Genomic DNA, 72,089 nt, shown 5'->3' with positions numbered 1-72,089 from the left:
AATATTTTAATTATTTTCTTCTTTTCATGGATTTGTTTTGTTGTTCATTTGCTAGAATCTTACCGTGGCATCTTACACGGACATTTAGTTAATCACTTTTGAGGCTTTCAACATTTTTCTGTGGTTATTAGTCAGTGCAATAAGACAAGAAAAAGAAATTAGAGGCATAAGGAGGAAATAAAACTGTCATTATTTGTTGATAATTATTTAAATACAAACCAAAAGAACATTTAAATAAATTATTATTAAAGGTAAAAAATATACACCAATTCAATCAGATAGTTTAAAGCAAGGAAATGATGTACATGGGATTCAGTGGGGAGGGGGGCAAGAGGTGGGAGAGAGGACTATGTGGCTAGACGTGGATTGTTATCAAGGTGCTAGCTTATATTTTGAGTGGTGACTTCATGAATACTTATTACATTATTAAAAATGCTAACTAAATAGTCAACCAACTGAATAAAGGTGGGCCAAGCCTGGACCGATGATGAATGTGTGCTATGAATTAAGAATTATGATTAATCTAATTCTCTGTGCCTTAGGCACAAATAAAAAAACAAAAATAGAGCCAGCCCTGATTGCCTAGTGGTTAAAGTTCAGCATGTTCTGTTTCAGCGGCCTGGGTTTGATTCCTGGGTGCAGAAGTGTACCAATCGTCTGTCAGTAGCCATACTGTGGCAGCGGCTCACCTAGAAGAACTAGAAGGACCTACAATTATAATATACAACTATGTCCTGGGGCTTTGGAGAGGGGAAAAAAAGAGAGAGGAAGACTGGCAACAGAGGTTAGCTCAGGGTGAATCTTTCCCAGCAGGAAAAAAAAAAAAGTACTTAAAAAAACAAAAACAAAACACACAAAAATAATAAAATGTATTCATAATTACTATGTGTTTAGCACTTTACCATTTACGAAATGCTTTCATAGCCATACCTTATCTTAACAAATATTTGAAATAGCTCCTTTGATTCTCACAATAATGCTGTGAGTTAGAACGTGATCCTCATTTTCCAGTAAGGACAGGGATGTAGGCATATTAAATAAATGCTACATTGCTCATGAGTAGTATTATTAGAACTTGAATCCAGGTATTATCCTAAATGTCATGCCAAATATTATTTATAGCAATATTTTCCAAATTGCTGAATTGAATGCCTAAGTCTAAAATCATGAACTGTATTTGGATGTTGTTTGATTTGCCTTGCTATCACCTTATTGCTTGTCCTTATTTTTCACATTATGTGTATTCTTTCAACATTCACCTATATGATAACTGTTAACAAGTTTAAGAATTGCAATAAACAGATTGATGCAACTGAAATTTAGCTGTTCAGATTGTGCAAGTGTAGTTTTTAGCTCTGATTGAATGCTCAGCCATTACCATTCCTGCCATCCTAACACCTACTAAAACCAGAGAATTCAAGTAGCCTCAAAAAAGGCAGACACACTCGCCCCACCACACGCTTAATGGGAGACTGACTGGAAACTAATTAACACGCACGGCAATGTAAATAAGACTCCAGTGTCTCTCCCAGCAATGGAGGGTAGAGGGACCTCAAAGTGACTATTTCTTTAGAAAGAGTGTTCTCACAAAGAGTCTTCTCATTTGTTCCATTTGTTCTTTCATAATGTCAAATTAAGGTAGAGACATTGAATTTCTATTTAAAATAGCTTATTGCACTTTTTCTAGCTTCAAAATATTCACCAGCAAGAGGAAAAGAAGAAATTAGAAATAGGTACCCTTCACTATTTTTTGAGTGGGGGCATTATTTTACTAATTTATTTTTGCAGTTCAGTAAGAGACTAATTTTTCAATTGATTTTATTTTTCAGTTTTCAAGAAACATTGTGCACTTCAGACTTGTTTCTTCCACAATGGTTTTATTTGCAACCTGTGGAGAGTCATTGCAGCAGCGTCTCTGTTCGAGATTTAGCTCACTCTCTTGTGAGCACAGCAGTACTGTGTTCTGCTAATATCATGTAGGTTCTAACTTGGTAAATAATGTCCAACGGCATCAAAAGTTCAATATGAGGATACGGCATATGAAGTATGAATTCCTACAAATTATATTCTGTCCTGACGCTTTCACTAAAGCATAGCCTATCGAAATTTAGGAACCTACACTAATTCTTTCATGACGTTCTTTGATAAGCAGCTTTACTGCCTTGAATTACAAGCAAGCGAGAACACCTGTTAAGCCACTTAATATTCAGGTACAGGATAAGACAATGGGTATGTCTGAGACAATGAGTGTTTCTGAAAGTATCTTGAATAACTTATCTCTTAATCATAAAAAAGTATGTTTTATGGAATTGGTTGTGTTAAGACACTCCAGCATCCTTCTTGTATCTTCAATATATTAAAAACCTTTCTTCAAAAAGCATTTTAGTTTTCTAAATGGGTATAATTTACTAATAGTGATACTAACTTTTGATTAAATTACTTTAAGTGAAAATAATTGTGCACATGAGTAGAGATGAGAGTTATTATAATTAACTTCTACTAATTTTTATTTCATAATTCTAGTCTTCAAATCACAAGAATCTCAACATTGCCAGGGATATACAATTTAATATTCATTATGTACTTAAATTGGAAAACTTTTACTTGAAAAAATGCATTGTTAAGAAAATACAATTCCATCATGAACTGGCTTTTTTCTTCTTACCTGTGATATTCTCCTCTGTAACTTCTCCTCCTACCCAAAACTCATAAGTCCTTTAAGATCCATCTCAAATTGTTACTCAGTGAAGCCTGACCTGAGAACTCCAGCCTTCATCAAACTCTACTTCCTGAGCAGTCATGCACTTATTAGCTGTAACATTGATTTAGACACAATTATTGTAGAACTGATTACATGCAGCTTAGCACAGTATTACATATCATTTTTAAATTTTTAGTGCATGTAATTATTTTCTCTCCAGTAAGTTTCTAAGATATTTGAAGACAGGCAGGTCATGCCTTTGTTCTGGGTGCAATATTTTTTGTTGAACGAAATGTTTTATTCATTCCTTCCACCATCTCTTATTCAGTGCTCACTATAAGCCAGGGACTGTGGTAACTACTGACATACAAGGATTCATTTGTTATTTATTAATTCAACACATTTTTGAGTGTCTAACATCTGCCAGGTGCTTGAGATAAAGGTATAAAAATTAAATTCCTAGTTTCATGGACCTTACATCTTAGTAGGGGGGACAGGTAATAAGTAAATAAGTAAATAGATAACCAATACATATATATTACCAAGCTGTGACTACTATTAAGTAGTGATAAGGAGTATGAAGAGAATAAAATAAGATCAAGTGATAGGCAGTGATAGAGTGTGATGTGGGGATATTTGAGCGCAGATGGTGAGGAGAGGTCTCTCTGAGGAGACGGCATTTGAGTAGAGACCTGAGTGAAGTGAGGGCAGGAGCCAAGCAAATATCTGACAGGAGAGAGTTCCTGGCAGACAGAAGAGCATGTCCAAGTGCCTGAGATGGGGGAGCCCTTGGCATGTCCCAGAACAGTGAGAAGGTAAACTGTGGCTTGAAGGCCAAGCGACAGAGTGGGCTCACTGGAGGTGAGGTCAGAGAGGAGGCAGGGCCAGCTCACGGTGGGCTTTGAAGGACTTAATTCCATATGCGATGGGAAGACGTTGGGAAGTTTTCAGTAGGGGACTGATATGGTGTGATTTATGATGAATAAGACAAATGAAAAAGATCCTGGAACTGCTCTGAAGAAACTTAAAATGTATTATTCAAAGTTCTACTATGCAAGCTTTCATAGACATTTTTATTAAACTATGAAATTAAAAAAAGTAATTTACTGAAGATTAAAAAATTCCAGCTGTGTTTATGGTCTATGTAGGGTGCAAATATATGCTAGTAATTGTGGGAAGTGGTAAATAGCACATTTAAGTGGAAAATTATAGCCTCAAAAGTTATAAAGATGAGGAATGTAGCATTTCTAAACTGAAAACTCAAATCCAAGAAATGCAGTTTATTCATCTGAGAAAAATAGCTGTGGCTATTTTTTTTACTTCTGTATTTTTTATCTCAAAATATCAAGATATCATTTAAATACTTTATATAAGAATATAAATTACTGTTATTTGAATTGTATATTCCAAAGAATATTTAATAAATATTTGCAGCACACGTTTGCCTCAAATAATGGCATGGTGATTGGTTATTAAATGGATCTGAAGAGCTGTGAAATAGACGCATAATTGTATAATCTTAAGATATTAAATAGTCAAAGCTCTTTTATTTCTGTCCATGGATGAGATCTTAGAGCTGTAATTAAGGGATCTGGGTTGTAATATTAATTTTGATGCTAGCGTGATAGGTGAGTTTGAGCAAGACGAAATGATGATGGTAACAGCTAATGTGAGCTGAGTGCTCACTGTGTGTCAGGCACTCTGAGCTACGTGCTTTATGTGGTGTTTCCTTGCCAGAGTTCTGAACCAAATGAGAGAGGAAACAAAACTGGTCAGATGGAGAACCAAATATCACCTTTATGACTAATGGAGCTCTTATCAGGCAATGCAGCAACAACAGCTTCCAAATACTGAACCCTGGAATTAGATGGATTTCTGCATTTCACCTTTGGCCATGTTGGTCCACTGTGAGGTTTTCCACTGAAGGGTAACCTAAGATGAATAGAACAGAGCAGATGTTGAGTGTTCTGTTGGCAACTGATTCCAGGATAAAGGGAGAGAAAGGACCTGGTAGACACCAGTCTACCTCATCTTCCAAAGTCATAGTCAAGTGTGTTTAAGGAAATTCCCTCTTCATTGAAATTATGGGAATGGAGAAGAACAGTTCTTTTTTTTTTTTTTTTTTTTGCTGAGGAAGATTTGCCCTGAGCTAACATCCACTGCCAATCTTCTTTTATTTTTTTTGTACATGAGTTGCCACCACAGCATGGCCACTGACAGATGAGTGGTGTAGGTCCATGCCCGGGAACTGAACCAGGTCACCTAAGCAGAGTGCACTGAACTTAACCACTAGGCCAGTGGGGCTGGCCCAAGAAGAACTGTTCTTCACGGTAATGAATGTATTAGCTCATTTAATTCTCGCAGAAATCCTATAGAGTAGGTATTATTATCACAATTTTACAGATACGGAAATAAAAGCACAGAGAAGTGAAGTAAATTGCCAAGGTCCCACATAGAGGCTGTGGTGGAAGCAGCCTCGACCGCAGGCAGTCTGGCCCTAGAGTTCACACTCTCACGTACCACGCCCTCCTGTTTCTCGAATCTTTTTGAGCTGAGGTTTCTTCTCTGAAAAGTGAAGGGGTTAGGCTAGAAAAATCTGTAAAAATTTCTTTCAACTTCAAAATGCTTTAATATGACTTTAGGTTTATTGTAGAAATATCTGGGTGTGTAAAATATTTTAAACTCCTCAGGCCAGGAATAATATGGAACCATATTATATACAACTTTAAACGTTATTTTGAGGAAAAGTCACAGTAGGTAATTGTAACCCAATTCTCTTTTCAATGTGGAAAACTTAACAGTTTAAAAAGGAACAGACTGATGGAATTTTGCTAACCCTTCCAAGAAGGAAATATGATTTCACATGCATATTATATGCAAGTTTATGAATGCAGTCATAGTGTCTGGAACCTAGGTAGGAAACTATGATGAAAATCAGTGAAGTAAAATATCAAAATAAAACATTGTATGACAGCTCCTAATGGGGAGCAATGCTGGCGCCTTTAATAAAACCACTTGGGAATATTAACGTGAGACATAAGTGGCTGAAGGGTCCTGAATTTCCCTGGCGATATTCATATATCACAAAATGAATGTTAGCTGGCAATAATTCAAGAGGCAACATGTTTAGCATGCCACTGTTGAGATGCTGAAGTTGTGATCACCAACCGTAAATTGTGACATTTTACTTTGTGTCAAAATTAAGCCCATCCTTGTTTATAATTTCCTAAGAACTCATTTGGAGTAAAGATTTAGGATTATAATTTCTATTAAGGATGGAACACATGATTTAGTTAATAAGCTCCTCTTTGCACATTTGAAAGGGTAGAGGCATTACCAACATGTTTCCAACGCAACTGCTGTCAGCATCTTCCCGGCAGCAGAGAATTTACTCCACATTTAAATACACTCTGGGCATTTTGCAATAGTATTTTTGATTGAAGATTTTTTAAAAATCACTTTGAATTAATAAGCTTCTAAGAATGGCTTCAAACCAGTCTAAGTTCTAACTATGCAATTGATAGTTCAAATAACCTCAATTTTTATGTCAAATTAATTTGGTAGTTGACAAGCATCAAATACCTTGATTCAATGCAGTACATTTAAATTCTAGCTGATGAGCTTTCTTCGCCTTCTCCACCAAAAAAATTCAAAAGAATGGCATTGCCTTTACTAATTAAATAATATATCTTTGATGAGTGTGACTTTAAAAAAAAAGCATTTCCTTTTCTCAGAGGTTGCTTGGGTATTGTGCATAACTCCAGCTCTCAGCTTGTACATACCATCCTCTTTAGTAGCATTATTTTCCGGAATTCTGCTGGCACCTCAGGGGTTCTTTCTGATAATTTTTTTTTTCTTTTTGGTTAAGAAGAGATTTTATTTGCCTGCTGGAACTTCGTGTATACTCGCTCTTTACAAAGTACGTGTGTATGTGTTTTGAAATTATTTCTTTAAAGATTATGATCTGAATGGGATGGTATGATTATTGATTTCCATAAAGAGTCTAACCCTAAAAATGATTTCTTAATGACACAGTTGAATCTACATATGTTGTACATTGCTTCTAATAATATGGTTGTTTTATTGACTAACATCTCAGGATAGAGGATATGAATTAGTGAGGAGCAAAGCTGGCACATTGAAAAGGTAAATGACAAACGCCAACTGCTCTGGAGCAAAGTGGTTTAATAAAATAAATAGAGAAAGCACCAGAGTTTTTCTTTATTGTAGTATTACGAAGTGTGATAAAGTCTCTAAACACGTAAAGTAAACTACTTTATTTGATTCAATAAACTATGTTGATGACTTGTTATAAACAAAGGAATAGTAAATAGTAAATATAAATGTATAAATAAGTTGACATGTCTTCCAAAAGCTCTAATGATATCCAGGATGTAATGACTATGGTGACGCCAGGAAAGGGGACGGCCGTCTGAATAGTGAGATTTCATTTGCTGCTTATTTTGAGAACTGTGACTTGGACCTCTTGTGAAATATTCTCTTGTGATTTATCCACCTATAAATAGCTTGCTTTAGGTCTGATGGCTTCTAATCAGTGAATAATGATTGCTGACTGGGCCACAGTTATCAACAGCAACAACAGTAGCATTTGTGGAGCTTTTAACCCTCATAACAACCCAGTGAAGTAAGGATTATAATTACCTTCATTTTACCCAGGAGCACACCCATACTCAGAGAGTTTAGGTCACTTGCCAAGGCCATCAAACAATGCAAATACCTGTGTAACTGATATTTATTGTGCTTCTGGGATGTTCTAGGAACTGTGCTGGTCTTGAGGACTAAACAGAATAGAAGGCAGCCTGTGTTCTCAATTCCTGTATAGTCTTCTGGGGGAAACAGATGAATTCCCCAGCAACTGCACTATAGATGGCTAAGAGCTAATCTATGAAGTGCTGCATTGGGGTGCCATGAGATACAGAACACACCCATGGGGTCCATGGGAAGACTTTTGCAGGCGGGAAGTACACAGCAGGGTAATAAGAGTTTTCTTTTTCGTGTGTACCTTACTAGTGAAAATAGACTGTGTTCATCTTTATTCTTTTAGCTCCACAAGACTTTAGTTCTTTGCAACCATGTTATAGCTTATCACGATACCACATGGGAAACTACTCCTCTCTTTTGCCTATGTAATGCCAGGATAGACTTTACATTTATTTTCAAAGCTGTGTTTAGGAGGGTGCTTATCTACTGTGCCAAAGAAAATATATACTTGAGAAAAACACTGAATAATTTTCTAGATACATGGAATCCATAGCCAGTTGTTTATAAGATCTGGTTACTGTTTATAAACTCTCAATTTTAATATAAGATGTTTTAGCTGCTGAAAAGTGTTTTGTCATTTTGAAATGTTTTAACGTGTAGAAGTTCAGCATTACATGTACTTTCTGGCTGTGTGGAATGATTACAAGAATTTATAGCATTGGCAGAGCTATCTATAGATCTGACTAGATTTAAGAATGAAATGCATGGCATACTTGTTTAGTTGTTGAAGCTCTGAGCAATGGGAATAGAGCACCAGGATATTCTCTGCCCAGCATCTCTTTTCTAGGAACTGCTCCTCCCCTATAAATTCACGTGGTTGCCATAGGTGCTGCCATGTTTATAAATGTGACCATTGATTTGTTCAGGGTGGGAAGAAGGTTCAAGCTGGGCTAATCTTATTATCCCACTATTTGCTTCATTTATTAGGCTTGGTTAGTCAGAGTCTATTCGTTTTCCATCCCAAATGAGTTGACTGCAATTCAATTCTGGCATTAACTACCTAGAATCAGCATCAGACCCCACAGTTAAGGGCTCAGTCCTCCACAAGATTGCCCTCACCTTAGACACCAGCTGTGAGTGTGGTCCTCAGGTCACCTAGACTTCTGACTGACATGCTATAAATTTGGGAGTTCCGATAGCCCCCTCAGTTTCCATAATTTGATAGAACAACTCACAGAACTGAAGAGAGTGCTATAATCATGATTATAGTTTTGTATAAAGAATACCACTCAGGAACAGCCAAATGAAAAGCTGCATAGGACAAGGTCTGGGTGGGTCTCAAACACAGAGCTTCCATGCTTTCTCCCTATGGAGTAAGGGTGCCTCACTCTCCTAGCATATCAATGTGTTCACCAACCAGGAAAAGCCTTAGTGTCCAGAGTTTTTGTTGGGGTTGTATTAAGTAGGCAATATTGATTAAATCATTGGCCATGTTATTGTATCCAATCTCCAGCCCCCATCCCCTCCCTGGAGGTCTGGTTTGAAAGTTTGAACTCTATAGTCACATGCCTGGTCTTTCTGGTGACCAGCCTCCATCCTGAAGCTATCTAGATGCCCACTATGAGTCACTTCATTAACATAACAAAGACACTTATAATTCAGGAAATTTCAATGATTTTTGAAGCTGTGTGCCAGGAACCAGGGACAAAGACCAGATATAGTCTTTATCATATCACAGAATCCATCTTTGGAAATTCTGTTACTGGAACTGAGTAAGAGAATTCAATCTCTTTAGATTCCAGTATTGTAATATATAAAGCTTAGGGCTATTGGCTGCCATGTTTCCCACCAGAAACACAGAAGCCAATGTGTAGAGAGAAAAAGAGAAATGAGGCAGATGCACAGAGAGGAGAAGAGAGGAATGAGGGAGAGTGTGAGGCCTTAGAGATTTGAGTCCTTTTTCCAAATTTTTCTTGTCCTTGGTTTCTGTGAGATTTCACATGATTCTTACGAATATCCTTTCCCTCTTCTGACTTCATCCAACTCCAGCTGAGTTTCTCAAACTCCTAACTGAGCATCTACTGGTAGAGTGAGCAAATGAACATTTGTATGGGAATGGAAGCGTTGTGTATACTTACATAACATTAAGCTATGGGATTTATATCTACTTACTACATATTGCATGAAGGAGGTCATTTGCTGCTTCGTACAGATGCTGATCTTGTTACTCTTCAGCATGAGTTGGTGTCAGTGTCTGGAGAGTGTTGTCCATCCGTTGACAGGTGTTTCCTTCCACACTCTGATGCAGGTCTCTGGCCGTAAGAACATCTCTCTCTTCATAAGGCGCTGCTGTAGCAGCTACAGCAGAATTGGGACCAGCGCCCCAGCTCTGGGTTTTGTTCTTGTTGACCCACCATCTGCTGCTGTGTGCAGCTGCATGGTTTGTGTCCGTGGTGGCAGCAGCGCTGCTGCCTCCTGCTGGCCTCCTTCAGTTGCCTTGGATATATACAAGTTCCTTGTGGGACCTCACAGTTGTGACTTGGGAACCTTAACTTCGGAAAAATATTCAAGCTCTTAGGAACACTAGATAACATATTATTTGACTCTGGGCTTTGCACATTCTCCTGAAGGGTCCGTGAGAGTATTATCAGTGTGTGGAACATATTTGCCTCACCTCATGGCGTTTGCATGTGCTAGTCTCTCTGCCTGGAATGCTCGTCCCTGAGATATCTGCATAGCTTGCTTCCTTCGTGCATTCAGCGATGTACTCTGTACTGCTCAAGGGCCATGTCGTTAGTGATGCTTTCCTGACTCCCTGGTCAGGACGGCTCCTGCTCGTCTTTCTCTGTCCCTTCATGCTGCTTATTTTACTCTTTAGCACTCACTCAACATCTGACATATTGAACATTGATTTTTTCCTTTGTTTATTGTCTGTGTGTTCCTTTAGAATGTAAAATTTTATGAAAGACTTTGTCTATTTGTTCATTGCTTTATTCCAGCATCCAGAAGAGTGCCAGGCACATTGTAGGCACAACAAAATTTTCTTGACGAAAAGGAGAAATAAAGAAATGCTTCTGCTGCTGAGCACCTTTTGAACACCCTTACTGGAGGAACTTCCTACCTTTCGAATCTTGCCTCTCCAAGAAGGCAAGTCAGATACTAGATTTCCAGTCCTCGCTTGCAGCTGGGGCATCAATCAGATGCACCCACACAATACTCTGAATCAGGAGACAGCAACTTCTGGAAGTACGTACCAGGAGGAACACGTGTGTGTGTGTGTGTGTGTGTGTGTGTGTGTGTGGTCTGTAAGGGCAACAGTGGTGGATATTCTAGTGGTCAAAACCCAGTGCTAGTGGTGTGAGCTGCAGCTTCTATGCCTAGTGGTGTTGGCAGTGGAGTTGTCTACGGAACGGTCTGTACGTGTTTAGGGGTTGTACCCCGCTGCATAGCCTCCAGGTTTCACTCTCTCCTCCTCCCACAGAGTTTGTCAGCTATGTAAGTTACTTTTAAAAATGAATTCCTTTTTCTATTTAAACTAGAGTTAGTGAGTTCTGTTGTCTGAAACTGAGAATCCTGATTCACAGCTGCTATGAATCTGGATAATATATCCCGAAGTCTACAGTTTTTAAAAGCAATTTAGCAGTTTATAAGCTAGAATACTCTTTTGGTAGACCTTGGTGTTCATCTGGTCAAGTAATTTTCAATCTTTTTTTTTTTTTACATAGAATTATTTCTTCAAGTGAAATTTTACAAGAAGGTGGGCACCGAATATGCAAAACAGGCAAAACTGAAGCTGCTCTAGTTGAAGGGTGGTGGGTGTAAGAATCCTTAACCCCTCTTCCCTCACAGTGTCAGAGGCTCCTCCTTGAGTCTCTAAGGCACTACAGAACATGAGAATCCATTGACAATTTAACTACCTTATTTTCTAGAAGAGGAAATAGGTACATGGGAAAGTGTAAAAGATACACATTTAGTGAGAAAACAGTAACTAGAACCCAGTCCAGAGTTTTTGCACTATGCTATACCACAACCTCAAAATAAAAAAGAAAAGTAATCATTTCTTTTTAAAGTTTTCTTCTGGGCACAGTTTGAGTAGCAAAAGCAATAGCTTTTTAAATTTAGGTTCTAAAATTGGAAATTCAAAACTTATTTCCAATAGTGTATTTGAGAGTACTTTGAAAGTTAAACAATTGTGTGGTTTTTAATTTAAAAATGGATATTCTCCAATAAAACTTTTCCTTAGGAAAAAACCCTGTTTCAAGATTTCTCACCAGTATATGGTAATCTTAATGCTATACGTTATACTCTTAAAATTCAAATGCATTGAAAAAACAATTCAAAATAATATTCACACGTATGTTAAGTCCATCTAGATATATTTATCCTTTTAAAAGTCTAATGAGATCAAATCAATGAAATAAGTGTATGTTTTCCTATCTTGTCTCAGTGTGTGCATGGTGTGTACGTGTGTTTTCTATGGCAATGCAGATGTAGCAAAACAAACTCTTTCAATTAGTGAAATGAGTCCCTTCATTTAAAAGGCAAATTCAATTAGATCAATAATAAGTAGAGGATCCATTTGAGTTTGACCTAAATTTTCTGAGCCTAAAAGAACAAACTATTTTATAGAAAATATGATTAAATTCCCAGTTCTCTCAATCACAGTTCTAGACATTAGTAATCTAGACAGTTGCTGTAATTATCTGTCTCACTATGAGCTCTTATGAGAAACCAAAAGTCACAACAACTCATTATTGGCAACATTTTTGATTCTCTCTTTTATTTCTTTTTCACAAATGATAATAATTTGTTTCTGGTGATTTGGAAGGCTGGTTTTTATGACTCAGCTCCCAGAAAGCTATAATTTTCCACTAAATTGCTGTCCACACTAGTACCACAAAGTAACTCCTCCCCTCCATCATGATTTTTTTCCCCACTATTCCCTTTCTAAGTATTTAAAAAATTTTTAAGCTGTATCTTACTTGAGAGTCTTTATTTTTAAATTTTGGGGGTCTAAGTTGAGTGAATAGAATAATTTATCCTCAAATGAATTTATATTATACTTAGTTCCAAAAAAAGAAATAAGGAGCTCATCAGGGATTTAGGACAATTTCATGATTGATGCATCATCAACTTTCTTGTTAGTGTTAGGAGAATCATGTAAGTGACAAAATAGGCTCAATACATAGCATCCAAAACTGCTTCTGGTGCTCACAGTTCAAGATACCTCCCACGGCACCACTACTGTCCACAACTGTCCCCTCCAAAGGCCCTATGGCTGCCACTGTTGGGCAGTGGTAGACACAGGATACATAGAATTCTCAATAACCAAAGCTTTGCTGTGTTCCGCAACTCTAAAGCTCTATTGAGAATTCTCCCCCTCCTCTGAAGGCCTCTTAAGTTTTTTATTAGATCTGATAGGGAATAACTTTATAGTTGGTTTATTCAACTATAAAGTGGCTACTACTCTGCAATGTTTTCATATTTATAAGTTTTAAGGCTATGTAAGCATTCATTCACCCATTTTTTCAACATATATTCATTGATTCCTTAATCTATGCTAGGTACTGCTACCCAAGTTGCTACTATGCAATGCGTTTCAAACCTCCATCCTTGCCCAAATGTATTTAATATTGATCTATATAAGAAATTGATATCCTGCCATGAATGGTAAATATGGTTTTAAAAATGTATCCTAGCAGCCATAGTTCTGACTCAAACATTTTTCAAGATTAAACAAGTTGCTTGGTCTCTTTCCATTCATGTGTACAATGCTTGTAGAAATGATTGTCTTAGACAAGGCCAGAGGGGCCCTGCCCTGGGCCCACCCTGTAGAGGATCCTGCATATCATAAACACCATTTGATTCCAAGGAAATGCGTCTTCAGTTTTCTTGCCCTGTATCCATGAAACAAAAGGCTTTGGTGTCCTAATGCCATGAAAGCTGGTGGATGGTGTCACTGCCAATGTCAGAGACAGACACTGCTTTGGAAGTGTGGGATAAAAATACTGAGGTAGAGCGAAAATAAATTAACTTTCCAAATCCTTTCTATCAGATAACATTAATACAACATTTTCTTGAATAATAAAATGTTTGTTTCCCAGTAGTGCTGAGTGTCTGTGTTCTTGCTTTTCCTTGTTGCTAAAGACTGAATTATGTCCCTCCAAATTCATATGTTGAAGCCCTAACTCCCAATGTGACAGTATTTGGAGATAGGGCCTTTAAGGAGGTAATTAAAGTTAAATGAGGTCATATGGGTGGGCCCTGCTCAGGTAGGATTAGTGTCCTTATCAGAAGAGATATCAGATTGATCTCTCTCTCTCTCCCTCTGCACAGGCTCAGAGGAAAGGCCATGTGAGGACTGCAGCAAGAAGGCAGGTGCTTGCAAGCCAGGCAGAGAGGCCTCACCAGAAACCAAATCCTGCTGGATGTTGATCTGGAACTTCCAGCTTCCAGAAAGGTGAGAAATAAATTTCTGTTATTTAAGCCACCCAGCCTGTGTTTTTTTGTGTGTGTGGCAGCCAAAGCCTGCCATATGTTTATGTTCTAATTCCTGGATCTGAATGTAGTCACAAATTAGTTGAGGTATGCACAACAATGGTACATGGTATCTGAATAGCATTTTATAATGTTAGATAATTCATCGTACTTAAAAAAATATACAAGTCATGTGAACATGACACTGATTCTTTTTTCTAGTTTTATTGCAGTGTAATTGATAAATAAAATTGTATATATATAAAGTGTAAAATGTGATGATTTGATATATCTATGCATTATGAAATGATTACCACAACCAAGGTAATTAACACATCCATCACCTCACATAGTTTCCTTATTTATTCATTTATTTGGTGAGAATGTTTAAGATTTACTCTCTTAGCAAATTTCAAGTGTATAATACAGTATTAGTAACTATAATCACCATACCGTACATTAGATCCTCAGAACATATACATCTTATAAATGGAAGTTTGTACCCTTTGACCAATATCTCCTCGTTTAACTCAGCTCCCAGCCCCTGGCAAACCACTATTCTACCCTCTGTTTCTCTGAGTTTGACTTTTTCTTTTTTGATTTCACATATAAGTGATACTATATAGTATTTGTCTTTCTCGTGACATTGATTCTTTATATTGGCAGCTAGATAGACATTGAACGTTTCAATTATGAATGGTTTTATTTTTATAAAAATATTTGATAAAATGTGATTACATTCTCAAGAATTAAATTAAATTTTCAGTTTTACTTATATATCCTCATTTAAATTTTGATATTGATTATAATTTTTATTTTGCTTTTTAATTTTAATATATCATTTTGAATACTTTAGAGAAAAAATAAGAAACGTGAAAAATAGTTTTACATTATTTACCTTTGGAGTTTTTTTTACACTTTGAAAACAGTGTTGTATTTTTTGGTTCTTTAGATCAGGGGTCAGCGAACTATGACCTGTGGGTCAAATCTGGTCTGCCATTTGCTTTTACATAAAGCTTTATTGGGATACATCCATGCCCATATTTTTATGTATTGTCTATGGCTATTTTCATGCTACAACATCAGAGCTGAGTAATTTCTAGAGATACTTTATGGCCTGCAAAGCCAAAAATAATTACTATCTGACCCATTACAGATAAAATTTGCTCATTCCTACTTTAGATCGTTGAGAATGTGTACAATCTGAATTATGATAAAAGTATAGAATACAAAAGTAGAACTTAAAATAGGATAAAAACTAAAAAGCAGTAAGAGAGAGAAACTTTTCAAATTGGTGCTTCAAATTTAAATAACTAGAAGCCAGGAAAGTGAGCAGACTTCTGTACAGCATGGCCCACATAAAATTTGTAAGCAAGACATTATAAATTCATTATTTAAAGAAGATTTAATGAAAATGAGCAAGGAAATTATTCTCATCAAATCCACAACTGGAACTGGTCAGATAAAACTTCAATAATGTCAAATTCTCATTAAATGAAGCCATAACCACTGATCAAAACCATTAAAATGAAAGAAAAGTTATTCATATCAAATTCATATTTCAGAGAGTGCAAATATAACTGTGGTGTGCTTGTTAGAAGTTGAAGAAAACTACATTCATAAAATCTGCAAATTGGATAAGAAAGTCAAAACCTCTGGAACTTCACTCTGTTTATTGGATGATGATTCTGGAAAATGGCTGTCATATCTTGACACAAATGAGAATGTTTCTAGCAAAGCACAATCTGATTCAAATTAATGATTACAGTTTTCTAATGGATAAATGTGGCAGAAAATTTATATTTCTTTTTTTATAAACCTTATTTTTTTAAAGCTGCTTTAGGTTCACAACAAAATTGAGCAGAAGGTACAATCTATCCCGTCTCCATATGTCCATAGCCTCCCGCATTATCAATATCCCGCACTAGAGTGCTACATTTGTTACAGTTGTTGAACCTACATTGACACATCATTATTGGTCAAAATCCATAGTTTACATCAGGGCTCACTCTTAGTGTTGTACATTCTATGGGTTTGGACAAATGTATAATGACATATATCTACCATTATTGTATCATATGGAATAGTTTCATTGCCTAAAAATCCTCTGTGCTTCATATATTTCATTTTAAACCTAAATTCTTTCAAACTGAGAAACCAGCTGTTATAGTCTAAGTTCAAAGACAAAGTATCTTGTTACTACTGCTATATATTTCGCAACCAATGTTCATAATTGGTTTTGGCCAATGAAGATATTTGTGATTGGAAACATGTTCTTGATTAAAAGAACATGAAATGTCACATGCACATAAAATTAGCAAATACTAGAACAGAAAAAAAAGACTGAAAAATGACAATTGATATTTTTCAACAGAGAAGTAAATATAGAATGGAATACACATCATTGTTATAATGTTCTTAAAAGAATATTAAAGAATGATATTGTGTCCAATATTTAGCAAAGCACAATGAGGCTTATTCCAGCACTAATTTTTTTTTCAGCTTTGTTGAGGTATAATTGACAAATAAAATTGTAAGATATTTAAAGTGTACATTCTGATGATTTGATACATGTACACATTGTGAAGGGATTCCTCCTATCTAGTTAATTACCATATCCATTAACTCACATAATTATACATATATCTTATACATATATATATATTTTTGCTGAGAGCATTTAAGTTCTACTTTCAGCAAATTTCGACTATACAATATAGTGTTATCAACTATAGTCACCATGTTATATATTAGATCCTCAGGCCTTAATCTTCTTATAACTGAAAGTTAGTACCTTTTATCAACCTCTTCCTAACATTTATACAAAACATGGAACATTTTTAGATTTAGTAGAAATAATTTCCAAATTTGGTAATAGAATGGTTAAATATGTAATATAATGAAAAATATGACTTCTTTCTTGGATAGAGAATTCAAATTAGATCATTGAATTCTTGGATAAGAAAGTAGGAGAAAAAACACATAAAAAAATAAATATTACTCAGTTTAACTGGATTTTAAAAGTTGTGTTGAGAAGCTCCTCAAATAAATATCAAATAGTAATTTTTAGTGGAATATGAATTATGAATTTAATTTTGAATGTGGACTGTCCATGTTGCTTGCTATGAATAATGTTAGCAAAGGATAATGACCAACAACACAAAAAAGATGTGCTTGGCTGCTTCATTTTTAAAAGGATTGAAAAACTCAAAATACAAAACTTCGGAGAAAATTATTTTTTCAAACTGCAAGAAACCACATGTTAAATATGCAACAAATGTGACGTTTCACTAAAACAGAAGGAAAGTACAACAAGAAATGAAAATATTTCCTGACTATGCAGAAAATGATTTATGTACAAATATTTTCAAAGCTAATTTCTATAAAGCATATTTTCTGGGCATTAGAAAGCAAGTTATGGTCTCAATTGAAGAGCAATTTGAATAAATTGAGCAACATACTGCTATTTTCAGTTCTTTTTATAATATCCCAGCACTGAAAATTTTAAAAGAAGAACCTAAGAGATATTGCAGGGCTGTAGATACTGCTTTAAGACACTTTGAATGTCTGATAAAAGTGATAGAGATTTATATCTTGTAATTAAACTATTTTGCAATTTTCTCTGATAATAATTTATCACCAGCATCTCTATTATAATGTTTGAACATGATTTGTTAATTTCATATTCCATTTCTAAATCTAAATATTGCTTTCAAATTTTATTAACAATTTCAGTTGCTATTGCCTCAGCAGAGCAAAGTTTCTCCATATTAATGAATAAAAAACTATTTAAGAACTATAAGGACTCAAGAAAGGTTGTCTGGTTCAGCTGCTGATAGAAACCAACTATGTGGAAACCTTGATTATAGAAATGTAATTACTGAATTTGCAGAAATTTTATGAGATAAATATATAATTTTTAAAATGAATTATGTTATTTCTGTTTTATTAGTCACCCAAACATTGCTGACGCATCAACAGAACAATATGCACAATAAAAGTTAAATTCAGTTTTCTTTGATATTCTGCCAACTTTTAGTCTTACACAAACCATGGTTTTACACATATTTTTCAATTTTGTTGTTAGGAAGATATATTTGTTAAAGTGAGAGAATAGAACATATTAAATATTTTGTCTAACAGCTTGGGAGCATGCTGTAGGATTTAAATATTTAGACACATGGTATGCGAGCCTCCATTTGTGCTCTTCGCTCGCAGGGTGAGGGGCCGTCCTGCTGGCCTCATTTTCTTCATGGGTTGTGATGAGGAATATTAGATGAGATGAAATGTGAAAGCGTGTTGACAACTGGTGAAGTGACGTGCTCGTGTCTTTATTTGCTTTCTCTCCCTATTGCTACATTTCAAACGGGTCTACAGTCGCTGTTCCTAGGAAGTGGAGAGATTGCTCCACACTCCAACTGCTCAGTATTTTCTTCCTAGTTTGATGCCTTTTGCTCTCTTGACTGAAAAAGATGTTTTGGTTTTGAATGAACCCACCTAAGTAGGCTGCCTCTGTTGAAAATCCAAAGAAATTTGCTTTTGATTTTTCCTACATGCTTCCAGGGAGGATAAAGATCTTACCATCCAGGAGAATCAGCAGTCTGTCACAATCCACACCTATTAAATTTAATGATGTATTGTAACGAAGGCTATGCTATTATATTTAAGCAGTTATTGCATACCTTATATACCAAAGTTGTTAAAAATAACAAAGGACTATTATCTTGAATGTGGGAAACCAAATCATTTTTTAAAACGTGATTAATTCTGTGAGCTTGGACCTTTTAAGTACATGTGTTAAGCAGTATTTCGTGGGAACTTTCTCAGCATGTGTCCAACGATGTAAACAAAAAGTTAAAATACAGCTTACACTTTCCCTGGCATTCATTAGCATAGCAAAGAAAGCAGGAACTAACCACATTTTACATAAAAAGACTTTAGAAATCTGTGTCTGCTTATATTAGCATTATTCAATCTGCGGGTGCCAACTATATGCTTAGAAATGATTTATTTATAGGCCTATCACCAAAATATGCTCTTCATTAATTCATATTTTTCTCAGCCTCACATTACTTCTTGAACCCATCCCAGTGGTTTTTAAATGCTGAGAGTAATGTAAAACTGAACAAATTCATGCGCACCCTGTTTTCCGGTGCTTAAGAATAATTGAATGGAAATGTCCTTACGGCTCATTTGATATTTTGTCAATTTGCTTGCCTTTAATTAACCTGCAGAATACCACAAATGTGAGCTTGGCTGGACTTTTTGAGTTAAAATCCACATGGAGAAGGAAATAAACCTTGAATGTCTTGCTAAAGATATTTAGAAATATATTTCTCACAAGGTTAAACCCGAAAATTTAAAGTAACTGCAGTTTATTCCAACAATACAATTCAGTGAAATTGAACATTTCGTTATATATGACATTCATTAAAATAGGAAAGGCCTCATCTAAAGGCTCATAAAGTGACGTTTCTTCCATATAACATTTTCCTGTATGTAATGTTCAAAAAGTGTAGTGCCCTGGAAAACATTACAAAGGACGTTCCTTGTAGATCTGTGCTTGTCGTTAAATTTATTTTGGGTTGTCCTTCTGGTTAGCATTTCACAGCTCTTCACCGATTCGGTTAATATAATAGAAAAAAAGCCCCACGGTTTGCCTTTTAACACTATTAATAGGAAGCAGCAGGAGAAAGTTTACATTTCTGGGTGAAGGTCTTCGAGCACATGCTTTGGTTCTGATAAAGCTTCAGTTAGGCCCTTCCATTTTTTTCCAGGGAAAAGTGTCACTTATGCTCTTCTCTGCAACTAACGGGATGTTTGGAAATGATGTGATCAGGAGAAAATTTTGTTTGTAGATTAAAGCTACCCTCTCCATTCTGGAGAGTAACTTTACCTACATGGTGTATTTCTATATTGCATTGTACAGGCGAAGCCTCCATTTGAAAAAGATAACTCCTTTGTATTGCGATGGTATAATTTATCAATATCCATTTTTCTTCAGCCTAGCAAATGATTCCATTAGACGATGAAAACATTTTTCTACATCACCATAGGGCTTTGAAGTTTCTAGCAACAGACTTTAAGAGTATAGTATATAGGTACATATGTACAATGAAATTCACGTAGAGATAATCTGCCCTCTATTGCTGTACTATGTTGTGGTTTGTTTTAAGCTAATGTTAATCCAAAAGTGCCTTCTCATTCATTCACTCATTCATTTATTCAAAAACATTTTTTGAGTGCCTACTACGTGCTGTGCTAGACAGTAGGCATAAGAGTGACACCGTCCTCATCTGCCTGAGTATTCAGACAATTAACAGGGGCTTGTAATAAAATGTGAAGAGGGTTGAAATCAGTGGAGGTAGAAGATGCAATGGGGACAGCAGGGTGATCTGACCTACATTACGAAGCCCAGGGAAGACCTTATTGGGGGTGGGTGTGGTGGGTGGCATTTAATCTGATGCCTGAAGGGTGGTAGGGACAAGCTAAGTAAGGGGGTGAGTTGAAGGTTGAGAAGACTCTTGACAGAGGGAACAGCACTTGCAAAGGCTCAGAGGCCAGAGAGAACGTGGTGTGTTCAAGGAACCAAATGTTTGAGGCCAAGTGTGAGAGAGAAGGGTGAACACGAGGCCAGGGTGCATGTCTCTTCTTAGCACGTTTCAGGCAGAGCAAATTATTTTTAATGTTCGCTAGGGTAAACCATCATAAAAAAGTACATTTGCTAAGCAAATTGCCGAATGATTTCAAATTTAACTGCACCTCTGCACATTCAGATTGACTGTATAGGCAACCTTGCCAGGCCTGAAATCTAGACCTGCTAGGGCAAGGAGAGATTTTTAATTGGTTTTTGATTGATAATGTGGGTGCCAAGAGGATTTTGCTGCTGCTGAAAGGTTGTACTATTGAGTCTAAGTGGGGGTATACGGGCACCGACACACATTTGGAAACTGAAAAGGGGCCTGCAGGATAGTTAGCTCCACGCCTGTTGCAGTCAGTCTGCTGTGTCCCCTCCAAGCGGGAGGGTGAGCACCACCCAGGGCTTCTGGGTGACCTTGGCCCCTCCTGCCTGGTGGGAGAGATCCTGCTGGGCTCCACAGTGAGGAGGGCAAGGTGGTCACTCAGAGACTCTGGGCTTCCTTGGCTCCCGGGACTGGGAAGCAGAGAGAGAGAGAACGGAATCCAAGTGTGCGCCCCACATGCAGGTTTTATTCATTTTTCCCTCCTTTCTTTTATTTATTATTTTTTTCAAAGTTAGTTATTTTTATTAGGAAGCTTTTTTTTTCTTTCAAAAATGACCTATGATCCACTTGCCCAGATGATCCCGGTTGACATTAAAAAACAAAAAAAATTAACAATGATAAAAGCAAATGTTTTCCCAGTTTAAACAGCACAGAAAGCTATAAACAGAAAACAAAAAGCCACGCTCTACACCTACATGTTCCTAGTCTGTCTTCCCATATTCACAGCTTTTTTGTATATACTTCTAGAACTTGTTCCTTCTATGCCCAGGTAGCTCTGTGGTGGACGCTGAGATGCGCCCAGATCCCTCCTCTAGGACTGAAGGACTTACCGCCTCAGCTGCAGGGAGGGCTGCCTGCCAACCGGGAACAGATTGGTGGTTGCAGAGCTGGGGGTGGGAGGCGGAGGAATTGGGTGAGGGGGGCCAGAAGGTACAAACTTGCACTTACAAGATAAATAAGTCTTGGGGATGTAACGTACAGCATGGTGACTATAGCTAACAATACTGTATTGTATATTTGAAAGTTGCTAAGAGAATATATCTTAAAAGTTCTCATTTGCTAAGAGAATATATCTTAAAAGTTCTGATCACAAGAAAAAAATTTGTAGCTATGTGAGGTGATGGATGTTAACTAAACTTATTGTAGTGATCATTTTGCAACATATACACACATCAAATCATTATGTTGTACACCTTAAACTAATACAATGTTATATATCAATTATATCTCAATGAAACTGGGGAAAAAAAAGAAAACTAACAGTATGACGGAAGGAATCAGAGAGGAAATTTTGTAGCTTATATTTCTCCTTAAATTAAATGCCTCAAAATGGATATGTTATCAGTAGTTTGATAAACTGCAATCTGGAGATCCTTGCAGGTTGGGTTACGAGGGAGGCTGACTTTAAAGCAGAGAATGGCATGCGGTATACTTATTAAAGTGCGCTCTTTGGAGCAAGGGGGCAGGACACAGGACTGGTCAGAGGAAGAAGCTAGGCTGCGATGCAGTTCAAACCAAAGGCCTCAGCAGATCCCACAGGAACTCTGGCGCTGCAGTGCGCCCATCCGGGTTGTCCCGTGAGGCTGGGCCTTCCCATCCCAGCACAGGATGCAGACCCCCCCTGGGAAGGGAGCGAGACCTAGGATGAGTTGTCTCCTTTCTTTCAAAAGCAGAAAAGGACAGAGGTCCTTGCCACTCTGGGAGAGAGCCCCAGAGGTGGCAGCCACCATGGCAGTGCTGGTGGGGTCCACAGTGGGGGTGTCACTTAGGGTAGTGGGATTGGAGACAGCGGCAGAAAAAGCTGGTAAGGCTCCCTGGGGGTGGCTGCTGTGGACTGTGACCCAGAAAGGAGAAGCCAGCATGATCTCACCCATCGTGACCTCAAGGCCTTTCTCTCAGGGAGCTTGCCAGGAAGTTCTGTTGGCAGGACAGCAGCAGCAGACGTAGGAGGTGATTAATAGTAACAACAACAGCACAGATAACACCTGCTGAGGGATTTCACAAGCTGACCTTTAACAGACATTAACTCACTTAATCCTTGCACCAAGTCTCAAAGGTAGATACTATTATCACTGTATCACGGATTTGGAAACTGAGGCACAGAGATGTTAAGAAACTCGTCCAAAGCCACAAAGCAAATATATACCAGAGCTGGGATTTGAACACCTAAGCACCCAGTAGGTTTATGCAGAAAAATCACTTTGGGCACAGCAACCTCTGTATGGTTGCTTAGAGAGATGAGGATAAGAGAAACAGCCAAAAATCGCATTTTGATTGGACTGTCATGTCTGGCCCTTGGGAATACATTTATGGCATGAGGTTAAGAATTTGATAGCTTAAAGGAAGGAAAGAAATGAGAGGGGGCTTCCTTTGTGAAAGCCCATTCTTTTCCTTTTATCATGTAATTTGTGCTGCATGGGTCTCAGAATGTATTCGAAGTAGTTGTGGACCTAGGGTTGACTTTGTCAGTAGAAATCATGTACATGGTCTGATATGAGAGTTCCCTTGCCTCCATAGGTCTCTACCATTGTCTGGCAATGACTGAAATTCCAGCAATAGATACTCATTCCTTTGAATATTGAAGAATTTTTATTGTACAGGATCTCTCTTAAAATATGAACGCCTCTTTTGAAGGATAAACTAAAGTCCCTTGAAGGGATGGCAAAAACACGTCACTGTATTCCGAAAATGTTTCCAGAGTATAGAAGCTTAAAGAGACCAGGAAAGGGAAGAGAAGTATGGAAAAGGGTTTCCCTGAGAAGGTGTCAGTGAAAAATTGCTTCTTCAAGTCTCCAAATTTATATGTGGCAGCCTGATGACACGTTCTCATAAAATTGTGATAGGTAATGTATGTAAGTTTTACTGGATGGGTTCTGTCATTGCACATGGTTTATTTTTTAGAATGTTGACTATTTTAAGAAAAGTTGATTATTTAAAAACATTATTAATCATTGCCAGTATATTCATACTTTTCTGAAACCATTCTGTGTCCCAGACAATGGTGAAAAGAGAGCTTATTTTAACATTTATCCGAATATCACTATTAGATCACTGTGGAGGAAATAGTAAAACATTATAAAATACATTATCTGTCTTTAAAACAATCAAATGTCCCTTTTGATGTGGTTGTTGTTGTGACTGTGTGCCCATAGTGAAGGCTGTTGATGTCTGAGTGTAATGTTTCAACAACGTTCAGTGGATCACTAAATTTATTATTTTCTTCTCCTGCTGCATCTATTACTCCTTCAAGTGAAAATTAAGAAGAAAATTACAATTCAGATCCTACAGCATAGATAAATATAAACAAATCATACCCAACATGTTAGGAGCTTATATTCTAGGGTAATTGATGAAGATGTGCAAATAAAATAATTGATAAAGGAATCATGGCTTAGTTAAAAATAATGTATAATAAAAATGTAAGGCCCAGAGTATTCGTGAGTCATGCAAACAAGTCTGTATTTTTGTACTGGCCTTTTGGATTTTACAAAAGGTAGTGAGAAATCCGGGAACTGATAATTGTGACCTTGAGTATCCTCTTCTGTGAAAAATGTAGGCTAATGATACCTTTTGTACACCTCTCAGGGTCGTGAGAATCAAAAGACTGTGTGTGAAGGGTCTTCTAAGCTATCATGAGTGAGATATTATCATTGCAGTTTTTTCAGAAACATTGGGTGGGGGACACAAAAGTTTGGCATTATTATCTCTGTTCACCTGTCAGGAAGTAGACAGAGCATGGGCTCTCTGGGAAGTTGATGAATCCCCTGGAATGTAATTTCATTACGGTGTAGATGTGCAGTTTTCTGCATAGTGGGTCCATATCTTTATTCAGATTCTCAATCTTTCCCATCATGAAAGAGTTAAGAACCGCTGTCTGGGAGGAGGTATTTTCTGTATACTTTTCCAAATGATCTGAAAGTAGAAGAAACAGTTTCACGGACTGTTTTGCTTTACGGAAAGTTCATCAATTCTTAGAGTTTATGGAGTGCATTAAGGACCAAAAGGATGCAGCTCTCTTTGGAATACCGGTCTCTTGCCAGTCTTGCCCATCGGGGCTGTATGCCTTTAGTTAATTGATTCACTTTAGATTTGACTTGAAATTTCAAATAATGTGTTAATTTCATGTCATGGCATGAAATGTCACAAAAATAATATTTGCATGGCATTTGGGGGTATGCTATATGGTATTTGGGTGTGTCTATTATGGATCTTAGTGAAAAATTCATTTCACTTTCTTTGTGTAATTATGATAGGGAAAATAAAACACAAAGAATTAAAAGTACAGATATTAAATACTGAATTTGTAAAACCCTTCCAAATAAACTATTTTCAAAAAATTTTAATGAGAAACTTGAGCTTGCTTTCATTTATCAGATTTAATGCTTGAAATGACTACATGAAATTTTTGATCAAGACTTGTAGGTGATGATCTCTTCAATTTTAAAAATATTTCTCATTGATGAGACACTTAATTCAAAATATTTTTTTTTTTTGCTGAGGAAGATTTGCCCTGAGCTAACATCCGTTGTCAATCTTCCTCTTTTTGTATGTGAGCCACTGCCTCAGCATGGCCCCTAATAGACTAGGGGTGTAGGTCTGTGCCCAGGAACCGAACCCAGGCCACTGAAGTGGAGCACGCTGAACTTAACCACTAGGACAATGGGGTTGGTCCAAAAATAATTTCTGAAATGACCTAGAAACTAATAAAAAATTTGCAAGAGTAGGGGCTGTCCTTGTGGCTTAGCGGTTAAGTGCACGCGCTCCGCTACTGGTAGCCCGGGTTCGGATCCCGGGCTCGCACAGACGCACCACTTCTCTGGCCATGCTGAGGCCGCGTCCCACATACAGCAACTAGAAGGATGTGCAACTATGACATACAACTATCTACTGGGGCTTTGGGGATAAAAAGGAGGAGGATTGGCAATAGATGTTAGCTCAGAGCCGGTCTTCCTCAGCAAAAAGAGGAGGATTAGCATGGATGTTAGCTCAAGGCTGATCTTCCTCACATACACACACAACAAAATTTGCAAGAGTAGAAATTATATTTTAAAGTATTTAATAGATTTTCCTTTTCTTTCACTGAAAATTCCTTAGGCTAATGTACATGGATTCCAAATCCAATGGGACATTTCCATATCAAGTATTTCAAACTAATGAAGCTCTAACTTTGGGAATGTGCATGCATTATTGGAGTAGTCATCATGCAGCCAGCTTAGACAACACTAAATGGACCATCAGCAACCAATGGGCACAGGAATTCAACATATGTGAAGACTCAGAGTCAAGACCGCCACCTGATGTTGAGACTGCTAGGAGCCCCTGCCCTGCCGTCTTCACCTGACCTCTCCAGTCCCCACCTCTGACTGGCTCTTGAGCTCTGAGGCTTGTGCTCTGTGACCTTCTATTTGGCCACAGGGGATATGAACTTCTTCAGCAGCTGCATGGCCCTTGTTCAGATGGCTGCTGGCAGTGAAGTCGATGTGCAGATGGTAGAACACCTCATTGGCCAAGTTCAGTGGACTGAGCTGAGATAGGAAGTGTTGGATGATGCCCGTTCTGTTTGCTGCCTCTGGGGACAAGTTGGGAACACCTAAGGCACAAACCTTGGATGAGCTACTTGATGCTAGAGACTATAGCTTGGGGACTTGGAACATTCCATGCTGTCCTGCCCCTGAGGGCTGAGGAGATCAATATTTCCTTTCAGGACATGCTAGTAGGAAAACTCTGGACCAGGATTTTTCAAACTTTGGTGTACATCAGAATCATCTGAAAGCCTTGTTGAAACACAAACTTCTGGGCCCCATCCCTGGTTTCTGATTCAGTAGGTCTGGGGTGAGGCTTGAGAATTTGCATTTCCAAGAAGTGTCCAGGTGATGTTGCTGTTGCTGTTGGGGAAAGGTACTTTGAGAACTACTGCTTTGGAGCATAAGGTTTCTAATAGGATTTAATGTTTTCCACTTTTCTTAGCCAAATCCATCTTTTAAAACATGTATCCCTCTGTCTTTAAGGATATATGTAGTATACAAAGTTCCTTGACATTCACAGATTTAAGACGTGCGGTTTTGAGAAGATGAGAGCAACTCAAGTAAAATAATTTTTCATTTTGCTGAAACACAAATTTGACTTCATGTTATACAGCCACCGTGTGTATGAACTGGCGGTCAGTAGCTGGTGAGTGAATCTACCCAAAGGCCACTGTCAACAACTCAAACCGTCTTTGTCACTCATGGCTATTGTACATTTTAAGTGAAGAATTACATATTCTCCTAATAGGGTCACAAACTCAGATGCCTAACTGGTCCAGGAAAGCAATTGCAAATGAGTGGAGAGAGCTGGGCGGAGAGTGTGATGAACTGGTGGGCTGGTGTCCATCTAAGAACAGAAGCCTTTCAGAGCTCTAGCTGACTGATGCCAGGTAGGAATGTGGGGCTGCTTTGCCATGTCTTCCAATTTTCAAGAGAATCCAGAAATCCGGATTTTTATGTGAAATCTTTTTTTTTTTTAATGTTAGCTCTCCAAAGGCCCAACAAAACACGTTTGCAAGCCAATTCTAAATTTACTTTTACCATCAAATAATACCCCATGATTTGAGCATTAGTGAAGATTTTGGAAATATGCTTTTGTGAATGCCAAGTGCTCACTAGTCAATATTTTAGAAGAGTGCAGTCTAAATATTTGACTGCCCTTTAACAGCAGTTTTATTTTAATGAAGGAAAAGGAGTGTACTACAGAGTTTCCTTCTTGGGGCAGGAGATGGAGCAGGAGGTTCTTCATAGAATAACTAAAACAAAGTTTAGAAAGTATAAATTCAATGCCACGAGTACACAGTCCCATGCCAAACAGAGATTGTATTCTCTGTGCTGCCCCTTATCATTATTCACATTCTTTTACTAGCCTGAAAGTCATTTTGGGAGACAAACCTCCATTTGTTGAAAGCAGATATAACTTTCCTAAAGTGAAACAATTTGCCGTTAAAATATTTTTACCCAAAGGCCAAAGTGGCTCTATGACAGCTGAGGTGTTTATAGTCAACTCCCAATTATCTAGAACCAAGGTGTTGGATTTTCATACTAATTCTCCTTTCCTTTGCTTACCCTTTGACTATTTTATTCCTCATACGACTGCCATCATAAGCCTGGCAGATAGAGCGATAGGATGTGGTTTTACTAGCAATTCTTTTAAGAGTCAGGTTGAGAGGTTTTGGCATTTTTCATTTATGCATTTTCCTCCCAATCCTGCTTTCATTTAAGTAGCTGAGGATGACTAAGATTTGCATTTCTTATTTTTCCAAAACACCCAGGATTTTTGGTGTTTTGCCTTAAGAGGGAAAAATTCCAATCTTTTTATAGGAGAAGCAACAGGATAAATGCTGGGTATCAGTGAGAGCTAAGCAAAGGGTCAGCAGATGCAGGAGCCAGTGACGTCCTTGATAAATCATTTTACATCTCTAGGCCTTAGTTTCTTCACGTAGAGATGAATGGGATGGACAAAATCAATGATTTCCCCCACTGTGCTACACAATGAACATTTGTCCATGTCGTGAAACAGTCTTCAAAAACCTGTAGAGAAATCACATCCTGTAAATACACAATAATTTATTTAGCCAATCTTCTACCACTGTATTCTTAAGCTGTTTCTAATTTTTTACCTTTACAAATATTGCTGCAATAAATATTTTAGTACCTAGTTCAGAATATTTTCTTAAGATGAATTCCTAGAAGCAGAATTATTCTCAAAAAGACTATGAATATTTTAAGGGTTTTGGTAGATTGTTACTATCTTTTTGAAATAGTATGATATTACACACTAGTTAAAAGCAACAACAAATGGGTTTTCCCAATGTTTCTCTTCATCCTGAGTAATTGTAACCTGTGAGTTCAAACACAGTTGAAAGTTAGCCACAATCTTTTGGGATTCTAGTGATTTCTTTGTAAAAGGAGTTTAATAACATCTTATCCAACTGAAGCCAGGGGACCAGACTGGATGATCACTCATGACCCCTTTTCATACTAATAGTCAGGACATATTTTGTCAAATGCTGTGATTAAATCTTTTGGAAGAAACTTAAGAGAAATGTGGAACGTAATAGAAAATAATACAACCCTCTTAATAGAGATCAGTAAGATTCTAGTATAGGTTGCAGGGTTAATGGGAATGGAGAGGAGAACAAATTTTTATTGAGTGTGTACTATTGTTCTAAGAGCTGGAGATATGAGTGAGCAAAATAAAGAAATAGAGAAATCTCACCTTTAGGGAGTCCACATTGCACACACCACACACACACAAAATAAATGCTCTGAAGATAAACAAATCAGAATAAAGGAATAGAGAATGATGGCAGCAGCAATATTTCATTTACAGCTGTCGGGGAGGCCTCTTTCAGGAGGTGGCATTAGAGCAGAGATTTAAAGAAGTGGAGAAGGAAACCATGCCAAGTTCTAAGGGAAAGGCGTTCCAGGTCAGAGATCAGAAATATGCAAAAACCCTGAGAGAGAGAATGAGCTCGGTGTTCTCAAGGAGTATCAGAAGACCTGTGTAACTGGAGTGAGCAAGAGGGGAGTGGAAGGGGATGAAGCTGGAGAGGAACTAAGTTATTTGGGGCCTCAGAGTAAGCAGTTTGCACTTCCTTCTGAGTGTATAGGGAAACCTTCGGAATGTTGAGTAAAGGGCAGTGTTATGTTTTAATTTATGTCTAAAGAGGTCACTCTGCTGCTATGTGAAGAGTAAAATTTTAGGAGGGCAAGACTAGAAGGAAATCAGTTAGGAGCCTCCAGGTGACAGCTGACGATGGCTTTGAATAGGACAGCTGAGGAGGTGGTAAGAAGTGGTCAGATTTGTGGCATATTTTGAGGTTAGAGCCAAAGGCCTTGTTGATGAGCGGAGAATGATGTGAGGGAAAGACATATATTAAGATGACTCCTCATGTGTGGCCTGATCAACTGGGTGAATGGAACCATTTACTGAGGTGGGAAAGACTTGAAGAGGAGCAGGTCAGGGCAAGATTGAGGAATCAGAAGTTCTATTTTGTACATTTTAAGTTGGAGATGCCTCTTGGGCATCTAAGCGAAGATGTTAAATAGGTAGTTGGTTATGTGAATCTGCTATATAGGGGAAAGGCTGAAGCTGGAGATAAAAATTAGGGAATCATTAGTGTATAGATCCTACTTAAAGCCACCGGGATCAGATGATTTATTGGGAGTGAGTGTACAAAGAAAACAGGAGAGTCTGTGACTGAGGCCTGTGGAGCACCAACATTTGGAGGTAGACAGATTAGTGTGTGGAGAGAAGATGCAGGTGAATGGCCTGTTGCCTGCTACTTTATCCTGTTTTCAAGTAGTATATCTTTATAATCCAGAGGAAATAGCTGGGATTTAATAGTGAGGGTTAAATTCACTGTAGCAAATTCAAAATCTCAGAAGTCCTTTACAGAGATTGCTTTTCAAATATATCAATCAATTGATAACCTCATTAAAAACAAAATATAAGTGATCCACTGACCTGGAATGATATGACATAGAGCTATCTTAGCATTAGAAAGAGTGTAGCAGTAGTCTACAGAGTTGCAGGATATCATCAAGATAACTAGCTTGAGGATCACTTAAAAACACTATTTAAGTGAATATTTCAAGACTAAGGAATAAATGCAAGTAATAAAGCCGGGATCCACTATTTTCCTCTTTAGACAGACAAGATCTCTTGAATTGTGCTTTGGTCCCATATTTTGGGAGACATTAAAAAGCAATTTGCTTAGGAAATACATATTCTTTACCCCAGTGGAAACATGGCAAAGGATATACACAGGCCAGTCACAAGGGAAGTACATTAGGAATGTATACTGAACTTCAGTAGTAATCAAGTAAGCACCAATTAAAATGAGATACCAATTTTAATATTCTGGAGTTACAATGATTTAAAAAGATGGGTATATGAGCACTCACATACTTTATTTGTGGGTATGTAAATTAGAAAAACTTTTCTAGACTGAAATCTGGTAATCTTTCAAAAGCTTAAAATATTCATATTCTTTTTGAGAGTAATTCTGATTCTATGAATTTGTCTTAAGAAAATATTGTGAGCTAGGTAATAAAATATTTATTGCAGCAATATTTATAAAGGTGAAAAATTAGAAACAGTTTAAGAATACAGTGGTAGGTGATTGGTTAAATAAATTATGGTATATTTTTATGTTTTGATTTCCTTGCATGTTTTTGAAGACTATTTCATAACATGGATAAACGTTCATTGTATACTATGAGAAAAAAACAGGTTATAGAACACTGCACACATTTTGATAATTATATATGCATGCACATGCATATACATACATATATACATAGAAAAAAAAAAAAGGAAAGACTTCTACCAAGGCACTTACAATGATTTTCTGTGGGTGGTGAAATAGAGGTGATTTTTAAATTCTCTAAATTATCTTTCGCATTTTCTAAAATTTCTACCATATTTGTGTATTACTCTTATATTTAAAATTTACAAATTTATGAATATTTAGGTGGGAAATAAAGTTCTTGGACACTTTTTTTTCCTTATAATACCATATTATTATAAAATTTGTCCTCCTATTTACTATTATTGGACATTTGTGGTTTAGAACCAAATAACTTTTATAAGGGAAAGAATTTTGTGACTCATATACAGAGGGTTCTCTTTTCTTCTTTTAACTTGATATTGTGACAGTGGTCCTGCCTGCTACTTAATGACAGCTATCTATCATTATACTATATTATATCACAGTCATACAATATACCATAAGAAGAAAGAGAAATATGGAAATAACTGGTAGTTAGCAAAGCTGAATTAGGAGATTCTGAATCTTGGCATTGTATAAATGCTAAACAGTAAAGGACTGAGCAAATATATTGAATCAATTAAGTATTTTACTTTTGCTATATAGGTTCTAATCTGACAGTGTATTATAATGCCAGAAGATTTCTTAGGCCAGAAATTTCAATTCTGTAAACTCTCAACTTTAATTTGGAAATTGTAATGATAGGGAGAGCCCCAATTCATAGCTAAGAATTTAGGTAGAGTGAAGGTCCTTTCATTTAATTAATGAATAGAAACCATTTGATGGAAGTAATGTGAAAAATGTTATAAAATTCATTATGGATAATGATGAGGGTGATGATCTATGCAGAAAAGCTCAAACTTCTTTGGTAAATATATATATCTGTGTATGAGTGTTTGTTTAAAGTATTTAGCTGGCTAAGATGACTTTTTAAAGTTTATAAATGGCATGTACCTAAAAGGACCTTAAGTATGCTTTTCAAGACAGGATATTTCTGGCCTTAGAATAACTGCACAGTAACTCAGAAGAAAATAATATGCCAAAGTGTTAGAATAATTGAGGCAACTGTGTATGTAATTCAAGCAAAAAGAGAACTTTTCCCAAGTCACTGCTAACACGTTAGTTTCCCCTGAATGGCCCAGATAATTGCCATAATACTTCATTGTGTTTAGACTGTGGAGACCTGACTTTTACATTTTGTTTTCTGTGTAGGACACAAAGGGGAAAAAAAAGCGTAGGCCCCATCCTTTATGGAATTTCCCAACGAAATTGAAAAGGGAGTAATTCACCCAAAAGTTGTAGGGTAAACCAAAGACCTTCACTTCTGTCAAAAGCCTCTGGAAGAGGAATTTAAACACATTGGAGGTAGGTTTTACTTTTTCCCTACTTAGTGCCAAGCTAACTATTTCCATCAATTTTGGTTAAAGTAATCTTATGAAAGCATTATTTTTTAATTAAACAAAAAGCAAAATATCTTTACAAGATTATAAATGAGTTTTAATACCTTTCTAATTTTAGAAGTTGCATTGCCAGGTCACCCTAATATTTCAGAAGTTACTTCTCAAATGTAAAAAAAGAATTTGAACCAGACTATTGGTATGATTTCAGAACGTTTTAGTGACTGAGGGGAAGGAAGAGTTATAAACTCTCTAAACAGAGCACGCACATTGGTAGCCTGAGCCCTTTGAGGTGGGCTTGGTGGCGTGTACTTAATAAAGTTTATTACTAATGTTGAGTCTTTCAAGACACACATGAGTATTTTTTGGCTGTTGTCAGAGTGAAATACTTGAATTACCCCTATCTGGTCTCTAATTGTTTACACTCTCCTCTTGAGGTTGCCGTACGCTTGAATTGTACTTGAAACACATAAATCTCCCTTCAAAGGTAGCTTGGGAATCTGAAATGCAGCTAGGGAACTCTAAATGGAAAGGATAAATGAGGCCTACTGAGTCCTCTCAAATGCAGGTATTGTAGATTGTTTAAATTATAGCATAATTCAGATGAAAGAATGAAATCTCTAAGACAATTTAGCTAAAAGCAAAAGGACCGGCCCTTGTGAAAATAAACACTTGTGTAACCACCAAAGACGCTTATTATTTGAAATTACTTTGAAGATGTAGCTTGGGAGCCAGTGATTTGCAATTCCACGCCAGTCTTCAGCAACCAACCAACAAACCAAATCACAGATAGACACTGTTACTTAATCACATTGGCTAATTGGAATTTCTTAGGTGGCTCCAACTTGGAGAAAAGCAAAATTTGTGAGGTTAATGAAAGATTTACTGCCTTGATTCATCCTTTAGATGCTTGAATTCCAACAGTTTTAAGTATTCATTCATGTTCTCCTTATTTCCCTAATGTATCATTTATATCACAAAACTTCACATTTGGCATCTTTTATCACAAATTATAATTCTGCACTAAAACTTGCAATAAGTCAAACTGAGTTGAGTTCCATATATCTTCTGTTTGGCAGGAACTATTCCAGTGCTTAACGAAGGCTGCTTTGGCGGATCCCTTAGTGCCTTAATTTGTCTGGCCACAATGGTTGGTTTCTGTCTTCACCAGAAAATGGCTCTGTAGCCAGTGTTTTTTATTTATGTTGCTTCATAGCCGTTATATGCTTCATTCTACATGTAAGCTTATTTTCTTTTGGCTTTCCCTGCCAGCAGATCATTTCCCACTTTGTGACTTTATCATCTTTATTGTAACAATTGGTGGGGGGAAGAATGTATCTGCACACTATGATTAAAACCCTTCTTTTGAATTTGCATTAATGTCAAGACTTACAATAGATATCTTAAAATGAAGCTAATACTTGAAAGAGCCTTTCACACCGTTGATACCAACATTACCTTCCCTGTGAATTAAGTGTACTATACTGGGTAATGTAGTGTAATTAACATCTGCACATTCATGTCAAAAAACTCTCTCACTCACTGTTTTCTAAACCTTTCCTGAGAATCAGTGGCACCCTTGCACTGAAGGGATAATTATAGTAATAATTAATTCTGGCTTACTTTTAGCTATCATTGGCAAAATAGTGATGGTGTTGATGCTTCTATTCTCAGCTTGTTGGCTTATGTATTTGACCAAAGGTAGTTGTCCCTTGAAGAGATGTGTGAGAAGGTATGAACTGGCTGTTGAATTTAAGTGAAGACTATAATACAAAAACAGATAAGTAGTATACTGATTATCTTCTTTTCACCCCCTAACTTTAAAAACACCTTATCTGATGTATTTGGAATATAATTTGGGGGTGAAAAGGTACAAGAATTAATAGAGAAATGCATGCTTACATAAGGGGAAACTTTAAGAGGATATATATAAGAAGAATGTATGTGGGGACAGGACAGGACAATTAGAGAAAATTTGTCAAGGAAATGAACTGCTTGTAGGCGATATACGTTTTTCTTATCCTGAGGTGCCTTCCATTTGAGGGGCACTCTATTAGCATAACCATCCTGGCTTCTCTTTGCCCCAACACTCACTCTGCAACAAGGGGAGATGGAGTGACCTCTCACGGTGAGGTGGGAAGGAGAAGCCCAGTGCTATCCCATTGCCCTTCCTCTTGGCAGTGAGCTTCCCACAGAGAGCTTTCTCCTTTGCATCTCAGTGTCGTAAATTTAATAGAGGCAGGTCCCAGGCAGTGCGTGTGTCTAGAATGGAGACGTCTTTCTAATTTGGAGGTTCTCTATTATTATGAAGTTCACTTGTCCACTTTCTCTAATAACAGCTTTATAAAGAACAAAGGTAATATTTCAGCAGCCATGTGACAATGTTTTTGGTTTATTTCTCAGTTGATTAAGTATCTAGGAAGACGCCCTCTAAAACCTCAACAAAGATAACTCAAACAAATGCCCTAAGTCTGCCATTCTGGTAGCAATAGAGTGATTTGAGCCAGACTTGCTCTTCTCTATAAATAACCAGAAAACTGGACAAAATATATGGAAGAACCGTTCCAGACACTGGAGAACAGGGAGCACAGGGCTGTGATTCTTGAGAGAAGGAACCAAATATGGTGAGTTATGTGATTGGCCTGGCCATCTGTGTGGAGGCACTTTCTGAACCTCAGTGCAGGGAGGGGAACTTGTGATGGAGCACAGAGATTTTGCTGAGGTGAGGAGAGAGATACCAATATTTGGGGAGACTGAGGTGCCTGAAATTTATGGGGCAGAGATGGGGAGCTATGCAAAGAAAAAACACCTCCAGGGATCTCCCAAGGGATCTTCTTGAGTTTTTGGCTAAATACTAAACTGTGCTTTCATAGTGTGAAACTCCACAAGGCCAGGCAGAGAATAAATCCTGGGAAATTTAAGTGAAACAATTCTTAGAGCTCACAGACACCTGGGAGAAATTTGACTTTCAACCAGCTAGAATGAACAGACTTTGTTGAACTCTCAGGGCATTCTCTTGAGACCCAGGAGAGGTCAGACATATCTAATCTAAAGTAAAATCTACTCTAGATGCACCATAACAAATCTTAAAAATAACCTTAATAAGATCAAACTGATTCTCAAGGAATTTAACTACCTGCCAAAACAAAATACAATACTTTTTAAAGGAAAACAACAAAATCCAGACACTCAATGCATTAGCCAGTGTTCTCCAGAGAAACAGAACCAATAGGATGTATATATATAGACAGAAAGAGATTTATTATAAGGAATTGGTTCATGCAATTATGGAGACTGGAAAGTACAAAATCTCAAAACCAACGTCTCAGTTTGAGTCCAAAGATCAAAAGTTGCTTTAGAACCAGGAAGAGCTGATGTCCCAGTTTGAAGACTGTTAGGGAGGAGAATTATTTCTTACATGGGAGAGGGTCAGGCCTTTTTTTCAGGCCTTAAAATGATTGGATGGGGCCCACCCACACTATGGAGGGCAATCTGCTTTGCTCAGTTGGTAACTTAAATATTAATCTCATCCAAAACCATCACCACAGAAACACTCAGAAAAGTGTTTGACCAAACATCTGAGCTCCTTGTGGCCCAGCCAAGTACACTCAGCAATGTAACATTTATAATGGTCACCTCCAATAGAAAAATTACTATATGTAAGAATAGGAAAATAGGACCCATAACCAGAGAAACGAGTCAACAGAAACAGAATCAGAAATGACAAAAAATAATAGAAATAAAAGACAAAGACTTTAATGTAGTTATTATAAATATGCCCAAGGCTTTAAAAGAAAACATGAACATAATGAGGAAATAAATGGAAACTATAAAAAAAAACCAACTGGAACTTCTAGGGCTAAAAATAACAAGATCTGGAATTAAAAATACTATAGCTAAGTTTAACAGCAGATTAGACATGCAGAAAAAAAGATCAGTGGACCTGAAGACAGAGTAATAGAAACTATGAAAATAAAGTAAACAGAGAAAAAAGGCTGGAAAGCAATGACTAGAACTTTCATGATGCATGGGAAAATATTAAGTGTTCTAATATAGAGTCCCAGAAAAGGAGGCAAAGAACAAATATTTGAAGAATAATGCCTAAAAGTCATCCAAATTTGATGAAAATTATAAATCCACAGATTCAAGAAGGATAAACAGAGTAAACCATGCAAAATCACATCATAATCAATGACTGAAAATGTGATAATGAGAACATCTTAAAAGCAGGCAGGCATGGGGAAGACACATTAAATACAAAGGAATAAAGATAAGAATTACTACTGACTTCTCATCAGAAACAATGCAAGCCATCCTTAAAATGCCAAAAACAAACAAACAAACAACCCCATCAAGTTAGAATCTATATTCAATGAAAATATCCTTCAAAAATTAAGCAAAATAGAAATATTTTCTGACAAAATCCAAGAGAATTTGTCACAAGGAGACCTGCCTGCACTATCAAAAATTTTAAAGGGAGTTCCTTATGTTGAAGGAAATTGATATCACATGGAAACTCAGACCTACTCAAAGAAACGAAGAGCACTGAGAGTGGCAGATATATGAGTAAATACAAATGATGTATTTTCCCATTTAAAAATTTTTAAAATTATGATGAAAAATTAAGAATGATGTATTATTGACTTTATAGCAAATGTAGCAGTAAACTGAATGACAACAATAGCATAATGGGTGGAAGGAAGAAGTGGAATTATATTACAGTTCTCATACTGTACTTGAAGTGGTATAATATTATTTGAGGATAATCTGTGATTAGTTAAGATGCATATTGTAAACCCTGAACAGTCACTAAAAAAGGGAGATATGTTAGTTAATAGAGGACATAAAATAGAACCCTGGAAAATATTCAACAAAAAAGAAGAGAAGAAAAAAATAACAAAGAACAGATGGGAAAAATAGAAAACAAATAGCAAGAGGATAGACTCAAAACCATCCACATCAATAATAAAATTAAATATAAATTGCGTAGACATTCCAATCAAAAGGCTGAGATTGTCAAAATGGATAAAAAAAAAATCAAGACCCAGATGTATATTACCTAGAAGAAAAGAACTGTTAAGTATGAGAATAGATACATTGAAAGTAAAAGATGTACCCTGAAAACACTAATCAAGAGAGAACTGGAGTGACTATATCAATATTACACTAAGTGGCCTTAAAGACAAGGAGTATAACCAGAGACAATTATTAAAGAGTCACTTCATCTAGAAGGCAAAACAAACTGAAAATGTATGTACCTAATAACAGAGCTTTAAGATACAGTCATTAAAAACTAGCAGAACTGAAACAGAAATAGACAAATTCAACAATTACAGCTGGAGATTTAAACACTTCTCAGTAAATGATAGAACAAGTAGAGAGGAAATTAGTAAGGATATAGAAGACTTGAACATTACCATCAACATACCTGATCTACTTCTCATTTATAGAAGACTACACCCAACAATGACAAAATACACACTCCTTTCAAGTGCATATAGAATATTCATGAAGTTAGGCATATACTGGGTCATAAAACAACTCTAATAAACTTCGAAAGACTGTAATCATACAGAGTATATGATCATAACAGAACTAAATTAGAAATCAATTACAGAAAGATATCTTGAAAGTATAAAAATATATGAAAATTAAACAACATATTTCTAAATAATCCATAGGTCAAAGAAGAAATCTCAAAGGAAACAAAAAAATTTTTGCATTGAATGACAATGAAAACATAATATATCAAAACTTTTGGGTTGCAGCTAAGACAGTGCATAGAGGGAAATTTATCGCACTAAATGCTTGTATTAGAAAAGAATACATCTATAAAGCAATAATATGTTTCACTTTAAGAAACCAGACAAAGAAGAGAAAATTCAACCCACAACATTTTGCATACAATTTCAGGTGATCCTAGAACCCTTTGAAACCTATTATGAACTTCATGTTAAAAATCTCTGATCCTTAATGATTAAACTTTTTTTGTGTGTGTGAGGAAGATCAGCCCTGAGCTAACATCCATTGCCAATCCTCCTCTTTTTTGCATGGATGTTAACCCAGGGCCAGGGAGATTGGCCCTGGGTTAACATCCATGCCCATCTTTCTCTACTTTATATGGGACGCCGCCACAGCACGGCCTTACAAGCAGTTCGTAGGTCTGTTCATACCCAGGATCCGAACGTGCCAACCCCGGGACACTGAAGCGGGTCACGCAAACAAAGTGGAGTTATGCCACCAGGCTGGCCTCTTTAATGCTTAATCTTAAATTTGTATTCCATCTTAGACTTCTTTCTTGAACCCTAGAATTTCATGTTAAGTGCTTTCGGGGCATCTACAGTTACGTATTTCACAGGCCCCTAAAAATCAAAACTTAAAAAGGTATTGCATTAACTCCTCCCTCCTCCTTCCTTCCTTCCCTCTTTCTTTCCTTTACCTATCTCTCCTCTTCCTTTTTCCTTTTCTAAACCTAAACCTAAACCAATGAACAGTGCCACCATCCACTCAGCTGCCCATATATCAAAATCTTGGGTATCTTCCCTCTCCCCCACTCACACATCTAATCAATCACTAAATCCTGCTTTTTCCAACACCTAAAACTTTCTTAAATCCACCCATTTTTCTCCATTCCTGTTGACACTGTCCTAGAGTAGGTCACCAACATTTCCTAGGTAGGTTATATAGTAACTTCCTACCTTATCTCCACTGCCTCCTCCAAAGTCTGTCCTCCTACATGTTCACTTTCACTGGATAGTCAGGGTGATAGTTCAAACAGGCTAATATGATCTTGTCACACTCCTGCTTATAAACTTTCTCTAGCTTTGCTGTGTCTTTGGGGTTAATTACAGTGTCTTGAACATGGTTTATAAGACCCTTCATGACTGGAACCCTATTTATCTCATGGACCTTTCTCTCTCCTCGTGTTCTGTTATTAATTTTATGTTCCACCTATAATGAACTTCTCCCTGTTTTTCTGTTTCATGCTTTCTCTTTCTTCCAGGCCTTCACAGATGCTATTCCTTTTGTCTGGAATAGTTTTCTAATCCTTTTCCCTTTGCGCTGTCATGGCTTCTGCCCCCCGCATTTTATTGAATCATTCCTAATCCTCATTTAAACTTTGTTTCGCTGTTACTCCTCTGTCAGGACTTCCCAGATCTTTGTTCTGCTGCTAGCCTGTCTTCACCTTAATGGGTTAGTGTTCCTGCTAAGAATCTCTTTGCATCGTATCATTCTGAATTGTAATTTCTTACTGTTGTATCTCCCCTACTCGACTGTAATATAATGTTTATCCTTGTGGATAAAATTGTGGAGGCTTCTTTTTGACAACTTATGGCAATATAAGACGGATTCTAGAAGTGTTAGTTACTTGGGAAAATATGTGACAAAAATAATGTAAATATACAGTAAGACCTGGTAAGTAGTCAATAAATATTTGTATAATTAATATACTTTACCTGTGATTACATAATGTCATATGTCACTATCATAACTTATGCTCTTAGAGATTTTTTCTCTATTCTACTGACAAGGAATATATAACTGTTTTGTTAATAAGTACTGGTGCTATGTTGAATAGATTATGAACAAAAATTAAATGTTATAATTTTCTTTCAATTTTCTGTATATTTTATTATGTTATATTTTTGCTGAGAGGAATTCTGAGCACAGAATTATGGCTATTTGCTTAAGAATCTCTGATGTAAAGATCTCAGCATCCCAACTGAATGCAAAATTGATGGGCTTTTGACTGTGCTAAGTCATCTTGCCTGCTTTTCATTTTTGTATTATTAAGTTGTAATTGCCCATTCTCTCCTGCCCCTTTACTATGAACATTCAAATAGTTAGTACTAAAATTACACCATGCCATCACCAATGTCCAGCACCAGAGCCTTATTAGGCTAATAACAGATCCATTAGAGATTAGAAGGGGTCAGTATGCCCTTTTGGCGTGGCTCTCGCACACTGTACTCGACTTTGGTGGAAAAACAAAATCATTAAAATAACATTATGCATGAATAGTCATTAAACCCTGTTATAAACATTTGGCTCATTTAACTACGCCTGCAGTTGGGTGTCTTTGTTTGTCGAGTTATGCTGATAAAAGTGGCAAATATTTTTGGGACGTTTAAAAATAATCTATAGTTGTGTGCTCATAATTTTAGTTTTCTTTCTAATACGGTAGGAAGGAAATCAAAAGTAAAGTAAATGTGGTCAAGCATAGCTGAGCTATATTTGTGTCAGGCCTAAACACAAATATAACACATTCAGAAGTGTTCTACTCTTCCATAACCCTTGAGCTATAAAGAGGAAAAGAAGTACCAGTCATATGGAAAACAAGTTGAATCCAGGCATATTGATGTTTTACAAGTATTTAATTTCCTATAAATATATTATTCTAATAAGAGACTATTATCAAAGCTTTTATTTTAACAGATCTGAGCATTTTAATCTGTTGTTGACTTTTTGTTGCTGTTTTTTGCTCATTCCAGTCAATGATCAGTTTATTCATGTTATTCACTCATTCATTCATTCATCAAACTTTTATTGATTTGCTATATTTCAGGGTCTGTGCCATTGAGTCTCCAGAGATGAATAACACACCGTCTATGACATTAAGGGGGTAGAGCTATAAGTAGAGGCTGCGGGTACTCTCTGCATCTATGTGTATCTGTGGGACTTCCTTCTCTCTGAGGAACCTTGGATCATGCTCCCTGGCCTCCATTTGAGGAAGACCTTTGTCCTGGCGTCTCTCTCTGGGGCCCTGTGGATGTGGTGGGGGAACGTCCAAGGCAACTCTGGCTGCTCTGATTTGGACGCTTTCTTTCTAAAATATTCCAAGGACTCCATGTCTGGCTCTGGGTTATTACTTTTCCCCAAATAAATATTCTAGTTACATTTAGGTTTCTATTGATCTTTTACTTAATTTAGAAAGAAGCTTCACTGATGAATTGCATTCCTTGCTGTGCGGTGTCAAGGAATACTATCCTTATGATTGGTACCATCTGCAATAAATGAAGAGGAAGCAGCATACAACAGAGCTGAAGATTCAGAGCCTGTCTCCCAACTGTCATGGGCTTGTATTCGGACACTGCCTCTAGATTGTTACAACCACATGCATACAATCCACAGGATAGATAGATTGCTCTAGGTTTTTAAAATTCTGTTTTATTTTGTTTTGTGACTTAAAGGTTTTCTTCTTTTTTCCTTCTGGGAATAGAAATATGTTTACTTCCATTTTACAGGCAAACCACTTCAATAGAACATGACTGGCGGCCATATGGTCATATATGAATCTAACAGTTAATTTAGCAAAGAAAACTGCTTGTAACAAGTTTTGAATGTGCCATCCCAGGTAGTACTTTGATGATAAATGAGGAGATGATTGCCCAGAAAATGATAGTAACACTTATAAAAAGGTATGTCCCCTTTAGTCATTTAATGATAGTCAAATTATTAGTTACCATCTATTTGAAGTGCAGTCCATGGCACTTGTAGGAGGTACTTAACACTTTTTATATATAATTTTATAGCAAAAATACGGTGTTAATTTTCAAGCAGCTTACAATCTAGTAAACTTTTGAATGAGTGCTTGTATTACCCTTATCTGGAACTTCTAGGTCTAGACTTTTGGCTGGCATGGCTTCCAGAACTGGCTTTATGACTGTATTTCAGAACCAGTGGTTCTAGCCAAAACTAACAAGTGTGGAGTGGCTCAAAGATGGAAAAACAAAGCAAAACAAAACTCAAGTTAACTAAACGCATTAGAATTTCGTAAAGGGTTATTAGGAATTTAGGGGAAACAGCTCATACCAGTTTTTGCTTCATCTCACAGATTGTCACCTCCCAGGATGGTTCCCTCAGCTCTGATGTTTGTAGGATCAAAGCTTTAGCCATCCAATCATCACTCTTTACATGCAGGGAACGCACATGGTGTGTGGTTAGGATTCTGTCCCTTTATAATTCCTTGGCATCAGGAGTGGATAAAAGGGAAAGCAAAAGTATCTGGGTGTTGTGTAAATTTGGTTTACATTTTACTGAAGATAATTGTTTAACCTCTGTCTGGGGAAATTAAATACTCCATAGCCATTCACAGACATGAGAAGTGAACAATTTTAGTTAAATGAATACTGTGATGACTATTTCCTCTGAAGAAATCTATAACAATTAGTTTTTGTCTAATTTTATCAGCTATTTTTTCAATAATGTTACAACTTCAACACAGATATTTATTGCATGTACCATAAAAATAGGTTGAATTTCTGAACTGAACTTGTGGTCAGGTGCCAAAATTATAATATAATTCAAATTAATAAGATATTAAAAATATGAAGACAGTTGAAGAACTATCCACAATATACCAACAGGTCTGACTTCTGGAAGGAGATATAAACACTTCCTCAAAATATTTTACAAGCAGAGATAAAGGGAACCACCACCCTCCCCTTCACTGAATGAAAATGGATTAGAAATAAGATTTTTAAAAATCACTAAAATGCATATATAATGCCACTACATATTTCCATATATGAAGCATGACAGCTAAGTGCAAGCAGTAAAGTCGTACAATCAAGAGGTCAGAGAGCAAAGAACTGAAACCTGTCCCAATGCTGTTTCTTTTTGAGACAGCTGTTACATGCACACTAGAACGCACAGGGTACAAGTGCTGGGAAAGGGTTAATAAGGAGACTCCCATTCCTCCAAAGCTGTTCTCCATGAATCTCTTGACTTTCAAACAGTTTGGCACGATGTGACTCTTTCAATATGTGGAAGTCATGACATGATCCAGGAAGTTTACCAAAACGTTTGTACTGTTTTATTTAGCCTGGCATCCAGTATTTGAGGGCATTTACAAAACAGTGTGAATGAGAGAATACCAAAAATGAACTATTTATATCAAAGGAGAGAAGCTTAGAGAAATTTTAGAAAAGGATTAGAATATGAAGTAAATATTAATTTCTCTGCAAAAACCTGTTTTACACTAGTTATTTCATCTAACTTTGAATTTGAATTCAGATTTAGGGGCAAATAGTAAGATTTTATATTTCAAAACATAATTACTGTTTATGGCTACAGGAGAATGAGTCTTGTAATGGGAAGAATTTCTGATATGGAAGAAAATCATCTACCTTTGTATAGTCTTATTTGGATTTAAGAGATACCCATATTTAGACTCTGTTTTTGACTTGTATTTAGTTTAAACTCTAATTCTTTTATGGATATTTTTCTTCATGTACAAAATGGGAAAAATAATAATTACAACCTGCCTTTTGGGGATCTTGTAAAAATCAATAAAATGAAAAGTGTAAAAATCATTCTTGATTAATATTTTTTTTGAGAAGCTGGCAGAACAAAGTGTGATACCGACGTTGTATCTAATTACAGCCCGAATTCTTCAGAAGGCAGTAGCTACTTTTCTATGATCCTTCTGGACTTACCACATCTAGTAGGAATTTATACTGAAATGGTTAGAAGTCTAAACTTTAAAAGAATGGAGAAATATTGTCCTTCACATGCCATCAGAGTGATCTGTCTAAAAAGCAAAATTTACTTCAGTGTTAAAAATTCCTCAATGATTTCGTCATATTCAAGACAAACATATTATACACAGTTTTTTTTTTTTTTAGCTGAGGAAGATTAGCCCTGAGCTAACATCTGTGCCAGTCTTCCTCTACTTTATACGTGGATTGCAGCCACATCGTGGCTGATGAGTGTTATAGGTCTGCGGGGTCTGAACCCGCGAACCTGGGCCGTTGAAGTGGAATGTGCCGAACTTAACCACTATGCCACTGGGCCAGCCCCTATACACAGTTTTGCATGATGCAGTTTTGATTATCCTTTTTCAGCTTCAGCTACCATCATCCCAATATGTATCCTGTACTTCACTTATAAACTTCATAGAGCTCCCTGAATGCACCAAGCTCTCCCAAGCTTTCCTACCTCATGTATGTTGTTTCCTCTGCTTGACATGCCATATTCTCGCCGCCTTCCATCACCAACCTGGTGAACTTCTTTTCACTCCTCAAAACTCAGCTTATATCACCTCCTTTATGTATCTCTTCCTGACCTTCCAATTGCCTGAAAGAATGCTATATTTGTTTTATGTCTGTCTCCTAAAGACACTGTGGGTTTCTGAATTGTAGGTTCCCTATTCTATATACTTTTGTATCTCCAGACTCGAGCTCAATGTTGCTGACTAAACAAATAAATAAATGGATTAAACTCTGGTATGAATTATGCAGTGTCTCTCTGGAAGCATCTGGAGTTAAGTACTACTAATAAATTAAACCACTCCACCCTTCTAAGGTTTGGAACTAATTGAGAGATGGAACCAAGAATCAGCCACTTGAAGATCAAAGTGATGGCTTTGTTACTGACAAAGGCTGGGTTGGAGAACATGGCTTAGGTATGTGGCAATAGTGGGTTTCCTAACAGAACCCGAGAATTAGACGCAGTACTTTCTCAGTCAAGGCAGTTCTGGAAAATCACAGCCACCTTCATGTTTAGGTACAGAGCTTTGACCACTGTTTATGGCTTGGCCAAGAATAGATCAGACCACATGCATACGATCAGATCCCAAAGAGGAAGAGGGGAAGAGCTGATCCAGGCCTGCCTACTTTTTGTCCCAAATCCATCAATGGGTTAAGTCAACATTTCTCCCTGGGAAAGAGTTTTTGTAGGAGCAGAGAGGCCAGAAGTGTTACTTGAATGGATGTCCTTCTGCATGAGAACGTGAAATCAGGGGAAAGTAAGCTCCCCTTATTTACCTTCTTATAGAACTACTAACAGTTTTCTTTCCACATGCCCTTTCTCTGTCAATGGCATTATTATTCCCCCAGCTATCCAAGTGTAATTGGAGAGACTCTATTCCAGTTTATAGCCCATCTCCCTCAAAGAGCAATTGGCAATGGTCCTCCAGCCTATGGTCTCAGTTCTATAACTAATTGTCACTATCTTTTATTTTTTTGGGTATAAAAGTAATATCTGATTACTTTGAAAATTACAAATGATTCAGGGATATAAAAATAAGCCTCCCTAAAAGTATCCTAGTCTTCCAGCCTTTTTCCCTGTCTGGAGATAACTGTTGTTCATGTATGTATCTCAGACTTATTTTTTAGGCATTTATACATGTTTAGACATAAAGATTTTTAAAAAACACAAATACTTTATAATAACTAATAGCCATTTTCCTATGTTATATTTTATATGTTCAATTCTTTTTAACATTCCATAGAACGAATGCTTTGTAATTTCTTTGAGCATTCCCCTGTTGCTGAATATTTAGGTTGTTTCCAATGTTTACTGCTACAAAGAATAAAGATTCTATACATCCATCTCTCTTACTATTTCTGCAAGAGAGGTTCCTATAAGTAAAACTGTTGAGTCAAGTAACTTGTACATTATAATTTTGATAGATATTTCCACATTGTACTTTAAAAGTCTATACTGACAATATGTCAAGTTTCCATTTCCCAAACCTTATGGACCCAGGATATTATAAATCTTTTAACTTTTTACCAGTTGAGTGGGTAAAACATGTATTATTGTTTTAATTTCATTTTTTTACTACCTATGACATTGAACATGCTTTTGCATGGTTGTTAGTCTTTGGTACTTCTTTTTCTGCCAGTTTGTAATTTATGCCCATTTTTCTTTGGTAATTTAACTTTTTCATATAGTATGAATTTTAATTCTGTATCTGCTAAATATACTGCAAATATTTTCTCACATAAGTGGCTTTCTTTTCACTTTATTGAATAGTTAAACTTTTACTCGCAGATTTTAATGCCAACATTTTCATAGACTGAATTCTCATATAAGCATCGTTCTCTTTTAGGGTTTCTATTGTTCTCCATTGATCTACTTATCCATTCTTCATACTGTTTTAGTCCTATAACAGCAGTCTTTAATAACGATAATCTCTAATATTTAATGAACCTCTAATATGTGCCTGGCACCATTCTATTAATCTTCACAACTATTTTATGTGGTAATCAACATTACTATTACCACTTTATATATTAGGAAACTGAAGTCCAAACAGTTTAGGTAACTTCCCTAGGGTTACTGAACTAGTAAACAGCTGAGCTGGGATGGAATCCCAGCATTCTGATCCAAGGTCGATGTTGTTAAGAACTATACCATGAGCATTTTCCACAGGTTTACAGAATACTTTGACATTTGGTATAGCAAGTTCTCCCTCAAAGCTTTCTATTTCACAATTTTCTTATGCATTTACTCTTATGAGTAAATTTTATAACCATCTTGTCATGTTTCATAAAAAGTTCTGTTCAATGATAATTGTTTTGAAATTTTAGATTATTTTGAGAAAGAAATGTCATTGTTATGGGCTAAGTTGTGCTCCTCTCTTCCCCAAATTCATATGTTAAAATCCTAACTCCTAGTACCTCATATTGTGACTGTCTTTGGAGATAACGTCTATAAAGAGGTAATTAAGTTAAAATGAGATCATTAAGAGGAGCACTAATCCAATATGATTGGTCGTGTCCTAAGAAGAGGAAATTTGGAACAGATTCAGAGAGAAGACCATATGAAGACATGGCGGGAAGTCACCCATCTTCAAACCAAGAAGAGAGGCTCAGAAGAAACTAACTCTGCTGACACCTCGATGTTGGACTTCTAGCCTCCATAACTGGGAGAAAATAAATTTCTGTTTAAGCTGCCCAATCTACAGTACTTTGTTATGGCAGCCCTAGCAAAACTAACACAGTCATTGTAATAATTTGCTGTCTTCTCATCTAAGAAAATGTTATGACTTTTAGTTTATTTCTTTAAGTTCTTCAGTTTTCTTCAAGTATACATTAATATTTCTTCTTAGTCTTGTCCCTATTCATTTTATTGCTTTCTGTTACTTCTGTGAATTGGATATTTTTTCCATTATATTTATAATTGGTTATTAATTTTTATATATTTATATTTTATCAGGCTACCTTACCAGACTCTCTTATTAGTTTTAATAATTTTGCAGTTGTCTTGGAGTTTTTAGGCAGGCAAAGATATAATATGCAAATAAGTGCAATTTTGTTTTGTTTCTTTATTTCCAATATATCCATTTCGTTTTTCTTGTTTTATTGCATTGGCTGGGATATTTCAGAATAAGCTTGAATAATAGTGGTGATAGTGAGCATCCCTGCCTAGCTCCTGACTTTATTTAGCAATCTTTAATTATGATACTTATCATAGGTTTTGATATAAGTTTCAAGCTATTACAAGTTTTCTGGGAGTCTTTATTTTCTCAAAAGGAATTATACAAATTGCTTTACCAGAAACTTTCAAAATAATCCTGTAGGTTTTCTCTTTTCATATGTTAATATAGTGAATTGCATGGATAGATTTCTAAATTTAAACCATTTTTAGATTCTAAGAATAAGCCTGTGTGTTTATTGTGCATACTTCTTTTAATTCACTGCTAGCCTTGAATTACTAATATTTTATTCATGAATTTTTCAGAAAGTGTGTGTGTAGGGTAAACTTCCCAAGTCGTTGTATGACTGAAGATCAATTTTGCCTATATATTTGAATAATTTAGTTTGGATTAGAATTCTAGGTTCAAAATAACTTTGAGGACATTGGTTCATTATATTCTGGTATCCAGCATTGTAGTTGAGGAATTAGAGGCCAGTCTAATCCTCTTGAGTTAGAAATATTAAGAAAAAAGTCATGATTTGATGTGAATCTTAGTAAAAACGGATTAGAGTGGAAGCTTTTAGATTCTATACGAACTATTTTGTTATGCCTCACTTTTACGTGTTTATACTATGTAGTTTTCACTATAAGAATCCCTGCTACGTGGGATGAAGTAAGAAAATAACGTGTTTCATCTTTTCATTCCATCAGCGTAATCTAATGAAGGAGCACTAACCTCAGAAGTTAAGAATAAGTAATGCCTACTACTGAACAGGAAGCAGATTAAAGATTATACCACTTTGTCAATGCAGAAGTGAGCCCAGAATCCAGGTCTCTTAATTATGAGATGTATGAGATTCTTGTTAGGAAAGGTTTTGCTGAAGCAAGGAAAAATTGGAACTTTTGCTCAAATGATAAAGGAGCTTTGACAACTGCTAACTCTCTGGGGGCAGAGCCACACTGAAATGCACAGGTCCTATGGCATTTGCTTATTCTGACTATTGCTCTATTAGACTTGGAACTTTCAAGTATTAAAAATATTAAGCCCCCTTTTACTCATTATCTACATATGTTTAAACAGTACTTATGTATACACAACTTTAGAACTTTTATTAGTTTCTAAGGATATTTAAAGAACTAATTTACACTCAAACTTCAATTTTTCTGTATTTATTTTATCAATCTGGGAGTTATCTGTTGGCTATGAACTTACTAAATTTGAGATTGAAAGTATGCAAAGAGAACTTTTGTTTATGAATTAATTAGCTCCTGGATTTGTCAAATAAAGCATGAATCTGATGGTCATATTACAACTTGCCCTGTAGGTCTTCATGAAAAAGAAATGTGAAATTAAAAGAAGAAATTAAAGAAATTAAAAGAAATCATTTTAATAAATAATGCCTGTTTAATTAAATTGGTCATTTCAAAACCATATCCCTCATCTGTGGTCTTATTTTAGTTATTATTAAAAAATCTTGCAAGTCCACTTGAGAGCCGGGCACAGAAAACACAACTCCAAATAAGATGGAGAACGTTCATCATTAGTTTGTTAAGACAGTTAAACTGACCTCCCTAAATGATAGAAATACATAATTATAGAAGAAAAGATCTCTCTTTAAAACTTTAGTATAATTAATAACAGAATGCATAGCATCAGATACAAATATTAAAGACATAAAAATGGCATATAAGTTTTATTATGTATTAAACGTATTTATTGAATAATCTAGACCTATACTCCAGTGACTCACACACATACTGAATGGGGTGATTTAAGAATAAGGTGAGGGGCGGCGCAGTAGCTTAGTGGTTAAGTGCTTGCACTCTGCTACTGGCGGCCCGGGTTCAGATCCCGGGCTCGCACCAACGCACCGCTTCTCCAGCCACGCTGAGGCGGCGTCCCACATACAGCAACCAGAAGGATGTGCAACTATGACATACAACTATCTACTGGGGCTTTGGGGTAAAAAAAAAAGAAGGAGGAGGATTGGCAATAGATGTTAGCTCAGAGCCGGTCTCCCTCAGCAAAAAGAGGAGGATTAGCATGGAAGTTAGCTCAGGGCTGATCTTCCTCACCAAAAAAAAAAGAATAAGATGAACTGTCATTTTTGATTTTTTAAAACCAGTTTCCACTTGAATAAGATATTTTTAGAATTCATTTAAGTATATTATGGTTCTGCTATTACCAGGCCATCAAATGCAATTTGGCACAGCTTGATGTTTCAACAGTTGTTTGAAGTTAACAGTGACTATAGAACCCTGTGTGATCAACTAAGGCTATTTTTAAACCTGATTCTAGATAACTCAGAGAAGTACTGTTCTGTATTTCACATGGTAATTGCAGCAACATTTGTCACTGAAGATGTTACATGCCATTACTCGGGATTCATTGTAAACCCCTTGCACCATTAAACCACTGAAAACAGAACCTCAAAGCAAAGGGAGAACCATGTTATTTTAATTAGAAAGATCACACCTTATTCATTTAGGAATTCTCTGTTGCTTGGTGTAATTTGTTTGCTTACTTGTTTGTGGAGGGAAACATCTTTGCATCCATGAAGCTTTGATGTAATTAACCACCTCCATCGCAAACGTTGGGTTCTGTCCTTGATGAAACCACCCCATGTGTGAGTTTCTGGGACATTCCTGGGAGAACTCTGTATTCGTTTAACGTGACGACAAAACAGCAACATGCTAAATAATGTGATTAAAGTTGTTAAAAGCCAAAATAAACACTTATAATTATCTCAAGAAAAACTGTGTCAGGCAAGTGCGGTCTCTATAAAGTGGGACTCCGCGTGCTTCTTTCAGGTCCTGCTGCACAATAGATCATAGTTAAAGGTCTGTTAACAGACTTCTGACGGCTGAGCTGGGTAGCTTGTGGTTTCCTTCGAAATCTATTGGCATAATGTGAATTTATGTGTGAGGTGCAAATTGGAAGTTGCCTTCTATTGGTGCCCTTGGCAGAACAGAAATCATACTGTAGGGCTAGCAGCAGGAAGTACATTGCTTTGAAATTACCCAGCAGGGTTTCTACTTGCTGCTCCTGTTGCTTCTGAGACAGGGGCCTTATATTGTCTGGCCATGATTAAAATCAAAGTGTAGGTTTCTTTGCTGGGTGCCAGTAAACTTAGGTGAAAAACAGAAACAATCTGGAGTTTTAATTATTTTAAAATGCAATGTAGGCAAGAAACTAAGTTGAAAGCATTTTTGACTAATCTATCCCAATTATTTCACATAAATGGATTTGCTAAAAAAGAGACCCTTAGAGAGAGAGAGAGAGAGAGAGAGAGATTGCCTCTACAAGGGACTTCATAACATCTCTCACAGCCATGAAATATATCTAAGCCTCATATGCCATTCTGATGGAATTCATAGAGAAAAGCTTCCAAACATTATACTTTTGGGTAAATAGAGAAAACCAGATGTGCCTTTACCTAATTCCAAATACAAGATGCTGTGTATATATAAAATAAGCCTACAGAGCATGGAATAGAATTTATTGGTTAATTACTTACTAACTTAGTCCCTCTGTAATGGAGTATCTCTGTGCTGTAATTAAGACTGGTCTAACTCCATAGTAGGCTGGACAGATAATTCCCATTATGTCTGTAGTTCCTAGAGCTGAAAGGCTCTGGATTTCTTCTTTTCAGGTTCTTTTTCCATGAAGAGTATAAAAGTACAGGTCACAGGTTCAGACTTTGTTGTCTCTAATAATCCACTGGGAGAAAATTTAACTCAATTTTGAATAAAATATAGGGAATGCAAACTTGCTATCACATTGCACCAACCAGCTCTCACATAAACAGTAGTTGAAATCAAGAGTTAATGTGTTGGTTCTTTGGAGAATGTGCTACCATATCCATGCATAAGTACTAGGAGTTCATGCATTAAGTTAAAAAATGTTTATCGAGTACCTGCTATGTGGCAGGCACTGTGATAATAACTGGAGATATAAAGGAGAACTAGATTTCAAGGGAAGCTAGAGAATTAAATAATTATTTACATCTGTTACTCTGGAAACTGAGTGCCAAGCTAAGAAAGGACAGTGTGCCAAGGTACTACAAAGCAGGGGCCCGTAACCCACAACTGGTACTTTACCACAAAGAGAGATGTGGATATTATGTTTCTACCACAATTGTCACATATTTTTAAAAGACATATAAGAAGAGGAAAAATATATCATTTTGATTGCAAGGTTAGAAATGGCTTTAGGAAAATTGGATGTGAAGGTCCATTCTTTTCCTTCAAAAATTTCCTTCATCCAACTCCAATCTATCCTGATACTTCACGTCATTTAGCCATAGAAAAGAGTAGGTGCGTAGAACCTCTACAAATCCTACAGCCCAAATGCCAAAGGCCTGTTTCTTATCTGATGACTTATCTGATCAAGGTCAAGGCTCTCGAGCTATCAAACCTGCTCAGACAAGGGTGAAATCCAGATTATATTTCTTCCACTTGAATGTCAGTATAAGAAAGAGAGAAATCATAATAACATAGAGTTATGTTCAAGAGCATTTGTGAGGGGTCGGCCTGGTGACGTAGTGGTTAATTTCACGCGCTCCACGTCAGTGGCAGGGTTCACCGGTTCACATCCTGGGCACGATCATCAAGCCATGCTCAGGCGGGTCCCACATAGAACAACTAGGACACACAGCTATGTACTGGGACATGCAACTATGCACTGGGGCTTTGGGGAGAATAAAGGAAAAAAGGAGGAAGATTGGCAATAGACGTTAGCTCAGGGCCAATCTCCCTCAAAAAAAAGCATTTATGAGTATGTTTTGTACCTATCTAAATTTTGAAACTGGCAGTTATAATTTTGTTTTGTTTGACAGATACAAGCACAGAAGATTCAAGCTGCGTCTGGTCTTAAGAAGTTAACATGTTATTTGGTTGTTTTGAAATTAAAATCTGCTTACAAAAATTAGTTTCCACTGGTGGAAATATCTTTCTTTTCAGTACGAGAAGTCATTTGAAGCTTTTGTCTCTCTCAAATGCTCATCCTGATCAGATTTTAATAGTGTTCTCAAACCAACCTTTAATTTAATAAGCATAGTAATTTCGTTCACGGAAAGTTTCCATTACATGCGTTGGATCAAATGTACGTGTTCAGTATTCCATCCCAGCAGCACCACCTATTGTTGCTCTGGTACTAAACTTCCCGAGTGTCTAATTTGTTTATTTCTCTGGGTGTCTTTGTGAGTTATCCCATATACTATGCGTCTCACGGGTTATAGGGTTAAGCATTAGGACTGTGGTGATATTTCTAGAGTTATAAATCTGTTCTGTAAATAAAATGTATTTTTTTAGTACTTCAGACTTTGATTTCAATTGGTGAAAAGAAACTGAATGGAGAGACTATATGCTTATAAAAATATTTATGGATATTAAAATAAGGTTTGGTAAATAAGATCCAAGTTGTATCTGTATGTTTTGAAATTTACTACTATCATGTATTATTTATCAAATATAATTGGCATTTTTTCCAATGGGGTTTAAAAACACCAGTAAAAAACAAATATTATTTGCATTTACAGGTAGGAACTCAAACTCAGGAAGTGTCAAATGGGGACCATTATGGAATTTTTCAGCATTATTCCCAGAAGAGAGAGGTAGGATCAAACATTTTAGATAGTCTTTATTTGATATTTACATGTACATATATGAATGTGAGTAATAAACTATGTTTTCTGAAAGGCATGTTTATGTAAAACATAAAAAGGATTTTAGAAGGAAAACACATATGAAGTATTTTCATATGTATTATACCATTTAATCTTCCCGACAACAGGGGTAGGTAAGACTGCTTTGAGTCCTTGGCCCCCGTCTTTGCCCACTATGTTCACTCTTTTTGAGATTTCATCCACTCTTATAGGTTCAATTACCATCTCTACACTGATAATTTAAAAATTTGTATTTATGTCCTTTACATCTCTCTCAACTTCTAAAAAAAGTATATATTGGAAGTTCCACAAGTATCTAAAACTCAACACGACTTATCATCTTTCTTGCCAAAGCTCCTCATCTTCCTGTATTCCTTATCATAGTTAATGCCCTACCATCTGTCTCATTGCCCAAGCCAGAAACCTAGAAGTTATCTTCGACTCCTCCTTTTTGTTCATCTTCTTCACTCCATCAGTCATGAAAATTACACTTCCTCAGTATCTCTGAATTCCACCTGATTTAGTTTAGGCCATTATTATTTCTCATCTGGCTCATTACAATAACTGTACTGCATCTAATTTGACTTTCTCTGTTACCAGACAGATTGTTCTAGAATTCAGGACTCTTAATAAAAAGCTTGATGAGTGGTTTCTCATTGCTTTTAGGGTGAAGTCCAAGTTCTTTATACAAATAATACAATGCCATTTAAAAAATATGACCCATGACCAAGTTTCCAGTGTTTTATCCTACGATTGTCTGATCAAATGTTTCTACCACAGGAGATATTCAACACTCACAATGGGCCAGCCCTAACGGTGGCTTCCTATCTGGAAATTTATTATTAGAATTTATCACATTATTAGAACTAAAGATCAAAATCATATAATCATCTACATGGATGCTTGAATGACATTTGAAAAATTCAACACTCATTCATATTAAAAATTAGAAATAGACAGATATTCTAATATGATAGTATATATAGTCCTCAGACCAAAGTGACCATCTTAACTAACAAAGAACATACTTAGAAGCATTCTTACTAAAGTCAAGACTAAGAAAAGACACTGAGTATCTCTACTACTGTTTGACTTTAAATTGGAAGTGTTAGCCAATGTCATCAAATGAGAGAAATTGGAGGTGTGAGAATTGGAAACGAGGAGGTGAAACTGTGTCGGTTACAGATCTCAGTTGCTAATTTAGAGTGATATCCAGAATTTATTTTTAATTGAAACACATGAGGTACAGAATAGCATGTAGAGTGACCTATCCTTTGTCTAAGAAAGTGTGAAGGAATGATAAGGCTATAAACCATTCTCTTACGCTTTCAAAACAAGTAATGAAAAAATAAACCAAAAGCCAATAAAAGTGGTTACCTGTGGAGGGAGGGAAGGGTATAGGGTGGATGTGACTTTGGAGCTATGTAAATGTTTCACAAAATTGAAAAATCAAAATGAAATCCTAAAGGAAAAAGAACCTGAAGTCTTGGAGGAGGGGTGCTGTGGTGTGGAGACTGTTCCGAGGAGTGGGCACTGCCTGGCCAGGCTGTACCTCTGAGGCTGCAAGCAGGCTGGTTCTGGGAATGCTGGAAAAAGGGCTGGAGACTGGATCAGATGCTATGGTGAAGGATCATTACTGAGGTGACAAAGGAGAGATGAGATATAAACAAGAACAAATCTCTTCTCTGTTCTGCCTTTCTCTCCTCACTCTCTCTTCTTTGTTCTCTCTTTTCTCTTCTTTCTCTCTTGCCCCCTGTCAGCAGAACCTTAAGAAAGACTGGCAAAGCAGAAATTTAATCTGCAGGGTCCCAGTCCCAGCATCACAAAGCAGAAGGGAAGTTTTAGGGCTGAGGATGATACCTTGGTAATTGGTATAATTGGAAAAATTGGGACTAAGAGTTTACTTGTGACTGGGAGAATTTACAAGGAAACTTTAGGACCCAAATGACACTGTAGTACCAAGTTGTTTGCATACGAATAAGGGCTGACACATTAAGCAAAAACTGATTTCAAATGAGATAATGCACGTGCAATGGTTGAGAATTATAAAGTGCCATGCAAATATCAAGATGAGTGTTGTTATTGTTGGTGCTATAATTTCACTCTTAACCATAATGGCGGCATTTGATAAAACAAAGTTTATAAAGTTCCAGATAATCACAAGATAAATTATGAAAAGATGTTTAGCAGTTTTAGAAACAGAAATAATCATTTGTCATTCCTTTCCCCAATTGAGTCAATTTTACTTTAATTCGGGAGTTAGGTGAGTAGCAAGTTTTCAAAAGGGTGCATATTTTTATTAACTTTTCTGTAATAACCTACACAGAGTTTTGTGGGTCTTTACAAAAATCTGAATTAAATTTTCTATAATGACATGTCTGTATGTTATACATTGACTACATAAGGGCAATGAATTACTGTACTACATAATTACATGACTGATCATATTAATGTGTATCTCTGTAGTGCAATAATTTTGCATTTATTCATTCATCAAGGATAACCATGACTAATGCAATTATAGTTACATTTTAAACTCATTATTCATGGTCATCAATTTAGAGATAAGAATGGAATTATGTTGATAAGTTTATAAACTGATGGCTAGAGGCCAATCAGATTGCTTCATGCTCTTAAATTATTTTATGATGATGTTACTTATGGTGAACATGTTGATATGAAGCAAAGGTTTTGAGATTTGAGTCATGTTTAAAGAGCTGTAAGTCACTTTTCATTTTAGGTCTCTCATACAGATACAGACAAGGTACATGAAAACCGTTTCATGAGTTTAGTTAATACAATTATAGATATTGTAAATACTTGTAAACAGAGGAGAGTACTTTGCAATGAGAGGAAAATAATTCTGATGCTTTATGCAAAAAATATAGCATAAGTAAATTTAGCAAAGAAGTTAAGTGATAATTGATAAACCAGAATATTAGAAAAAAAATTGGGGGGAACATTTATTTGTTGGGAGAACCAAACAAATGGAAACATTTATTTATTTGGGGAAGCAAAATAGTTGTAACTGGGCTAGATGGCATACTTATAGATTTCCAAGAGAAACAAACTTATCCTGAATAAAAAGTTGCAAATGGTCAATAGGATTAAAAAAAAAAAAAAGTAGTGAAATCATCCAAGAACAAGGTAAAGCAAGGTAGAGAGCAAAGTAGAGATTGGTATAGGAAAACAGTCTCTAAATCAGACATGAGTAGTCTGCAAAGGAATGGATCTTTTTTAATTGAAAACTAAAATCAATTGAAAGTTGAAAGAATTTTAATTGAAAACTCACCATGGGTCTGTATCATTGTTTTTCCACCTGTAGATTTCAGTCACAATCCACAATTTGTTCAACCTAGTGCATATTTATTGAGCACCTATTTAACGTATAAGACTATGCTAGGCACCAAGGAGAGGTGAAGGTTAGCAAGATGCTGTCAAGGAGTTTGCAATCTGGCAATGTGGATATGAGAAATGTGCATGTATTTTGAAAGCAAAGCGTAAAGTGTCAAGTGTTGTAAGAACAATACAGACACCATATTTTAGAAGATCGATGGAGGGAAAGAGTATACCCAGTTGGAAAGATCAGGAAAAGCTTCATGAAGGAGAGAACACGTGAGATGAATCATGAAGAATAAAAAGAACTTTCACAGGCTGGGTAATAGAGAAATATAACACAAGTGATATTTATTTTATGATCGGCACTGTCTTAAGCATTTTATATGTCCTTTAATCCTTGAAACAACCACAGGATAGTTCTCATCACCATTCCACAAATGAGAAAAATGAAGAGGTTAATTTGCTCCAAGTCTCACAGTAAGTGGTGAATTCAGAATTTAGACTCAGGTCTGTCTAACTCCAGAACCTAAACCTTAGTCACTATATTATACTGCCTCGTAAGAAGGAGTTGGCTGTGAAAGTGAAAACTGAAAAACCTACGTCCCCGTAATATTTGTATTTTAGTAAAACGATATTTGAAAAGTTAGCATTGACTCGTAGGAATATGATAAAAATGTATGTTATCATGTTCTGTTTAAAAAACAAATACAAAACTGCGCATGTCCTTTGTTTAAAACAATGCCAGCTTATAGAAGACCCAGTAAATTCTTGTTGAATGGGTGAATAGATAACGTAGAAAATACATATGCATATGGGCAGAGACCAGGAGATCAATATGTAAAAATGATTAGTGGTAATATGATTGTGGCCTTTTCCTCTTTCAACGTCATCTTTAATTTGTATACTGTCAGATCTTCCAGGTTTGAGTAGATGCCAGCTGTTTATTTCCTTTTCATTAATAAATGATCAATGACTTCAATCCTAGAGGATAAATGCATCAATCTGTGATATCAGTAATCAATAGAGAATTCTTTTTCAGAATATTTGTTAACATACATAATCTTTCTGAATAGTTTTGATTTTTTTCCATCCTTTCTTTTTTTTCTCAGTAATGAGGAATATAAATCCAGATAAAATGATGCATATATCATAACTTAGGCATGCACGATTGAGACCAGATGAGGCAACAATAGTTTGCATGCTGGCTTCTTTAATTTCCCCAAATTGAAGTATTATTAATCATTTGCTAATTCCATGAAATAGTACATTTTTCAGACAATGCCTAATGATAGAAGCAAGAGAAATGATAAATGAAAATGGTCGAAGTATCCAATAACATGTTGCTGATGTAGTAAGATTTTAAAATAGAATTTAGCATATTGTGGGATTTTACCTTTAACTAGAATAAAATATATTATGTTGAGTCAGTTAGAAGGAACTATTAAATACCATATACAAATTGCTCTGTACTTATTTGATTAGAAAACAACATTTATATACATATATGCATATGTGCACATATATTTACCAATGAAGTTGGTTAACTCTTAAGTCTAAAGCACCAGTTATTTTTGCTAAAGAAAGAGGCTTCTGGTGGCAACATAAACTGCATTTGAATGTGCTCAGTTGACCTATTTACCATGAAGCTGCAAAAAAGGCTCTGCAGCTGGTCCAAGCTGAAGTACAAGATACTCTGCTACTTGGGCTTTATGACCGGGAAGATCCAGCAACACCCAAACATCTGTGGCAAATAGAGACGTGGTATGCAGCCCCTGGCCACCCCCAACAGAAGACTTCTAGGGTTTTAGAAACAAATTCTTTCCATCTTTGAAAAACAGTTCTTTCTCCTGACTTGCTTCTAGTCCCTGGTAGACACTGAATACCTGGCTAAGATGCACCAAGTGAACAGTTGACTCGACCTGTCCTTTTGATCCAAAACATCATAAAGTTGAGTTTGCTCAGAAGCACTCCATCATCAAGTGACCGTGATATGTAAGAAATAGGACTCAAAAAGTTACTGAATGTATGCATACATTGTGCCTCCCATTATCTTGGCATCTACTTCTGCTGCTCTAATCTCTTACCCTCAATCCACACCTGGTCTCATGGGGAGTTCTCTTTGATCAGCTGACTGAGAAAGCAAAAATTCAAACGTGGTTTATAGGTGGTTTTGCACAACATGCTGGCACTAGCTAGAATTGAACCGCTGAAGCACTACAGTCCTCATCAGAGGTGGCCTGGAAGGACTTTGGGAAAGGAAAGTCCTCCCAATAGGAAAAATTGCAAGCAATGCATCTGATTACTTACTTTGCCTAGAAGGAGAAAGAGCCAGAGATATGGATTTACAGGAATTAATGAGTAGTGGCTAACAACTTGGCCAGAAGTTCAGAAGGGATATGGGAGGATTGATGAAATGTAGATCTGGGAAAGGATTTGTGGATAGTCTCCTTAGAATAGTGAAGAATAAGAGGATCCTCCACTACAGAAGAGGATTTCAATGATCAATGGACAGGGTGACCCAATATCAGTCAACCTCTTCTCACTGACCCCAGAGCTGGCTCACTTGGCTCATGAACAAAATGGCAGCAATGAAAGTTCCATGATTTCAATACCATGGGCTTCCCCTCACCAAGGGTGATTCCATTACTGCCAATTTAGGTATTCAACCTGGTCATCCCATTAAGATCCAGTTAAGATAATCCTAAGAGAGAGACAACTACTGATGGAACTCTGGGGAGACAGTGAGGCCTATACTGACCAGATACCCAGGGGGAAGTTGATAACTTTGGATGCCTTCCATCATGGAAGGGGCAGTGATTTATTATCACTAGAATCAACTCTTACTCCAAATGTGGATTTGCCTTCCTTGCCCACAGTTCTTCTGCAAGCACTACCATCCACAGACTTTCTATCTTAATCGCTGTCAAGTATCCTATACAACATTCTTTATAATTAATAAACTCATTGGTGAATGAAGTGAAGTGTAGCAATGGGCTTGTGCCTAACTATTCACTGGTTTTACCCTGAATTCCCTCACCCTTGGGCTATTGAATGTCCCCCAACATAAGTGGAGTGGAGGTTTTTAGTGTCCTTACCCTGTTAGACTTACAGCTTTGTTATCCAAGGGACTAATGGTGGAGGTATAAAATCATTAATTTGATCTTTATTATTTAGTGGTATGACTCGTTAGTAAGTAGTTATTTACATTTCCATTTGCCTTATTATTTTTCTCTTATAGTCATGCTCTTAAAATGAGATATAAAAATCGAGCATTAACTGAGTCAGTGTTTATTATTGTTTTAAGGATTGTTTTAATGTGGTGTTCAACATGAGGATATTATATAAACTAACATCAAGTGATTTTCACTGACATTTATGAATGAGGTTAGTACTTTAATCAAATAAGGATATTAAGAGCTGGACTTAAAATCCCATTTAGATTCTCATTTTGTTTAGTATAATTTTTCAGGCCAAAAATCTTTATGTATTTTTAAGGATTCTAAATCAACAACCAGATATTAAAGTTGGAAACTTTTTCAAATGTCTTGTCAAAAGTCTTTAAGATTATATATGGAAATATTTAGTGATATAATTTTAGGACTGTGGTAAATTTTGTATCGCTTTGATTACATTTAAAAAAGACTTAGTGTCAAAACATAACTAGCTAAAAATTTAAGCTAAAGCGTATTTTGAGTAAGAGAGGGAACTCACATTATAATGGCTGAAAATTTTTATGAGATGTCTAATGTAAAAACACATAGATCATTTGAGGAAAATGTCAGCAAGATAAAGACATACTATTAATGTAAACAGTTAAATGTTCTGATCTAAATATGGTACACTCAGGATAAAATTAGAACCAAAAGTTAAACAAAATATAGCAAGTAACTTAAAAAATATGTAACCTAGAGGTTAACATAAGCTATTCTGAAATGAGCATATGAAATGTACAGAATGCATAGAGCGAAAGGTGAGTGTTATGGGCATTTAAAAAATTTACTTTGCTTCTCTCAAAGGAAAAAAAATGTAGCTCAGTATAATCTTTTCCATAATAGGAAATAAGGCTTTAAGGGCAAAAGTGTAAGTGGCTCTGATGCAGAAAACTTACACCTGTATCTTTTCATCATCTGCGTTAACAATCTATAGCCCAGCAAAAATGTGGCTTCAGCTTTGTCAGTGACCAAATCAGGGCAATTTTCTTGCCATGAAAAGCCTTATAATGAATGCTAAATAACCTCAGGCACTCCTGGAACTGGGAGCCAGGAGAATCTGATTCAAATCCCAGTTCTGTCAGTGATTATGTGACTCTGAGTAAATAGTTCACGTTCCTGAGCCTTAATGTCGTTGTATGTGGAGCGAGGATGATAACTGGTGCCCTGTCTGACACCCTGAGTTATAAGAATCAAACGACAAATCTGGCTCACATTGGTGAAATGAATAAATGAATGAAGACATAGAAAGTCATTTTGTACATTATAAAGCCCTAAATGCCAGTGATTATTAACTGTTCTATCCCAAGCTTACAATCTGATCTGAGAAACATTTTTTTTTTTTTCTGATTTAAAGAAGAATGCCTAGTTAAAATATTTTGCTGTGTTTGGATGCAGGTTGTTTTATATATAAATGAATACAATAGCAGTGAGTTAGGCTGATTGTCACCTAAGTGATGCCATTTGACGAGTGTACTACAGTTTTTCTTTCCTAAACAAGTATTGCCTCATGACCAAAGTTTCAAGATTGAGTAGGCATTGCCATGGATTAAAAAATACCTTTTTAAAATAGTACTTTAAAAAAAGATGAATCTAGCTCTTTGAGAATCAATAAAGAAATACTTTAGTACAGGGATTGTCAGGGTGGTATTATGTACATACATACATCCATATGCTATGGACCCCACCATCAGGGGAGAAGTGTGGCGTAGCTGGACCTGGAGGCACCCTGCTGGGCCAAGCATTTACTCTTTAATTGCTGGATTATGGGAGAGTCTTGGAGGGTTCTGGGTAGAAGGTGAGGCAATCAGGATGGCACTCAGAGGGCTTGGAGTGGTGGCTGTTACTTTTAACAATTACTTTAACCATACTGGTATGTAATGGCTAAATATCAGCCATGGGGATAGCATACTCAAAAGCCTACAGGAGTTAAGACCTGAAGTACCTGAGAAGTAAATATGGTGAATCTGTGGCAAACTGGAGACATATGCCCTGTGGAAAGAGAGCTGCTAATCTTCTCCAGCCAATTGTCAGGAGGAAATGCAAGCCTGTATTTCCAACATCAAGAGATGTTCAAAGCCTGGATTTTAATATGAAATCTCCTGCATCTGGAATGTTAGCCATACATTCAATTTTTTTTAACAGATCTTGTATGGGCCAAACAAAATACGAATATGGGCTGGATTTGATCAAAAGGAGCAAATGATTCTAAAAGGGAGGAAAAGGAGTGGTGGGGGCCCAGAGACAAAATTCCCTAATTCATAATTTTGCCTCAGTCTGGTCCCTGTACAATCAGTGCTAAGGGAGAAAAATACCTGTTCTAAAGATCAGGAAGGTGATTTGGAATGGTGACTATCATCTCCATCGGCAAAGAGTGAGTATAGAGACCACTGAGTAGAGACCAAACCTGGAGAGAGCACGTGTTGAGTGGTGTCAAGCAGGGTGTTCTCTGTGCTGCTGTGATTACTGTCGAGTGATTAATTACTACCTTCTTGTCTTTCAGAGAAAAGGTTTCTCTACAAATTCTCTCCACAAACACATAGAAATATCCATTCACAGATCCATTTTTTGCCATCTGTAATAAATATTTTCAAGGACTATGTCACAAAATCATTACAAAATCCCTAAAGGGAAGAAAATTTACTAAATCTTGAAAAAACAACGTGAAATGTTCTGATACTCCTTCAGATTTAAGAATTTGCATTTGGCTCTTATCATAGGAAATTCATATTACTTTATACCAATAGGATGAGATACTGTTTAGAATTTGGTGGGTGCATTTGTAATGGAATTAAAATTAACTATCTGTTATAGAATATGAATAAATTGCTCTAAGATCTGGCTTAAAATACACGCTGAGCTGTGGGCTAGTTTGTTAATCCAATTCAAAGAAAGGAACAAACGTCCTTCTTCAACATGAACATGCCCTGCACAGATTCACGTGTCTTTGGGGGTAAAAAAAGGAAAAGGAGAAAGAAAAAAAATATCTTCCACACCAAGCAACTGTGCACCCAAGCATGATTGCATGCGTCCAAATGGAGGAGAAGCTCGGGGTTGACCCAGGAAAAGCCTAAGAGAACATGCCAGGAGCCTGTGATGAGTCAGCTGTCTTAGTTTTGGCCAGCTCTCTGAAGTCTTCACTCTTTCACTTCCCCGTTGTCCAATTTTAATGTGTGCTTAGCAAATTAACAGTGTTAACAATATTGCAAGATAAAATTAGTTGAATTTTAGAATATAAATAATGTGGAATTGGATTGCTTCTGTATAAATTTTTATCCTTTTTACAAGCAGATAATTGAGAAAAATAACTTATTTTATCATATGTATTTGAAAGTAATAAAACTAAATTTCTTTTAAAAAGATTCTTTTGGGGCGGGCCCGGTGGCTCTGCAGCTAAGTTCGCGTGCTCCGCTTCTGTGGCCTGGGGTTCACTGGTTCAGATCCTGGGCGCGGACCTACTCAGCACTCATCAAGCCATGCTGAGGCAGTGTCCCACATAGAAGAACAGGAAGGACCTACAACTAGGATATATAACTATGTACTGGGGGCTTTGGGGAGAAAAAAAGAAAAAAAAAAGAGGAAGACTGGCAACAGATGTTAGCTCAGGGCCAATCTTCCTAAAAAAAACAACAACATTCTTTGGGTGTTGCATGATACAAACCTCACTCAGACTAAAGTAGAGAAGTGATAAAGTGGGAGTTAAAGATCCTAGTTTCTTGGACTGGTTTTTCTGCTGTCTAGATATGTGGCCTTGAATGAGCCACTTCAACACATTGGATTTTAGTTCCCTTCTTGGTAAAATAAAGACATAATATAATACCTGTCCTTCTTATAGCTGTCTAATATGTATAGGGGCTTATGAGGAAAGAAAGGACCACACATAGTTTTGGTGAGCATGGAGGTAGATTCTGCACAGGCTCTGGGGTTTGGCAACTTTGGGAGTTTAAGACAATTCAAGAGCAGAGACATGAGGATGGGAGATGATTTGAGGGTCACCAGTGTGTGAGCATGGTGGTTAATGGAAACACTCGAAGGTGGCAGATTGGAGCAGAGCCAAAGAGGAGGACTCTAGGATAATATAAGCGCCAGTATTTGGCTCCAATATGCAGATACACAAATACTTTTGGTTAACTCGATGATTTATTCTGATGAAGCAAATCAGCCTCTTCCCTTGGGGAACAAGTATTTTAGGAGTTCAGTAAAATTTGGTGTAGGCAGGGAAGAGTGAGGAGGACCCATGATCTTTTCTGAGCTCCAGTCCAAGGGAATAATCTCACGGTATTGCCATTTCAGTTGAAGCAAAAATGGGCCCTAAGGTAAGAGAAATCTCTAAAATTCCAGGGGTGGGGAAAGGAAGTCAGAGTTCCCCAGAATGGGATACCCAATAAGACAGGACTGGAGGCTGGGGGAGAGGGAGGGATTTAATAAGGATTTCAATTATATCCTAAGAGTGTGAGGGTTTGGTAAGCAATATCAGAAATGATTCTAGTTGTGCAACGATGGGTATGTATCTCTAGTGCTTCCCCCATTAAAATTGAAAGGCAAGGGGATTTAAGCCAATTATCAGACAGTATTCCTGTCACCCTGCAAGCATATACTTGGGGTCTAGAATTAAAATAAAGCAAAACCTTTGAATTCTAGCTGAGCCTTCCATTCAACACAGACCCAATGGGTCATGGGCATTTGGGCTTAGTTCTTTTTTTACTGGATTCTGACTCCAACTCCTCAAAGGACTTGAGGCCTCTCAAGACCCCATGTAGTAACCTCTGATGTGCTCTGTAGGGAAACTTATTCAGTTTGGACCCCCCCCCTCTTCATTTTCTTTTTCACTAAAGAGCTTTGTTATTGTTAGTGCCCTCGGGTGGGTGGATTCTGATTCCTAGCTACCCTGTGTGCAGCAGAGTGGAACCCTGCCCACGATTTTTGCGCCATCCTCTCACCATCTAGCACTATATCAGACAATGCTCCCGTGCTACTCATAGGGTTTTCATGGCCAATTTTTTTAAAGTGGATGACCAGGTCCTTTTTCCTAGTCTGCTTTAATCTGGAAGCTCCGCTGAAACCCGTCCACCATAGGTGACCCTGCTGGCATTTGAAATGCCGGTGGCATAGCTTTCAGCATCACAGCAATATGGTATGGTTCCCTGACCAGGAAATGAACCTTAGCCATGGGAATGAGAACACCAAATTTTAACCACTAGACCACCAGGGCTGGTTTAAAGAGGTTTAGGCTCTTTAAATCTTTTTATTCCCTCACTCATCCTTCCTGGATCCTATGGCATTTGCTCCGCTGGCTTCAAGTTTTGCCTTTGGCCAGTAGATTCTGTTTGGTATCATTGCCAGAAGGGACAGAGATGAGGTGGGTGACCAACTGTTCTGGTTTGCCCAGCACTGATGGGCTCCTGCGATGTGATATTTTCAGCTTTAAAACCAGGAAAGTCCCAGGCAAACCGGGACCAGTTGGTTACCCTAGGAAGAGGAGAAAGAGGAAATGCAGTATTCCAAACTCAGCATGGAATATTTACACAAAACCAACCGTATTACACTAAAAAGATTAACTTTCTCTTAGCATATTTCCTATGACCTTAAAAGAAACTCCGTCTCTTTGTTTGCCTTGAGAAATGTGTCTTAAAACCCTGTAATATATCCCTTTCAGCTAAAACTAACTAGATTTTATTCTCTGCAACTGCACCCTACCTGACTCAGTGCCACATGTTACATTTACACTGAAGAGAGTACTCGAACAAAGCTAAAAGTCGTTTTTAGAGAACCTGTGTCTGGGAGTTTTGTGGGGGTTTTTCTGGAGGACAACCCCCCCCCCTCCCCGGCCCCTCCCCCCGCAGCCCCGCTTCAGGTAACAACATCCTGATTTCCTGATTTTCCTTTGGAGAATCACCCCTTCTCCACTCTTAGTCTGGGTAGGGGTGACAATGCGCTCAGGCCCGGAGGCGAAGAACTTTCTTTTTCTAGTCATAGTGATGGTTCAGGCATTGGCGCGACTCACCTGGGCTAATGAAGATTATTTCTTGGGAATTTTGCTTGAGCTTCTGAGAAGGAAGTTTGTTTGTTTTTGTTATGTATCTTACTGTAGGGACAACTTAAGACATGCCAGTGGACACAAATCTTGCTTGAGAATGAAACTAGCAAAGAAGAAGGCAGAGTGGCAAGAGAGAACAAAGGACTACAGGCTATCACCTTGTTGGAAACTTCTGGATCTGGTCATGCTTGAAGTGGCTTTGCAGTTACAGGCATCAACAATATTCCTTACTTTGCTTAAATGGATTGGAGTTGTGTTTCTGTCACTTGACACCTAAAAAGTACTGAATAACTCAACATGATACAATGAAATTTAAATTTATAAACAGATAAATTTGGGGTATTATTACCATAAAATAATTCAGTTGATTAAATACTTAGTTTGCATTTAATGTATAATTTAATTTAATTTTAGTTTTTTTATTGAGGTTACATTGGTTTAACATTATATAAATTTCAGTTGTACATCATTATATTTTGACTTCTGTATAGACTGCATTGTGTTCACTACCAAAATTCTAGTTGCCATCTGTCACTGTACACATGTGCTCCTTTTACTCATTTCACTCTCCTCTCGCCCCCTTCTCCTCTGGTAACCACCAATCTGTTCTCCCTACCTATGTGTTTGTTTATCTTCTACATATGAGTGAAGTCATATGGTAATTGTTTTTCTCCATCTCACTTACTTCGCTTAGCATAATACCTTCATGGTCCATCCATGTTGTCACAAACGGCACGATTTTGTCTTTTTTTATGGCTGAGTAGTATTCCATTGTATATATATACCACATCTTCTTTATCCATTCATTCATTGGTGGACGCTTAGGTTGCTTCCAAGTCTTGGCTATTATGAAGAATGCTGCAATGAACACAGGGGTGCATATATTTTTTTGAATTAGTATCTTCATGTTCTTTGGATAAACACCCAGAAGTGGAAGAGCTGGATCACACGGTATTTCTATTTTTAATTTTTTGAGAAATCTCCATGCTGTTTTTCATAGTGGCTGCACCAATTTACATTCTTACCAGCAGTATATGGGGGTTCCTTTTTCTCCACATCCTCTCCAACAGTTGTTATTTCCTGTCTCTTTAATAATAGCCGTTCTGACAGATGTGAGGTGATATCACATTGTAGTTTTGATTTGCATTTCCCTAATAGTTAGTGATGTTGAATATCTTTTCATGTGCCTGTTGGCCATCTGTATATCTTCTTTGGAAAAACGTGTGTTCCTATCCTCTGCCCATTTTTTGATCATAATTCAATTTTAAATATTTGATTGGCATATATACTTTTGGGAACATACATAATGCTTAAAGTGAAGGAAATCTGGTAGAGATCTTTCTCTCAGCCTGACTCTATTACTTACTAGTATGGTGCCTTGGACAAGTTACTTAACTTCTCTGTGATTCATTTGCCTCATCTGATAAATGTAGATAATGATAGTAACTACCTCATATAGTTACTGTGTATAGAGTATTATGCAACTAGAATAGTGATCTGGCACCTGAAATAATGTTAGCTCTTATTGATAAGAAATGAACTATTGTTAATTCATGTTTTTTTCTATCACATTTAAAAGTAATTTAATGTAATAGTTTTTAGGTAGTTTAGATAAGAACATGTAGCATCACAAATATGTAAGCAAATACATAAAACACTTAAGTATAAAAAAGTTAGAAGCAGTTATGTAAAAAATAAGTAGACTTAGGAGAAAGGCTGAAAAGGTATAATGTGTGAAAGATAAATCATTATTTGTACATGTCCAGATTAGGGTTAATTTTTGCTTATTCAAAAATTTTATTTATCATATTGATTTTCCATAAAAAATTATGTATCATAGCACAGAGGTATGTTTCAGAGAGTCTATTTTTAAAAAAGTCTTTGTTAGAGTAAATATTACTGAGTGATAATAATAATCTCATAATAAACATTCTCATAAACAGCATAATACTTCACTGCCTTTGCTTTCTAAAAGGAAGCAAAAGACTAGAACTGGGTAATATATCCAACGTGAAATACAGGGTATTTCAATTAAGATTCAAGTTGACTTTTTAAAGTATTGTTCAAGTCAAATGCTACCCTATGTCAATTGCTTCCAGCTGCTGAATGAGTTTGTAAAGTTATAGGGCATTACAACAACATCGTCTGCAACACTTCTTAATTTCACTTTTAGAACATAGAAGATAAATCACCAAAGGCATAAAAGTGTATCAAAATAATAATGTGATAAATAAATAAAGAATAACAATAATAAATAGTAAGTATATAATCTCCCTTCTCTTTGCAGAAATATGTGCCAAACAAAGGCTAAAATGTGTGTGTAAACTTTAAAGGCAAATTATCAATTACTTCCAATATTAATTTTATCTTAACACCTTTCCACTTTTTTTAGTAGACAATTTTCAACGTTTGCTATGTTTAGTATAAGTGTTGACTGCTTTTTTTTTTTTTTTTTACTATAGGTCATTTTCTTGGAAAAATAATGGTGACGTTGCATTTCAAAACCAAGAAACATTGTGACAGTTTAATTCATGATACTGCCATTTTAGTGGAATCTCATTGAATCCTACGTACACGGAATAACAAAAAAAATAGTGGAAGCTTTCAGTGGTCAAGCATTACCCACACTGCCTCACTCTGTAAATTCTTCAGGTCAAAATGAAAACTAAATGGTATTTTGAAACAAGTGTACACATATGAAAGTATCTTCCAGAATTCAGTGGTCTCAGATGGGATTGAAAGGAAAAAAGGTTCATTGCTGGCCAGGGTCTTATTCCTCATTTTTCATTTCTGTTTGTAATTCCTGTCATCTTTGTTTCTTATGCTTTGGCTAAAAAGGGCGAGTCATATTTATTGGAACTGGGTTTCAATAAACATTATGCATTATGGTGAACTAAAGAGTGATTTATTGATAATTTGTGACTTATATTTATGAAAATGTAGACCCCAGAGTTCCGAGCTGGTAAATCATATTCTACAGCTTGAAAGTGTTGGTCCCTCCCCAACCCCCCATTTACTGCCAAAAGCAAACCATACAAGCTGACTGCCCCATACAACTCAGGGCCTGGTCATCATGCACTTGCTAATACGAAACAAGAAAAGAGAACAACTGTTAGAGATTTATTTTTTGTTTCAATATGTTTTCAATTTAATTCTCAAGTTGCAGAAATAATAAATTGATAAAATGTAATTAGATGTGAGATTACTATTTAATGAGGCCAGAGAAGGGGCAAGAATGTAAATGGAACAGTAGATTGTGTGGAATTTTTTTTTTTAGTTTGTTTATTATGTTACAGCTGTAAAGAACTTTCACAGTTTCCAGATGCAGGCAGCTGTTAGTCCTTTGCTATTAAGGAAACAAAGGTTCAGAGTTCATTTTGATCCACTTGTTCTAGACTAGTGATGTTTAAGATGACACTTCACTAAGTTGCAGCCTCAAGTCATATACAAGGTTGTCAAAATGGGCATCATGTGTTCACTTGCCTTTGCTCATTTATCTCATCTGGCAACCTCTCCAACGACAGGCTGCCCCAGTCTTCGTAATGTGTTTATCTCCCATGGTGATGTCAGCAGGACTCAGCAAATCTAATATTCATGCTCAAACAGATTGGCTGTGCTCTTTCTTTATAAGAATAGGCCCTGTATCACTCTTGCAGCTGCTTCCTCTAGATATGTGGATGGGCCTTTGTGGTTTATGTCCCCTTAGACAGGGCTTGGGCAGTGAACAAAGCACATACCTATCTGGCTGCAACCTGTTTTACTGTTTTTTGTTTGTTTGTTTTTTATTCACAAAAATCTAATTCCAATGTGTTTTTTTCCATGGATGTGACTATAACCACGTCTTTTTCCATTTGGCCAAGTCTTTCGGACGTAAAATACTTACAGTAGTAAAATAATGCATATTTTTCCTTTTTCAGAGGAATAATTGAGAGAAATAAATATGATTTTTAAACACAATTTAGGCAGAAGAATATTTCTTAAATGTAATGCTCTAGGTCTAAGAAATTAAATTCGTGAAAAATGTATATATGTTCCACATAGAAATCTATAAAATCTTTTAATATGTACTATTATTCTACAATATCTCAAGTTTTAATTATATAGTAATTAATCACTGTTTTTCAAGTTTAAAGTGCTTTTTATGATTTGATGGCAACTATGATGGAAAGATGGAGAAACAAATATAGTTAACTGTTGTTGCAAGTTTCTTTTACACTGTTTCTAGTGCAAATCTTTATTTCTTTAATGGAGAAATACTGATTGAATTTAAAATCTGCAACTACTTGAGCCAAGATAGTTGGAAGCTTACTAAGTGAAGGATGCGGAACTTATTTTTCATCATGAATATAAGATAGTTTATTCACATACTTCCTCATTTATATATGAGCATGTTCATGGGAAAATTGCTTCTAAATGAGTCTTGATTACATTTATTTTTCAGGCCTGACAGTGCTGTAGCAATGTTTGGGGCTATCTTTGATGTATAACTAAGTTATATATAATTTCATATAACTTTCTAATTTTAAATAGTGAAACGACATATATTTGTGTTATGTCACAAGATTGCTTATTTTTATATCTTCTGAGAAGCATAACACTAAATGCTGATATATAATGATTAAAGTGCTAATTCTGTACCCAAAGCACTATATCTTTTTTGAAGCCATCATCGACCATGTGTCTTGTGCTAGATTTGCGGTCAAAGTACGGTCTCAAATGGTCTTGTCACTTTTTTTTTTTTTAAATGGTGAGAAACTGTGGCCCTGAGCAAACATCCATGCCCATCTTCCTCTGTTTTGTATTTGGGATACTGCCACAGCATGGCTTGACAAGTGGTGCATTGGTGACAAGTGATCCGAACCTGTGAACCCCGGGCCACCAAAGTGGAGCGCGTGAACTTAACTGCTACGCCACTGGGCCGGCCCCCAGTCTTGTCATTTTTAAGGTTACTTAAATGCCGTTTTAGTTTGTGTTAAGGGTCTTTTTTAACTAGTCAAAAGGACTAGTTAAAATATAGTATAGATTAGTTAAGGACTAGTTAAAAATATGGTATAGAGGTTACAAGCATTTGCTTTATAGTAGTTTGAGTAAGAGCCTAATTATATACTGACCTTACATGCAAAGGTCTCATAGGGTAAGTTCTTGTATAATTTGATACTGGCCCTACCAAATTAATAGTGTCCTCATTTTACCAATTTATAAGTTGATATTTGGAGATTTAATATGAACTGACCCAGCTCACATTGCAGCCACAGATGGCAGTAGTTTTATGCCAATTTTTTAAATATAAATTTATACAATATAAATTAAAAAGTTAAATTTTAAGACTACTCACTTTTTAAAATTCCATCTTTTATGTGATAATGAATGAAAATATTTTTAAAATCTTCTGGTTTTACATTCTGTTCTTACATTCTATAATTACAATTAACAAAAATAGGAGTTAAAAAATATAATCACAAATAAATACATTTGGTTGTTTCTGATTTTGTACTTTATTAGCATTCTGTTCCAATGTGTTCATTGTGGAAATCTTCTGGTTAAGACAAATTGATGAGATAGCACCTTTGACTTGAGGGAGAATCCTTCATTCCATTGTTTGCAGTGACTGTTAAAGTGGTTACTTTTTTCCTCCTAGAGAATATAAGAATGAAATGCCTTATTTTTGCTTTACAGTTCCTATTTTCAGTTTTCTGAGTTCATGTATTTTTAAGGGACCTTTTTTTTTTTTTAAATACTGTACTTGTTGATTTTCTTACCTTTTTATGGTAAAGTAGGTCCTCTCTAGTAACTGAGGGCCAATCAAATGAACTCTATAGTAGCAGGACTGGATTACAGAAATCTAATGCTATAGGAGCTGTTGCCTTCTTCCTTCCTTCCCAAACACTAAAATTAGATATGGGTGTACATACATGCTCATACATCCTGTATTTGTACTTTTCCTTAGGGTATGTGAAGAGGGTTGTGTTTATAGCCATATTCTCTGATCAGTTCTCTCACAGAGGTAAATGGATGACTTTGGACCATGTAATTCATTTTCTAAAACCAGCTTTCCTCATTGTACTTTGGTCCAAATTGATATCTAGTGCAAAGGTCTGTCTAGATGTGTTTTTTTCCAGTACACCCTGAAAACTACTCACTTGTTGCATTACATTCCACCGAAATTGCAGGACAGTCTTGGAGAATCTCTTGAGAAAGAGGGAATCACAGTAATTACACCTGGTATTTATAAAATTCAGAGAATCATGATGGAAGAAGCCCCTCAGAAAGGAGTCCTCCAAGCTCCTATTATTTCAAATGGAAAGTGGTATAAGATCGGGTACAGAGCCCAGGCTCCCAGCTTTGAAG

The sequence above is a fragment of the Ceratotherium simum genome, chromosome 12 (genome assembly GCF_057802395.1).
Source record: "Ceratotherium simum simum isolate JZ-2026a chromosome 12, ASM5780239v1, whole genome shotgun sequence".
Lineage (NCBI taxonomy): Eukaryota > Metazoa > Chordata > Mammalia > Perissodactyla > Rhinocerotidae > Ceratotherium > Ceratotherium simum.
Note: the sequence above shows the minus strand (reverse complement) of the source record.